The sequence below is a fragment of the Artemia franciscana genome, chromosome 21, assembly GCF_032884065.1.
Source record: "Artemia franciscana chromosome 21, ASM3288406v1, whole genome shotgun sequence".
NCBI lineage: Eukaryota > Metazoa > Arthropoda > Branchiopoda > Anostraca > Artemiidae > Artemia > Artemia franciscana.
The window spans coordinates 23,601,649-23,673,737 of record NC_088883.1 but is presented as its reverse complement, the minus strand read 5'-3'; the positions used below and the strand labels follow the sequence as shown (position 1 = coordinate 23,673,737).

The 72,089-nt window shown below is 35.6% G+C and overlaps 2 protein-coding genes across 2 annotated transcripts in view; one reads left to right on the top strand and one right to left on the bottom strand.

Moving 5' to 3' along the window:
• Positions 1-7,650, bottom strand: part of LOC136040861 (uncharacterized) — a 12,321-nt gene extending 4,671 nt beyond the window's left edge. The window contains exons 1-2 of the mRNA XM_065725247.1: positions 7,532-7,650; positions 2,927-3,100 (exon numbers count right to left, since the gene is read on the bottom strand). Of these exons, the coding sequence (XP_065581319.1) occupies positions 2,927-3,098 (172 nt within the window). The 5' untranslated portion in view covers positions 3,099-3,100; positions 7,532-7,650. The remainder of the gene's footprint in view (positions 1-2,926; positions 3,101-7,531) is intronic.
• An 8,060-nt stretch (positions 7,651-15,710) lies between these two features.
• LOC136040709 (uncharacterized) lies at positions 15,711-67,377 on the top strand. The gene is made up of 7 exons (XM_065725012.1): positions 15,711-15,812; positions 23,115-24,224; positions 38,090-38,234; positions 40,537-40,742; positions 57,466-57,608; positions 63,214-63,364; positions 67,015-67,377. The coding sequence occupies exons 1-7, from the start codon at positions 15,711-15,713 to the stop codon at positions 67,312-67,314; spliced, it is 2,157 nt and encodes a 718-aa protein (XP_065581084.1). The 3' UTR covers positions 67,315-67,377.
• Positions 67,378-72,089: the final 4,712 nt, after the last annotated feature.

The following is a 72,089-nucleotide window of genomic DNA, read 5'->3' as shown; positions in this document are numbered from 1 at the left end:
CTTTTTATATGTCTTTGCTAACTAAATTTAATATGTGCAAATGTTCCAGGGGAAGTTTTTGACAGGGATGGGATTGTCTTGGGGTTTTTTAAGGGGGGGGGGGGACAGTTTTCAATAGTGGAATTCTCTGCTGGAGCAACTTTCCACTGGAGTTAAAGGGATTCCTAGAAATCTATCTGAATCCAGGGTAGATTTCGAACATGATTTTAGTAGTTTTAAATAAAAAAGTAGTTTAAACTCATAAATTAGTCATTTTCAAATAAAAATATGCTTAAGATAATTTTTCAGACAACATTTCCTGGGAGATTTCAGCAATGATGGGATTGTCTGGGAAGAGTTTTGGAACTTAAATCTTAAGAATTGTCTGTGAGTGAGGAGAATTTTTCATGAAGAGGAGCTGGATTTCTGGCACCAGTTGAAAAACGATATTAAATTAGATAAAAAAAAGAAGTGTTTTTCAGCTAAAACGAAGTGCAAAATGAAACTTAAATAAACAGTAAATATTTATGTATGAGAGGGGTTTTCTCCTCCTCAATACCTTGGTCTTTACATTAAAGTTGAGCTTTCCGATTCCTTAAGAACAACTTCTGCAACTAAACAGTAATTTAATTAGAATAAGAAGTTTTTTTTTAAGTTCTGAAGTACATTAGCATCAAGAGTAAGGTATTGAGGAGGGGGCAACCCCCTAAATATGTGATAATTTGTGTTGCATTTATTGGAGGTTGCTTTGGACCTAGGTTGCAGCTGTTGCTACAACTATGATTAGGCTAATTTTTCTGCAATGTGTTAGGTTAATAATAACTTTGCATTGAATTAGTAATGCATTGGCCCAACTACCTATAGCGACCCTGCTTGGAGGAAATCTTTTTAACTTGAGTGATTTTGCCCACCAACAATATTTTAAATCTAGCATCCATTAGCACCAAAAGCAACCAATTTACAAATACTTTAATACCCAGAACCCATAGCTCCCAACTTGAAAGGTAAATACAGATATATCTAAATTATCAATTCATAAGACTAAATATTAAGTTAGTTTACCTCTAATACAATGAATTTTATCCATTTCTTCATTAAATAGCAGTTTCAAAAAGTAGTGTAACTTAGGTTTTTAAAATGCTGATAGCCTGGACATACACAAAAGCAGTGTAGTTTCATGTCAACTCTTAGGCTGTACTAGTGATTGTACTTTCACAAAGAGTCATTATATCAAGTTACAGGAGGGAGGGACTAGGTTCTCTGGGTGATAGTATTTGACATTTTTTTTTTATAAAGAGTTATAATGTGGTAATTGTTATTTGACACTTGAATAAGACAGAAGCAAAAGGTTTAGAAAATGTTTTGAGATCTTGGGCAATGGAATTTGGCTCTTTTATTGTAAATTATAAGATAAATTAAATATGAAATTTCCAACATAGGAAAGCAGTAGTGGTTTTAGGCCTCATAACCTGGGGGGGGGGAGGGGGTAGGTATACAATAAGAATGTAAAATAAACTTTAATGTTAGACTTTAGAAGAACTTGGGACATTTGCCCCTCCCTCATTTCTGCCCAGGAAAAGAACTGCTGCTGGAGAAAAGCCTAGGGTTTTTAAACAGACAACTCTATAGCATTGTCTATAGTAAAGACCATAAGGCTTCATTGTTTTATTATTTGCTTTTGCCCGAGGCACTTCATAGGGAAGGGATAGTAGCAGAAACTTTAGAAGGGATCATTAGATTATAAATTGGAATTTCTATTACAGTTTTTAAGAGTCAAAAGTGATTAGAGGGTAACTAGCTACCCTGCCCCTTTTCACCCAAATGCTTCTGATAAAGTTTCAGATAGCCATTTTGTTAGACATAGTCCAAAGATGAAATGACAAAAAATTCCAGGGCTAATAAAACCCCCTAGAGCCCAGGTAGAGGTACTGTAAGCTATGCCTTGGGGCATATAAAGTTTTTATGGAAGGGTTTTCAAAATAATATATTTATATTTGAATTTATTCCTATGAGTTCATTTAGCTCAACAGCTTTCTTTGAAATATAAAAGAATGTTTGGTACTTTTATGATATACCCCCTATCTAACATTCTTCTATTATGGTTCTCTGATGCTCAATTTTAATGAAATATACCAAAAATATGAAATGACCTATTTTTGAAACAAATTTGGGCTATATTTGCAAATTAGGGGGTGGGGGTGAAGTATAGTGGTTTGCATGCCTAATGTGTTAGGCACAATTATTATGCGCACCCTGTAATAACAATTGTTTTCTAACTTCCAACTGTCCAAATAGTTTACCCCCAAGCCTCCTAATTTGGAAATATATAGCCCAAATTATATATTTCCCATCTATTTTGTCACTTCTCTGTGTCTTGTCTCGTGTTAAGCTGAAAGGAACTGGCAAAAAAGCTCTAGAATGCATCAATGAATGAACAAATTAAGCAGTAGAGGGATTGCTGTGCAATTACCAAAAGTTCATTATTTCTTCTGATTTGTTATTTCCATTGGTTTTAGTGAATTAATAGATAGAAAGAGTGTTTTAAAATTAGAGAAAGTGGCGTGGTTTGTAAAGAATGACCTGTCTTGACTGGAGTTCTGTTATATCAGCATTGAATAAATATTAAGTCATCATATCAATAGAGAGAAGTACTGCCAGGAAAATTTATCGAAAGGTGCAGAATATGTATACTTAGGAAAACTCAAATCCTGCCTAAAGTAGGCCTACCTTTGCCTGAATTACTGCTATTGTGAATTCTGTTTATATTGAATAATAAAATCCCAGGCTTGTATTTTGAACATAAAGATGCTTACCACTTTAGGAAAAATTTAAGAAAAGAAATTTAGACTAAGGAAACTTAAGTAACCATTAGATTGTTAAATCAATACACTCCATTTCACTATCCCTTACTCCTGTGTGCAGGTATATTGCAGTTAAAATAACTTGCCTTCATCTGTTTCTGATGAACTCAGAGACATAATACTGAAATAGTCTTCATCTAGAGACTGACTAGTCTGAAAATCTTCTGACTTTTTATCCTTCATTTTTACTTCGCCCACAGCTTTCTCTGGTGCTTGAGCAGATGCTTTGCCACATTGACCTCTTTTTGAATCGGCCATATCTATATAAAAAAAAAAAAAAACTACAAAAAGCAATTTTTTTATATTTGCATAAATCACATCAAGAATGAGCTTGTTTATAAAAACTGTCCTGACGATTTCAGTGGTTGTTGAATTATCATCTATTAGTTTATTAGTTAATTTATTAAAGTTTATAAATAATAAAACTTTAAATTATTAGTTTTATAAAAATTGCGAGTTTAAAATTTTTTGAATAATTTTTCTATCAACGTATCATTTTCTTAGCTAGTGAGTGACATAGAATACATCTTCGTTTTTAAGAAGTTACAATTTAGATTCATGAAAAGATTGAATATCCTTCACAAATCATTTGTTTAAATTACCACTTGATTCTTAGGAAAGAAACAACACATCTAATTCTTGGGTATCTTTGATAGACCTACGACCAAGATTATCTCTTTTCATATAGTATTTTTGTGCAATTTTCTAAGCTAATTGTCTTTTCCTTGCATAATTTATATTTGAAACACTAGCAGAACTAAGAAAAAAACATATATATCTTCATTAATTTGACAAATGATTAATTGAAATAAAATCCCCCCCCCCTTGCTAATTAAATGTATGCAGCTTAACTTAACCAGGGTTGTAGCAACAGCTAGCAACCTAGTAAGAGACAATCATGTCCTATAAAAAACTATAATACCCCATAGTCCCTCAAAATGGAGTAAGATTCTTTGGCATAAAATATATTTTGATATTTAACAAGTTACAATTTAAATCCATGATACGATTGATTATCCTTCATAATTAATTGTTTAAATTATCTTTTGTAATTAACAAAACTGATTTTTAAAACCTTACCTTAATTACCTTAATTCGCACTTCAGAGCGACAAGGTCGCTCTGAAACAAAATCAATAAATGAAATGGGTAAAATATTCATTATTTGGAAAGCTAATGATCACTTCAACAGTTGAATCACTATCAGATATCTGTTATGCCTTGAACAAAGTGCATTATTTAACCATTGAATTTTGTCTAAATTATCTTAACAGTTAAGCCTAATCACCGGCACACACTTAAAGATTGAGCATAATCTTAGAAAATGCTATCTAATTTCATACATGGGATCTCAAAGTTTGAACCATGTTTTTAAATTATAGCCATACTTTATCATGGATACATTTCAGTGTTTGTGTCAGGTCAGGGTTGTGAAGCAGAATAATTACACTTAAAATAGGATGGAATTAAGGGTGGCTTTTGTTTAAGTTTAAATGTTAAAAGAAGTTTTCATAGATTGTAGCCAGCCAAACCTACATAGCCCTGTAATGACCATCATCCAATCTCAACTACACAAAACCATCTTTATCACATCCACATAAGGAACCAAATGTCCATATTTATAAGATACATTTTAACAATAATATTTTCTCAGATTTGTCACTCCCCATGAGTATTGGGTTTGTCCTAGAAGAACTGCAAAATTTAACTTTGGATTAGTCTCAGTCAAACAAAAAACAAAGTGTAGTCAGACCAGTAATTTTACAAAATACGTTTTTCTACATATTACAAAACGGGAATGTTGATATTATAGCATTTCATTCAGAAGAGGGCAAAGACAAGAGTGTTATTTAATTGGTAATAGTTAATTATCTTCTGAAGGGAACACTATTAAACAAATAGCAATACCATTAAATTCTCCCATTGATACTTTATCCAAATGAGATATCTGCTACTCTAGTAAAATGACACCCTACTAGTACCAAATACAGCCTAAGACTCCATTCAGAACTTTAGGGATTTGGCTAGTTAGGTTTAGCTGACTGATCTAAGACAATTTTTTTTTCAACACTTGCCTTAGATTGCATGTATCTATGATTTAGTTGCTTAGTTTAAACTTGACAGCAACTGTCACCCCTAGATTTACAAAATTAATAATTTTTTAGTATGCTAAGGCATTGAATATAAATTCTTGCTCTCTTCCTAAAATTGCGTGGATTTTGTGAGCATGAATTTTGTGAATTGTGACATAACTTACACTTGTAGGTTTACTTATAGAAATAGCATGAGCACCTATATGGAGGGAGGAGGGGGTTCTATACCCCCCCCCCCGGCTGAATGAAGCTACCTTCAATTTTTATACTAATGTTTTGATATTTCTATTATACAGCATCAGAAGTGCAGATTAGACCAGGTAAGCCAACCCCCCCCCCCCCAAAAAAATGGCAAATATATCAGTTGATATTAGCCTATTGTCTTACTAATAAAGTGAACATAGCACTTGGTGCCTTTTTAGTGCTCTTTACAAATATAATAATTGCTTCTATTGCAAATTAAAATTCTAGCAATTTTTGAGCTCTTCAAAATGACAAACTTTCAATTAATGTATGACTTATCTGTTATTTTCAACAAAATGATACTACATTTTCTTAGTGCTGCTTTCTTGGTCATTTTTGACAAAATAATGCTATATTTTCTTAGAGCCAAAACTATTTATAATAATGTTAGGTTAGGTGCAAATTCTATTTGCAAAAGAAGCAATTATTATATTTGTAAAGAGCATAAAAAAGGCATTGAATGATAGGCTATTTTCACTTTATTGGTAAGTCAATAATATGAACAGTGATATATTTACCAAAATTCAGTTCATGGATACCCATAAGAAGTATGCTAGGCTATTTCCCTTTTACATTTGTTGTGACTGAACTGTTATATTTAATAAATAAGCATAAAATAAAAAGAAATGGGCTACTAGGCCTAATGGTCTACAACTAAATCTAAATAAATTTCACAAATGTCTAGACTTGTAAGACTTTAATTAAAAAGACTAGTGTAACCTAATTTGACATTTAATACATTCAGTGAAGGTTTACAGGAAGGGCTACTAAGAAGGAAACATGTTAGGAAATAAATTCTTACTTCATAAAATACAGAACAGTTGTGGCTAACACATTAAGAATACAGCACCAGTATAGCTTAGTTTACCCCCAACCCCCCTAATATGAAGATACATTCCAAATTATGGATTCTGTCACCCATAACGCTTGTTTTGTCACAACTGATTCATTTTATGGGTACATATGTTAAACCAAAAGAGATGTATTGCCAGAGGGCATGAAAAATATAAAATACAGGTTATATAACAGCATATTCAGGGGATTGGGGATAAAAAAATTGAGCTGCAGTCAAAGTGTGGTGGCTACAACTGTTCTGCATTTTATGAGGTAAGGATTGTTGTCTTAACCTAGGCTATTTCTTTCTCAATACCCCCTAATATAGATCTTTACCATGTATTCTTTAAAACTACAAAAAATTTATGGATAAAAAACCTCAGCCTTAAATTTTGGTGCCATAATATAGATAGCCTAAATCTACACAAAGTGAGCAGTAAAATTACAGCAGTTCATATAACTGACTTATCAATAAACATACTATTCAATGCCTTTTATTATGCTCTTTATGAATATAATAATTGCTTCTACCATAAATTCAAATTTAAGCACTTTTGGAGCTCTTAAAAATGTCACATTTTCAAAACATTCTGAGTTCATAGGGTATAACTGACTTGCCAATAAAGTGAACATAAGACTTGTCTTTTTTATCTTCTTTAAGAATATAGTAACTGCTTCTATCACAAATTCAAATTGAATCACTTTTTGAACTCTTAGAACTGATAAATTTTCAATTAAAATATGAGTTATCCCTTGCTCTCCACAAAATAATACTGCATTTTCTTAATAACATCTTTTCCATCATTTTTGAAAAAAAATAGGCCTAATGCTACAATATCTCAGCACTAAAAGGTAAAATTCTAGTTAATTGACTTCTTGCTATCTTGGGAAAGGTTTAGGTTAGGAAAATGAAACTTTCAGGGATGACTCTACAGAATAAAGTATATTCTGGGAAGGTATTTCCAAGCAACTACCTCCACTCCTTCCCCCTCTAGAGGGCCCTGACCTTTAAAAATATTTGTGTTATAAAAGTGAAACCTTGCAAAATTGATCTTCTGCTTAATTGAAGTACAACAAAATTGTTTTCAGCTTCATAACTTTGCTCAATTCCATTTTATAGGGTTTTAAAGATATGCGAATACATTTCCTAAATTTTGGAAAAAAAAACATTGATATGGCTCAGACTTCTCTTCAAATAACAGGAATTGCATTTTCAGAACTAAAGGCAGAGAAAAGGCATCTGAAAACTGAAAATTAAGGTAAAACGTTGTTTTGTCAAAATTTCAATAGACCTGTCATGGAGGTGAATTTCAGGGCCCTCTGGAGGGAGAAGTGAAGGTGGTTACTCAAAAATACCTTCTCGTGACAAACTTTAGCCTTTAGACCCGTCCCTGAAAGTTTGATTTTCCTAACTTAACCCCTTTCTGAGATAGCCAAAAGTCAATCAACTAGAATTTTACCAAAAATCAAAAGTGCAACAAACGCTGCGTTTAGGATTAGGTAAAAAACATAACAAATTTACCAGAAACCTAAATTCACACTAAAGGAACTATGGATTGCTCAGAACAAAGGGCATAGTGATTATTGTAAGGAAAAAAGCGGGAAAACCGTTACGGGATGCGTTCCACGTTGACTAATCATGATTAATGATAATAAGAGCGGGGCTTGGTGACGTTTTTTGGGATTAAATAAAAAAAACAGGTTTTTTTTAACTGAGAGTAAGGAGTGACATTAAAATTTAAAACGATCAGAAATTACTTCGTATATGAAAGGTGCTGCCTCATCAACGCCCCGCTCTTTACGCTAAAGTTAGACTCTTTCTCTCAACTCTACTTTTTAAAACAGTAAAAAACTTTAGCGTAAAAAGCGGGGCGTTGATGAGGAAGCAGCCCCTTTCATATACGAAGTAATTTCTGTTAAATGAATAAATAGTTGAAATTACTAAAAATACTTTAGCGTAAAGAGCGAAGTATTAGGAGGAGGTGAGCCCCTCATATACGTAATAATTTCTGTTCGTTTGAAGTTTTAATGCTGCTCCTTACTTCCAGTTGAAAAAAAACTGTTTCATATTTATTTTTTCATTGTTTTTTTTTAAAATAATGCTAGAAAATCCTGCGCTCCTTTCATGGAAATTTTCTTCCTCCATGACCAATTCCTCGATGGAAAGTTCCCCCGATGTATCCCCTCTTCTCAACCCTTCCCCAACCAAAAAATCCCCCTGAAAACGTCTGTACACTACCCAATAACCATTACTATATGTAAGCACTGGTCAAGGTTTGTAACTTGTAGCCACTCCCACGGTGACTGTGGCGGAGTAAGCAGTCCCCAAAGACATAGTTATAAGGTTTTTCGACTACGTTGAATCAAATGGCTATCTCAGAATTTTGATCCGTTGACTTTGGGAACTACGTGCCCTCCAATTTTTTTGCTCACTTAAAAAGGACACTAGAACTTTTGATTTCCGTTAGAATGAGCCCTCTTGGAACATTCTAGGACCACTGGGTCGATCAGATGACCCCTGAAAAAAAAACACGCATCCGTGAACTGCCTTCTGGCAAAAAATACAAAATTCCACATTTTTGTAGATAGGAACTTGAAACTTCTTCAATAGGGTTCTCTGATACGCTGAATCTGATATTGTGATTTTCGTTAAGATTCTTTGACTTTTAGGGGGTGTTTCCCCCCATTTTCTTAAATAAGGCAAATTTTTCAGGCTCTTAACTTTTGATGGGTAAGACTAAACTTGGTGAAACTTATATATTTAAAATCAGCATTAAAATGGAATTCTTTTGATGTAGCTATTGGTATCAAAATTTCATTTTTTAGAATTTATGTTACTATTGAGCCGGGTCGCTCCTTACTACAGTTCGTTAACACGAACTGTTTGATCAATCGTCATTAATTATGTTTCAAGAAGATTGGAACTTACAACAGCAGTGTAAGTGAATCAACTCAAAGAAAGACGTCCTAGGGTGTAAGGATCCTCTGACAAGAGAGGACGGTTAATCAGTCATCAGCTCAAGAAACCCACATATTCCCTGTATCCTTGTCGTCATTTGTGTCCCGGTAACCCAGTTTGTAATTTCTTTTTGAGTGTCCCGGTCGTCATTTATATTCCCTGTGTCCCTTTGTCCCGGTATGTAATTTCATCAGTTGACAAACATGACGTCAGTTGACAAACAACTTCATGACTCATACAGGTCAATCCTTATAATGACGTCAGTCGACAAACATGACGTCAGTCGACACACAAAAATGTCGTCACTCGACACACACACACAGACAACTTATTTTTATATATATTAGCTGTTGGGGTGGCGCTTCACGCCACCCCAACATCTAGTTGTTGGGGGTGCTTCGCGCCCCCCCCAAGCCCCCCGCGCGCGTAAGTCGTTATGCGCCAAATTAGTTACGCGCCATTGTAGTTGTGTTCCTATGTCCCACCTCTGATATATATATATATATATATATATATATATATATATATATATATATATATATATATATATATATATATATATATATATATATATATATATATATATATATATATATATATATATATATATATATATATATATATATATATATATATATATATATATATATATATATATATATATATATATATATATATATATATATATATATATATATATATATATATATATATATATATATATATATATATATATATATATATATATATATATATATATATATATATATATATATATATATATATATATATATATATATATATATATATATATATATATATATATATATATATATATATATATATATATATATATATATATATATATATATATATATATATATATATATATATATATATATATATATATATATATATATATATATATATATATATATATATATATATATATATATATATATATATATATATATATATATATATATATATATATATATATATGTTTTTAACTACGTAAAACTTGCGAATATACAACCTTCTTCGCTGTCCCATTGTCTGTGCATATAAATAGATTGTCAGGTTATAAATTTTTGTATTTTTCCCCTTTTTTTCTTTTTAGTTTTTTTTTGGTTTTTACTTTTAGTTTTTTTTAGTTTTTTTTTTCTTTTTTGTTTTTAGTTTTTTTTTTATTTTAATTTTTTTTAGTTTTTTTTTTCTCCTTTATTTTTCATTTTTTTCGTTTTTTCTTTTTTTTCTTTTTTAGTTTTTTAGCTTTTATAGTTTTTTTTTCTTTTTAGTTTTTTTTTGTAGTTTTTACCCTTTTTTTTAGTTTTTTTTTACTTATGTCGTGGTCGTCATTTATACTCCATGTGGCCCGGTCGTCATTTGTTAGATAGTATGTTCTGATTCAATTTTTGCATACATATCAACGATGTATTGGTGAAACAATTGACGGCATTTTAATATATAATTGTCTTCATCCTACCGAATCATTAGTCTATAGGAATAATAATGCATTGCGCTGCATTTCTTATTCATTTCTTTGTTAGTGGCTGGATTTATCAATTTAATATTAAAGTGATAGCCGTCGGCTCCATTCCAAAAAATGATAGGATATGGTAGGGCATCGTAGCATCGATGAGTTTCAGCAATTCTTACCAACTGAGCGTTTCGCTTATGAAGAATAATATATCGATGTAAAAGCTGATCACCGACCATAACGATTGCCACTTCGTCGATAGTTGGAGCATTGTATCTACGCACATGTTGGCCAGGAGGTGTTTTGTCAGCGGAAATAACAATTTTATGCGTATCAGTAGGCATCAAATCGATGGCTGTTTTGAACAGACGCACTAAATTATTATTTTCGTTGAAAAGGTGTTGCAATTGGGAAACGATTGTCCTTTCAACGTCGGGAGAAATTTCGCAACGTGCATTCAATTCAGAATTTCTATCACTGATGAAGTACAGTTGTAAAAATTTATGATTCTCCTCTGAGAATGGTAGAAGGGACCCGGCTCTATGATAAATTTGCCCTTTTACTTTGAAAATAGGCATAAATTGATCTGAATTTTCGATTTGGGCACCAAACGACGTCATTTGGAAACATGAGTTATATTTTCTGATCTGTGATAAAAAACGCTTAGATTCTGACGTAGTTCCAGTAAGCAAAGTCTGCAGTGGCTCCGGTGGTGCACCCAGTGGAGGAAGTTTAACTTTTCCTGAGGCGCAACACATTCCCATTGTTTCACCATTGAATTTCAAGGCCTTGCAATAGGGAAACTTTTAGACATAGTCCCAATTTGAACACATCTACTCAAGCTATAATCATCGACTGGGCTGTACCTGAATGCCAGGCGATAATTTTCAGGTTGCTCTTGTGATTCCTCGGCACACTTTCTTTTCTTACTTTCTTTATCAGCCGCAAGCCTGTTTTCTTGCTGTTCTTGTGATTCCTCGGCACACTTTCTTTTCTTACTTTCTCTATCAGCCGCAAGCCTGTTTTCACACTGTTGTTGTGGTTCCTCGGCACGCTTTCTTTTCTTACTTTCTCTATCAGCCGCAAGCCTGTTTTCTTTCTGTTCTTGTGATTCCTCGGCACGCTTTCTTTTCTTACTTTCTGTATCAGCCGCAAGCCTGTTTTTATGCTGTTCTTGGGATTCCTCGGCACGCTTTCTTTTCTTACTTTCTCTATCAGCCGCAAGTTTTTTAACATAGACTCTTTGAGCAGCTTTCTCGGCTGTTGCCATTGTAGGTTCTTCAGTCATTTTACAATTAAAAATTTTTCTGTCCACGATCTTCTTACAATTAAAAATTTCTCTTTGATACTAATAATGACGTCATATACTAAGCATCGTCATAACAAACATGACGACAACTAACTTCATGACGACATACAGCTAAATCCTTATAATGACGTCACTCGACAGACAGACAGACAGACAGACAACTTATTTATATATATATATAGAAGACTAGCTTTTGGGGTGGGGGGGGGGCGCTTCGCGCCCCCTTCCAAGCCCCCCGCGCTAGTAAGTCGGTACGCGCCATATTAGTTACGCACCATTGTAGTTGTGTCCCTGTGTCCCACTTGTGAATATATATATATGTATATATATATATATATATATATATATATATATATATATATATATATATATATATATATATATATATATATATATATACATATATTATATGTTATTAACTACGTAAAACTTGCGAATATACAGCATTCTTTGCTGTCCCATTGTCTGTGCATATAAATAGATTGTCAGGTTTACCGACTCTTGAACATGCAACATATAATATATAACATAATATGTTATATATGTTATTATAATATATAACATATATATAACAACATATATATATATATATATAACATATGTCCATGGGAAAAACAATCCGTATTCAGATCTATACCTCATGATTCTAATGATTGCCCTTGAGCTTTGGTTATGGTGATTGCTAATCGAACATTCCCTGTGTCGCCGTCGTCATTTATATCGTCATTTATATTCCCTGTGTCCTGGTCGTCACTTGTGTCCCGGGGTCCCAGTCTGTAATTTATCTTTGAGTGTCTCGATCGTCATTTATATTCCCTGTGTCCCGGTGTCCCGGTCGTCATTTGTGTCCCATTGTCCCGGTCTGTATATACATTCGTTTTTAAATTGGTCTTTTTTTTTTGTTTTTCACTTTTTTTTTAGTTATACCTCATGATTCTAATGATTGCCCTTGAGCTTTGTTGATGGTGATTACTAATCAAACATTCCCTGTGTCCCCGTCGTCATTTATATATCCCCCTGTGCCCCCCGGTTTGTCTTTTTATGGTTTGTCCGCCGAATTTTTTTATAAGAAGATTCTCATAGACTAATACCATCCAGCTGTAAGAGTGTCTCCTTTTTTGAGCAAGCTTAGATAATTCTTTGGGGAAAAATCTAAACAATATAAAATATTAGGCTTAATGAACGGACAGAACTGAAACTATGAGTAATATAATTCGAATTGATGCAAGTCTCGTTCATTCAAATATCATGCTAAGTGGCTCAAAGCAGCGCTCAATTTCAATTTGCCTTTTGTTGAAGATCAAATAACAAAATTGATTCTCGTAGCTGATCAGCAGCTCCTTTTGTTTACGGGCAAAACTCCCTAAGCCTTATTCCTGTTCTCATTATAACGATTCAATATTTCATTGGAGGAAGGATAAAAAAAAATAATCATGGTATTATCGAATATGTTGATGATGTCTTTTTATGTCTAAATACTGTTCGATTTATAAAAATAATTTATAGATTACTAGCTGTTGGGGTGGCGCTTCGCGCCACCCCAACACCTAGTTGGTGGGGGCGCTTCGCGCCCCCCCCAAGCCCCCCCGCGCGCGTAAGTCGTTACGCGCCATAATAGTTACGCGCCATTGTAGTTGTGTCCCTATGTCCCACCTGTGAATATAGATAGATATATATATATGGTTTTAACTACGTAAAACTTGCGAATATACAACATTCTTTGCTGTCCCATTGTCTTTGCATATAAATAGATTGTCAGGTTTACCGACTCTTGAACATGCAACATATAATGGTCCATGGGAAAACAATCTGTATTCAGATCTATACCTCATGATTCTAATGATTGCCCTTGAGCTTTGTTGATGGTGATTGCTAATCGACCATTCCCTGTACCGGTGTCCCGGTCGTCATTTACATCCCCCTGTTTCCCCCGGTGTCCCCGTTGTAGTTGTGTCCCTGTGTCCCGGTCGTCATTTATATTCCCTGTGTCCCGGGTCCCGGTCGTCATTTGTATCCCGGTGTCCCGGTCTGTATATACATTCGTTTTTTAGTTTTGTTTTTCTCCTTTATTTTTTTCCTTTTTTTTTCTTTTTTAGCTTATTTAGATTTTTAGATTTTTTAGTTTTTTTATTAGTTTTTAGTTTTTTTTTCTTTTTAGTTTTTTTGTCCCGGTCGTCATTTATATCCCCCTGTTTCCCCCGGTGTCCCCGTTGTAGTTGTGTCCCTGTGTCCCGGTCGTCATTTATATTCCCTGTGTCCCGGTCGTCATTTGTATCCCGGTGTACCGGAGTTGTGTCCCTGTGTCCCGGTCGTCATTTATATTCCCTGTGTCCCGGGTCCCGGTCGTCATTTGTATCCCGGTGTCCCGGTCTGTATATACATTCGTTTTTTAGTTTTGTTTTTCTCCTTTATTTTTTTCCTTTTTTTTTCTTTTTTAGCTTATTTAGATTTTTAGATTTTTTAGTTTTTTTATTAGTTTTTAGTTTTTTTTTCTTTTTAGTTTTTTTGTCCCGGTCGTCATTTATATCCCCCTGTTTCCCCCGGGTCGTCATTTATACTCCCTGTGTCCCGGTGCTTTGTTGATTGCTAATCGAACATTCCTTTTGTCCTGGTCGCTTTCTCTTTGAGTGTCGTCATTTATTTTTTTCTTTTTTAGTTCTTTTAGTTTTTACCTTTTTTAGTTTTTTTTAGTTTTTAGTTTTTTTAGTTTTTTACCTTTTTTTAGTTTTTTTAGTTTTTTTTAGTTTTTTTATTTTTTTTATTAGTTTTTAGTTTTTTTGTAGTTTTTGCCTTTTTTTTAGTTTTTTTAGTTTTTTAGCTTTTTTATTAGTTTTTAGTTTTTTTTGTAGTTTTTGCCTTTTTTTAGTTTTTTTAGTTTTTTAGCTTTTTTATTTTTTTTATTAGTTTTTAGTTTTTTTTGTAGTTTTTGCCTTTTTTTTCTCTTTGAGTGTCGTCATTTATTAGTTTTTTCCTTTTTTTTTTTAGTTTTTTATTGGTTTTTACCTTTATTTTAGCTTATTTTTCAGTTTTTTCCTTTTTTTTAGTTTTTTTATTTTTTATTTTTTTTAGTTTTTTACCTTTTTTTAGTTTTTTTAGTTTTTTAGCTTTTTTACTTTTTTTATTAGTTTTTAGTTTTTTTTGTAGTTTTTGCCTTTTTTTAGTTTTTTCAGTTTTTTTTTTAGTTTTTTATTGGTTTTTACCTTTATAGTTTTTTTAGTTTTTTAGCTTTTTTATTTTTTTTATTAGTTTTTAGTTTTTTTTGTAGTTTTTGCCTTTTTTTAGTTTTTTCAGTTTTGACGTCACCTGATCCAGTTTTTTCAGGTGACGTCACCTGACACATCCATCCATCCATCCACAGACAACTTATTTTTATATATATAGATTATGATAAAAAATAGGGGAGGAAGAGAGAGAAAAAAAATGAAAAAGAGAAATTCTCATGTTTTGTAAAAATGATTCACCCATATGAGATTTCAGTCTTATATAAAATGTAACAGTTCTTGCTATAGCCCTAAATTCTTGAATGCCTTTTAATTTTACACTATTCTTTAGGGAAGAAGCATAATTTGTCGTGCTTTAAAACCTTGAGTCACTATTAGCATATTTGTAATTCTCTTTTTGAGTATCATCCTTAAAAACCTGCTTAGATTACCTTCATAAACACTATCTTAAATTAAAATCTAAAGCTAGTTGATTCTTTTGTATGAAAAAAAAAGTCTCTTTGGTGTTTAGACTCTGGAGTGTTAGACTCCGAAATAGCCTTTATTTTCAAGCACGGACAAAAGTTTTCGACACACTTTTTGTTTGTGTTTTCAAGGCTTCGTTTAGTATAAAACAAAAATACTGTTTTTGCAACACTGGTTGAGTAAAGAAATAGAAGTCTATTAAATTTTTTAACGTTTTTCATAAATTGGCTATAACTTGTATAATTCTAAAGTGAAACCCGGAAGTTAATGGAGTTCCTCATACCACTTATCAACAAGCTTCAAGAAGTCTGCACGACAGTGGGGACTGATTTAATTCAACTTCCACAGATTGTTGTTGTTGGAAGTCAGGTAGGTTAACCTTTGTACAGTGAATCAGTTGGTAAATATTTATAATAATGGAGTATTCATAATAAAATTTTGAAATTCAATCTGTTAGCCTAAACTACCAATTTAGAACACTAATGGGGGTAAATGTTTACTTTCATTCCAAGTGCTCTAAAGTACATAGGCTATTACTGCATATAGCAAGATTCTGACAATCACATATTGTTTCCTTGTTATTAATATAGAAGCACATCTATTTCTGGTTGACCCTCCTCCTCCATGGAGCAAACTGAAAATTACCTTAAATTACAGCTTGAAGCAATCTAAGGACTTTTACTTGTAGAAACTCCAGAGTTGATAACACATGACACATAGTTGAATACATGGTAAAATTCTAGTTAATTGACTTCTTGCTATCTCAGAAAGGGTTTAGGTTAGGAGAATGAAACCTTTAGGGATAAATCTACCAACTAAAGTATGTCCCGGGAAGGTATTTTGAAGCAACTACCTCCACTCCTTCTCCCTCTTGAGGGCCCTGACCTTTGATGACCTTTAAAAATATGTGTGTTATAAAAATGAAACCTTGCAAAATAAATCTTTTGCTTAATTGAAGTACAACAAAATTGTTTTCAGCTTCATAACTTTGCTCAATTCCATTTTATAAGGTTTTAAAGACATGCAAATACATTTCCTAAATCTTGAAAAAAAACATTAATATGGCTCAAAATGCTGGTCAAATAACAGGAATTGCATTTTCACAACTAAAGGCAGAGAAAAAGCAACTAGTAACTGAAAATTAAGGTAAATGTTGTTTTGTCAAAATTTCAATAGGTATAGACCTGTCATGTACGCAAAGTTCAGGGTCCTCTAGAGGGAGAAGAAGTGGAAGTGGGTACTTTAAAATACCTTCCCGGGACATACTTTAGCCTGTAGACTCATCCCTGAAAGTTTTATTTTCCTAACCTAAACCCTTTCCAAGATAGCAAGAAGTCAATTAACTAGAATTTTACCAAATACATACACTTGACTAGTGGTTTGATGTTGCTGATTCAAGGGCTTCCCAGTTGTACTTCCATTCTTTTTTCTGACCATTCATTGTCAAGATGGTTCTAAAAGCTGTCTGTGGTTTAAATGCTTAAAGCTGTCTGTGGTATCTGGCAGTAATTTATTCCAGAGGTTGGCAACACGGTTGGTAAGAAAAATGCATAAAGTGGGCTTGCTTACAGGTATCATTACCTATAGAGCAAAGCCTATTAGTTCATGAGTCCTGCAGGCAGCAGGGTGAGGTGTGTGTTCTATATCTATTCAAAAAAGAGTGATAAAACTAAAAAAAAACAAGTTTTATTAAATTGGCCTATTATAGAATGCAGACCTTGCCCCACTGCCTGCAGGGCTCATGGACTAATATGCTTTGCTCTGTAGGTAGTTTTACCTTTAAGTAAGACCACTTTATGCATTTTTGGTCTCATTGGAGAGGGATTTTAGAAACCTAAAAAATGAATATGCTTCTCTAATAATGATAAAGAAACAATATGCAATCATCAGAATCTTGCTATATGCTGTAATATGCACTATAGAGCACTTGGAACAAAAGTAATCATTTACCCAAATGGGTAAAAGGTCAAACTCTAGATCTTATTTTGCATTTTGGTAAGTAGGTTTGTTAAATTATTTTAATGAATTTCAAGAAGAGATCCAGAGCCATGGTGGTCTCTCAAAGGGGTAATGTACTTACCTCTACTCCTTCCAAAAGACATTGAATTTAAGTGGGTAAATTTCAGACGGATTACATTACTGACCTACTATTAAATTGAACATGCTGCTTGAATTCTTTTTTTGTACTCTTCAAATATTCTAATTTTTTTTTTGTGTAAATATATAAAGAGTCCACCACATACAGAGGCATGTTAAGGAAACAGTTCTTACTTCATACAATGCAAAAATTATCCTAGGCCTGGTTAACACATTTCACAACAGGAGAACCTTTATCTTAATTTCTTTCCTTTGTTTTCCAGTTTGTAATAAATTACCTTAAATCACAGCTTTGAGTGAAATAAGGACTTTTGATCATGTTGAATCACTCCTTGTGATGACAGTTGCATACATGGCTGATTAGATTCTGGTGCATCCCAGTCAAGTCTCCATGGTTTGTCACTCCACTCAGCATCCAGATGATGTTTGAATACATCTGTTGATTCAGCAGAAACAGTGTTCTCCTTGAGGTTGTTCCAGAGGTTCACAATCCAGTTTGAGAAGAAGCTGCATCCTACTCCAGTCTTTGCATGAAGTTTGCAGATTTGTTTTGGGTGTCCTCATGCTATGTGGGAGGGGTCAATCTCCAGGAGCTCATTTTCTTGATTGTTAGAGAGGAGTTTTTGCACCTGGATCATATTACCTTAATTACCTTAATTCGCACTTCAGAGCAAATTAGTTGCAAGAACTGTGATGCTCCGTAGTTGATGATGGCGATAGATCTGGTTGCTGTGCTAAGGTCAAGCAACAAACCATAGGGACTAGAGAGTGCTGGAGAGATGCAATTTAAGCCCACTTGGTAACGGTGATCACATGGTAGGTATGGTTCAAGGACCATTCTCCAGCAATTTAGAGTTGGCACCACCGCACAACAGCAACTTTGGATAGAGTGTGTGAGATGGTTGAGTATGACAAGCCGCATCATCCTCCAAGCTAACTCTATTGTGTTCCACGACTGCTATGGTAGTGAGGGCTGGGAGGGGTTTTCCCACTGGAATCTCCATGGTTTGGCCTCCCATTCCTTGTCAAGCCTCTTTTTGAATTCCTTGGGCGAGGTTGCTGAGACTGTCTCTTGGCTAAGTTGGTTCCAATAGTTCACCACTCGCTGGCTGAAAAAATCTAGTCGGACTTTGGTGTTAACGCTGGATTTGAACAGCTTTTTGTAAAGTCCTTGTGTTTGCTTTTGGTGGGGAGAGAAAGTGAACAGCTTCTGATCCGCTTGCTGGAGGTACCTGTAGGTGAGCAGCATGTCGTTACGCCTACGCTGAAAAACGAGTGTTGGGAGGTTAACAGATTGTAATCTTCTGCAGTAGGGCTGACTGCATAAACCGTTGACACCCTCAACATATCCCCATGTTTCTGCCTGTAGACTAAAGAAGGGAGGTTGATTCCCTCAGCTGTTCACTGTAGGGCTTGTTTTCCATGCCAACAATCAGCTTAGTGGCCCTTTGTTGGATTTGCTCAAGCACTACCTTGTTCTTTTTGAATCAAGGGGTGGCCAGGATGGTCCCCACCTCCAAACACAATCTTACTAGTCCTTTGTAGAGCTTGGTGATTACATGTCTACTTCTGCTGGTAATGCTGTGTTTAATGATGCCTAGGGCTCTGCTAGCATTGGCTGAGATCTTCTATGAGTGGGAGCTGAATTTCAACTGGGAGTCTGCAACAACTCCAAGGTCTCCCTCCTCCTGAACATGCTCCAGTATGAGGTGACTCCCAGGGTTTTGGGTCATAAGCTACTGTTGCTTTGGGTTGTTGTGTCCAAAGTATATGACCTTGCATTTTTCAGTATTGAATTCCAGCAACCATCTTTTGACCCAGGAGCACATGTGGTTGAGGGCAGAAGGGGTGTTGACAGGACCTATGAGTTTTAAATCATCTGCATAAAGAGTGGTTTTGTTACTGGTGATAAGGACTAGCTCATTTACATATATATTGAACAGGGTAGGGCCCAGGACACTGCCCTAGTGGACCCTGCTGGTGACTTTGACTTCATCAGAGAGTGCATGACTGTTTGAAGTCATTTTTTTTTAAATAAAATTTTCAAAAAAAGTAATGCATTTGATAAGTGTTTTGTCTGTCTTCAAATTTATGCTGAAAGATATGCCATCCTGCTGTAGCTTTTATAAGTAGAAGAACCCTTGCCACACAAAGTTTTCAGGAGTTTTTTTTAGTAATGATCTGCACTTCCACACTTTGGAGCTCTTGAATGTTATTTACAACTGGATTGATCATGGCATACTTGAAACCTGGGTTGGATTTGCCATAATGAATAACACCACTTTTGTCAACATTGAAGCTCATGTGCCATGTTTTTGCCCAGTTTTGAATATGGTCAAGATCTGCTTGTAGTGACTCATGATTGACTGCATCAAACAATTTTGAGTCATCAGTTTAAAGAGTTAGATGATTTGTAGCTAATCAAAAGATATCATTTACATAGATATTAAATAGGGTAGGTCCTAAGACAACACCCTGCGTCTCTTTCAGAGGATTGATTCTCCTTCATTATCAAAAAGCCTTACTCTCTGTATTCAAACAGTTTGTGGTAACAAACTGTAGTAAGGAGCGACCTGGCTCAATATTAACCAAAACTCTAAAAATGGAATTTTGATACCAATAGTTACATCAAACGAATTGCATTTTAATGCTGATTTTAAATATATAAGTTTCATCAAGATCAGTATACCCATCAAAAGTTACAAGCCTGAGAAAATTTGCCTCATTTTAGAAAACAGGGGGAAACACCCCCTAAAAGTCATACAATCTTAACAAAAATCACGCCATCGGATTTGGCGTATCAGAGAACCTTATTGTAGAAGTTTCAAGCTCTTATCTACAAAAATGTGGAATTTCGCATTTTTTGCCAGAAGACAGATCACAGATGCGTGTTTATTTGTTTTTTTGTTTGTTTGTTTTTTTCCCCAGTGATGATTTTATCGACTGAGTTGTCATAGAATGTCGCGAGAGGGCTCATTCTAACGGAAATCAAAATTTCTAGTGCCCTTTTTAAGAGACCAAAAAAATTTGAGGGCACCTAGGCCCCTTCCCACACTCATTTTTTCCCGAAAGTCACCAAATCAAAATTCTGAGGTAGCCATTTTATTCACCATAGTCAAAAAACCTAATAACTATGTCTTTAGGGACGACTTATTCCCCTGCAGTCCCTGTGGGAGGGGCTGCAAGTTACAAACTTTTACCTGTGTTTACATGTAGTAATGGTTACTGGGAAGTGTACAGACGTTTTCAGGGGGATTTTTTTTTGTTTAAGGGGAGATTTGAGGGAGGGGGTATTACGTGGGAGGATATTTCCATGGAGAAACATGTCATGGGGGAAGAGAATTTCAATGAAGGGGGCACAGGATTTTCTAGCATTATTTGAAAAAAAAAATGAAAAAATAAATATGAAAAGTTTTTTCTGCTGAAAATAAGGAGCAGCACTAACACTTGCAACGAACAAAAATTATTACGCGTATGAGGGGCTTACCTCCTCGTTATACCTCACTCTTTACGCTAAAGTATTTTTAGTAATTTCAATTATTTATTCTACAGCCTTTGTGATTCAGAGCTCATTCTTAAGGAATTGGGAAAAATTTAAGCTTTAGGGTAAAGAGCGAGGAATCGACGAGGGTTGAACCCCCTCATACACGCAGCAAAAACATATGAATATAGAAGTTCGTTGCGTAAATTAATTCGTAAGTGACTTATATGTTTTACCAATGAAAACGTTTGTAAAAAATTAAAAGTTCTTGTTGCTTTTTTAAGTAACCAAAAAATTAGAGGGCAACTAGGCCTCCTCCCTTGCTCGTTTTTTCTCAAATTTTCCGATTAATTGCAATTAATCAATATGCAAATTTTGTTTTAATTATGTATGTGCGGAGAGCCAAGATCAAAACATGCATAAATTCAAAAACGTCCAGAAAAAAAGTTTTCTTAAATGAAAGCAAGGAGCGACATTAAAACTTAAAACGAACAGAAATTACTCTGTATATGAAAGGGGCTTTTCTTCCTCAACGCCCCGCTCTTTACGCTAAAGTTTTTACTGTTTTAAAATGTAGAGTAAAGAGAAAGAGTCAAACTTTAGCGTAAAGAGTGGGGCGTTGAGGAAGAAAAGCCCCTTTCATATATGGAGTAATTTCTGTTTGTTTTAAGTTTTAATGTCTCTCCTTGCTTTCATTTAAAAAAAAAAAACTTTTTTGTTTGTTTAATCTATCTTTAAGAAAAGCTCAGATCCAGGCCACAAGGTTTATATTAAATCTGCATGATATAAGTTATTTGTTTAAGTGTGGATGTGGAACTTTACTGAATGCTTTTGCAAGGTCAAGCAAGAAGACATCCACAGGTAAGCCTTGATCAATCAGGTCTGTTTTTCCAATCTGTTGGCACTTCCTTGGTACATAGGGAAAATCTGAATAATTGGGTGAGTTGCTTGGCAATGTCTTCAGCAACTTCTTTTAGAAGACATGGATGTAACCTGTCTGGCCCAATGATTTGTTGACATCTAGCAATTTAAGTTTCTAAAGGATGTTTGAAATATCAATCTCAATAGGCTCCATTGGATGGTGGATTTGTGTAGGTTCATTTGAGTAGGGCTGTACCTGATGTGCTACTAAAAGCAGACATAAACTGGGCAGTTCAGTTCATCTGCAAGTTCTTTGACATCTGTTTATTCATCTCCTGAATCAGTTAGTTTAGATATTGATTGCCTACCAGGACTTGAACATGATACATATTGCCAAAATTTCTTTGGGTTATGCTTGCATTCTGTAACTAGTATATTCATATTGTAACTAGTAATGGCTACACTATATACATATTGTTAATAGGCTACACTAGTAATGGCTACACTAGTTACGTATTGTAACTAGTATGGCTTCATGATTCTGATAAAGTTTCCTGGTTAAATTTCTCAACTTATCTCCTGGTCTTTTAAACTTTTGTACTGGTCTAGACTCTCAGTTGCTTTGTATTTTTTCCAAGATCTCTTTTTTTATTGATTTGCTTTTTAATTTCCTTGGTCATGTATGGATGAGTCTTTAGCTTTCTCCTGTAAGCTACAGAAGAGTTGCTTTCTTAGATTCTAAGTTAAGTTAATTTGAAGTTTTCTCATTGCTTCTCTACTGATCCCTGCAAAATCTCACTCCAGTTCCCTCCTGATGCAATTGTAATCTGTGAAGACCCTTTAATAAATCCATTTGTTATAGTCTTTAGAAAGATCTGTATTTCTATAGCTATGTGGTTACTGTTACCAATGGGGGGGGGGGTGTAAGTTCTCATTTCTTTTGAAAGGTCTTGGTTATTAAGGAAAATAAGGTATAATAGAGTTAGGTTCTGGAAGATTCTATATTTCCTTGGTTGTTATGTTGCACCATCTTCATGATAACCAAATCCATCTGTCCATGATATTTATGGGAAATAAAATTCCCCAGCTATAACCAAATTACCTTTATGTGATGCACTGATTGTTAAAACATGATCTGCTATGGCTTGTTCTGTAACAATTTTAGATTGAGCTGAAGGGGTTCTATATATACAGGCAATTCTTGTGATACCAAGGTCAAGTGGAATCTTTAGATCAAATCAGACCAACTCAACATAATCATTAACAGGGGGAGTGAATACCACTCTAACATCCTCAAAGAGATTCACGAGGAACTTGCCACGAAATGCAATGTTAGCGAGGTAAAAGCGATTGTTGACTCTGCAATCACTGCACAAGTGACAGGGCTTGCACCAGATGCACTAGATGAATACATACGCCGCACAGTCAGAAGCGAGCAAGATCGGCAGCGACGCAAACTCAACATCGTCGGATACGAGATTCCGATCCAAGAAAGTGATGAAGACTTCCTTGCCAAATATTTCCAGGATACCTACAAAATAGTGACCAAAGTTTTCACTGTGAAGAGACTACCAGCCTCGTCTCCCACGGCTGGACAACCACTGCGATACCCACCAATCCTATTCACGGTAGCCAGCTTTACTGAAAAGAAACTTATCCTGGATGTCTCCTACCAGCGCAAAGACACAATTCGATTCTATGGCGACAGCTCCAAAGAAGATCGCAACGCCAGAAAAACCCTGTTGGAGGAGATGAAGAAGAGACAGGCAAACGGAGAAACAGACCTAGTGATCAGAAAAGGAAAAATCACAAAAAAACGGGCAAACTCGAGCAATTTCGATGGCGGGCTGCTCGAGCATGGACAAATAACCAGTACCTCTTACCCTCTCAGCCCCCCTGTAAATAGTCTATGTGTGAGTGATAATAATTATGTAACAGTAAACGTGTGTGAAAGTAAAAATAGTAAATTAACATTTACGTCCCCATGCCCCTCTGCATTGTCCCTCAATAGTAGCTCCGTGTACCTCAGCTGTAACTCACCCACTTCAACCATTAGTGAGAACAATAGTGTGCATAGCCAAAAGTTGCCTAGACACACCCGAAAACTTGTAAATATTATGACAGCTAACGTTGATGTTATCACCAATAAGATGCCAGAACTGGCAACAGTGCTCAAATTAAGTCAGATAGATTTTGCAACTCTGACAGAAATTAGCCCTAACAATTCCATATTTCAACTGACAGAAGACTCCATATGCCCCACTGGATACAACATCTTCAGCAATCTGTCCGATCCAAACTGCAGAAGAGGAGTTGCTGTTCTGGCTTCCAAGGAATTCCAGGTAAGAGAAATTTCTGTCCCGAATTCTTACTTACCTTGGGTTGAAGCCACTTGGGTATCCCTGTCCCTACCTAACGAAATGTTTGTCCTAAGCTCAATTTACACGAGCCCCATTAGTCCTTGCCAGCTGTCCTCTCAAAGAGCAATTGCTGAAATGACGCAATTCATACTATGCAACTTTGCAAAGGCAACTTTGCTCATGACAGGGGACTTCAACCTCCCAAGCGTGTTCTGGATGGATGGCCAGGGTTTGACCAGGTCAAGCCTTGAGCAAAACCCACTAATTCAAGTACTTGCTGATAATTTTCTGTACCAAACAGTAACTGTGCCCACAAGAATGCGTCCGGGACAAAATCCTTCAATACTCGACCTAGTCATAACCAATGATCCAAAAAAGGTGATCGGGACACAGACTCTCTGTCCGATTGGCTCAAGTGACCACATGCCAGTCCTCTCATCTATACAACTCAACTCCAAACCATCAAAATATACTAAGCATCCTTTACTAATTACAAGATGATGGTGGAAGAGCTGATGGATGCCAATCTGGAAATTCTGATCTCAGATGACGTGGAAGCTTCATGGCTAATCCTAAAAAACACCCTACTAGAGAGCCTAGCCAAACATACCAGCGTGACATGGAAAAAGAAACCAAAAACTCTACCTTTCCTCACCCCAAAAATCAAGAAACTATGCAATAGGAAGAAAAAACTTTGGGAGAAGTTTGTGAAACAAAAAACAACAACAGTATATGAGAAGTACAAAATCGCCAGGAATCTCCTCAGAAAAGAAACGCGGAAACTCACTGTAAACTACGAAGAACATCTGGCCAAAAATGTCAAGGAAAACCCTAAGTTATTCTGGAAACATATCTCCCTACGTAAACCAGGCAGAAACTCATTTACAGGCTATGCACCCTGTCTCTTAGTCCAAAAGTGATCAGTTGGATCGAGGATTTTCTGAGGGACAGAACGCAGCAAGTGAAAGTGACCAATGGACCAAATAGTTACGCACTCTCTGATGTCAATGTCACCAGCGGGGTCCCCTAGGGCAGTGTCCTGGGCCCTACCCTGTTCAATATATACGTAAATGAGCTAACCCTTATCACTAGTAACAAAACCACTCTCTATGCGGGTGATTCAAAACTTATAGGTCCTGCCAATACCCCTTCTGCCCGCCAATCCCTCCAAAATGATCTCAACCACATGTGCTCCTGGGTCAAAAGATGGTTGCTGGAATTCAACGCTGAAAAATGCAAGGTCATACACCTTGGACACAGCAACCCCCAGCAACAATACCTAATGACCCAAAACCCTGGATGTCACTGCATACTGGAGCATGTTCAGGAGGAGAGAGACCTTGGAGTTATTGTAGACTCCCAGTTGAAATTCAGCTCCCACTCACAGAAGATCTCAGCCAATGCTAGCAGAGCCCTAGGTATCATTAAACACGGCATTACCAGCAGAAGTAGACATGTAATCACCAAGCTCTACAAAGGACTGGTAAGACCGTGTTTGGAGGTGGGAACCATCCTGGCCACCCCTCGATTCAAAAAGGATAAGGTAGTGCTTGAGCAAATCCAACGTAGGGCCACTAAGCTGATTGCCGATATGGAAAATAAGCCCTACAATGAACGGCTGAAGGAACTCAACCTCCCCTCTTTAGTCTACAGGCGGACACGTGGGGATATGATCCAGGCACATAAACTCCTCTCTACCAATCAAGAAAATGAGCTCCTAGAGATTGACCCCTCCCACATAACTCGATGACACCCAAAACAAATCTGCAAAATTCATGCAAAGACTGGACCAAGATGCAGCTTCTTCTCGAGCCGGATTGTGAACCTCTGGAACAACCTCAAGGAGAACACTGTTTCTGCTGGATCAACAGATGTATTTAAACGCCGTCTGGATGCTGAGTGGAGTGACAAACCATGGAGATTTGACTGGGATGTACCAGAATCTTCCGCCAGAATTTAATCAACCACGTATGCAACTGTCATCACAAGGAGTGATTCAACAGGATCAAAAGTCCTTATTTCACTCCAAGATGTGATTTAAGGTAATTTAAGGTAATCATATTCTACTCTAACTATTACCCATATACCCCTTCTGCAATAATTTCAACTCAAGTTTGATATTACCCGGTATCCAGGAATACAGATATAACTATCCTCTGATCAAGTATTACTATTCTTGGGACTCAGCTCTGTTAACATCACCAAATTATATCCCTTATGTGTTCCAAGGCTTTTCTCTTCCTCAATCTTATTGGTTAACTGATCTGGATTGGCTACCAGTAATAAAAACACCTTACGTTTTTGTATATAATCTTTTTCATCCTCATCTGCTCTGCTTGGTTCTAAAACACTGTTGTCACTAGACATCAACTGAAATGGAAGGGATGAAGCATTAGTACAACTTGAGGGAGATTCAGCAGTGACAAATGTTGCTGATTTTGAACTAGATATTGAATCACTTTGCATTCCATTATTTATATCAGCAACACTCACAGATGAAAAGTCTTTACATTCAGAAGAAAAAATATGCTTACTAAATACACTATAAAAAGAAGGTGGAACATCACTACAAATACTCCATTGGCTGCAATTTTTTCTTGGGCAATTTCTTCACCTCTTATGACAAGATTGTTTTTGTCCTTTGACATCTGGTCCTGCAGCTCTATGCTTTTTTTTTCTATCCTCTTTTGAGTTGTCTTTACAAAACTGTACTGCATCTTTGAGTGCACACGTTTCAAAAGACTGTTTGGCTATTTTAAATCTAACTGAAGAAATATTCACTGTGAACTATACTGGGACAATTGGTGCTTGTCCAGCTGGAGTACTGGTGATTGTTTTTTTTTTTTGGCCTGAGTTTCTGCATATTACAAACATCAGTGTAAATTGAATAGTTTTGCAAGAGGAAGTATGAAAACAACATCAGCCTTACATTGCTGATCATGGCTGTACAAAGGATTTTCAGGCACACCAAAGGCTACCATATTGTTCTTCCTTTGTTGACAGACTCTGTCTTTTCTCATAGACTCACTTAACTTCTTATTAACTTTTGCAGCAAGATCTTGTTTAGTTGGAAACTGCTGGTTCAAACAAGCAATTTCAGCCTGTAACTTCTCAACCACAGGCTGCATTTGTTGAACAGTGCACATTTTGCTTTAATTGTCTTCAATACAATCTACTCTTCATGCAACCCCTGCAACAAAGACCTCCATATCTCTCCTTGGTTCTTTCATAGTTACTGACAATATTGTTGACTTCTTGTTTTGTTATACTGTATCAGGCCTTAGGGGTACCTTTAACACAATGGGCACAGCCAATGAAACTCTCTTCCATCCCTCAGCCTATTATTGAGGCTGTACTTTGCTATCAGCATATCTCCGCCCAATATACAGAGCCTCTTGATACAGTTGTCACAATTCAACACAGGTGAAACCGGTATTAATTTGGTTTTACAACCAGCTCAATTATCTTCCCCTGATTTTCGTGTTGATAATTGTTTCTGTTTAGCTAGTCTTTCTGTTGATATTATTTAGCTTTTGCTGCTTATTTAGCAGCAACACTGTCAATAGCCCAAAAATTACTGCCTTGAAAAAACTAAAGGTAAATAGGAACTGTGGTAAATACAGTTAATCAGGCTATCCCCAAAATAACATCCAGAAAAACAATCCCTAAACACACTCCTAAAGTATGGTGGACAAAAGGGTGCCAAATTACCTTAAATCAGCGAAATAAGAATTAAATCCTGTAGAAATGCTGGTTAGTGATGATGATGGTTGGACGTCTCAACAGCATCCCACTCAGTTCGCCATGGCTTTGATGACCATTTTCCATCAACGGCTCTTTTAAAGGCAGCAGTACTGGGGGTAGTGACCGCTTCTTTGGTGAGCAAATTCCACAAACTCACTATTCTATTAGTGAAGAAGTTATTGCGTAGTCTAGTGGCAGCTCTCGTCTGATATAGTTTCCGAATATGTCCCCTAATTCTGGGCAGACTGATCAAGTTGATATGGCTTATTTATTTGCTTTATTTAAAAGGCAGCTAGGAGAATATACCTAAAAACATCTCTCTGCTACATATTTAAGTAAACAAACAGAGGCTAATCTCAAGAGAACTATAAATAATGCTAAATATAATTGCTGGGATACTTTTACAAATAGTCTATCCAGAGAAACATGGTGAGCCAATTATACATAAACTCATAAGCCACATCTGTGGGAAAAAAAACGTCCCCCATCCCACTCTAGTATGAGCTACTATTATAATAATACCCATTACAACAATGATAACGAAAATACAAAATTATTTGCGACTTTTCTAAAAAAGGCTAACATCAAGTAATAAAAGTATCATCACCCCAATCTCAATAAATCTGATATACCAGCCTCGCCCAGGATCTGAGCTGTCCATTCTTAGTTCATGAACTGAATGATGCAATTCAACATTTTAGGGCTAATGCTACTTTTAGCTACAATAATATATACCCTTCATGGATAAAGATTCTCACCCCTTCTTACAAACCGGAACTCCCTAATTTCTTTAACCATGCATCGGCCACATCCACATTCCCCAATGTTTGGAAATGCTCATCTCTTCTATCAATATTAAAGAAAAATAAACCCAAATATGACCATGGGTCTTACAGGCCTATAATGCTTACTCATGTCCTGGAAAAAGTAATGGAGGGAAAAGTAGTGATTTATCATTGATTGCTATGGTTTGTTGAGAAGAATAATATGATACCTCATACACAAACTGGATTCAGGAAACACCACTCATCAACAGATGCTTTTATACTGTTAACAAATGCAATAAATTAATCCCTATCTAAAATCAATGTCCTAGCTGCTGTATTCCTAGACTTTGAAGGGGCATACAACAATGTTAACCACCAGATATTTTTAGTTAAACTTGCAAGTCTTGGATTGCCCCCCCCCCAAGCTAGTATCCTTTATCAAATCTTTCGTAGAAAATCGAATGCAGGATGCAGTCCTGAGCTGCCCCCTCTTCTCCCTATTTCTCTGTAACATGAACCTCCCACACACAAATTTGCAATATGCCAATCTGGTATTATGGGCAACTGGCAACACCTTTGAGATTGCACATTCAAAGTTGTAAAATTCACTTTTCCAATTTGAAAAATTTTCTCAAAATTCTGATTTACCCATTGCAAATTTATCCAGACAAATTTACAAAATTGTGGAAACTAAAACAAAGAATGGAAGGGGGCAGGAGCATAATTTACTATGGGGTGACTGCCCCCTCCAGACCTCAGCTGCTTAAAAATAAATTTCTAAGTAAAACAACTATGAGGCTATATTTGAACAGAGTACAAAAAAGGCATTGAGTAGTATGTTCACCTTATTTGGTGGTCAGTAATATAAACTGTCCCAAATTAACACTTAGGTGACCTTTGACAATCTTTGTTTTACAAAAGTGACACTTTAAGAAGTTGATATAGTGGAGCCTAGTGATCAAATGAGCCACAAAGGAAAAGTTGAGTGATAGCAATTATAGCAAACCAAAAATTTAAATATTGATAATCTGTTCATTCCCAAAGACAACTGCCCCACCAAAGGAAAGCAGCACCTTCTTAAGCTGTTTGATGCCAATGATTCTAGCTTATTTTTCGCTGATTTCTTATCAACATTTTTTTTTTTTTTTTTTTTTTTTTTTTTTTTTAATATGGTGTCCGCTACTACCAAAATTGCATATATATATATATATATATATATATATATATATATATATATATATATATATATATATATATATATATATATATATATATATATCTATATCTATATATATAAAAATAAGTTGTGTGTCTGTCTGTGGATCAGGTGACGTCATGTTTCTGTGTTGACTGACGTCATGAAATTAGTTGTCGTCATTTTTGCTTTGACGGTGACGTCATTCAAGTGACGGTGACGTCATTCAAGATATTTAAGACATATGTTCACGTAGAAATCTATTAATGTTTAAGTTTACAATGACTGATGAACTTACCATGACAAAAGCCGATGAAGATGCTCAAAGAGTCTATGCCAAAAAACTTGCTGCTGATAGAGAAAGTCAGAAAAGAAAGCGTGCCGAGGAACTACCAGAGCAACGCGAAAGCAGACTTGCTGCTAAAAGAGAAAGTGAAAAAAGAAGGCGTGCCGAGGAATCAAAAGAACAGCAAGGAAACAGGCTTGAGGCTGATAGAGAAAGAAAGAACAGAAAGCGTGCCGAGGAATCAAAAGAACAGCAAGGAAACAGGCTTGAGGCTGATAGAGAAAGAAAGAACAGAAAGCGTGCCGAGGAACTACCAGAGCAACGCGGAAGCAGGCTTGCTGCTGATAGAGAAAGTAAGAAAAGAAAGCGTGCCGAGGAATCAGAGCAACCTGAAAGTTATCGCCTGGCATTCAGGTACAACCCAGTCGATGATTATAGCTTGAGTAGATGTGTTCAAATCGGGACAATGTCTAAAATTTGTCCCTATTGCAAGGCCTTGAAATTCAATGGTGAAACAATGGGAATGTGTTGCGCCTCAGGAAAAGTTAAACTTCCTCTATTGGCTGCACCACCAGAGCCATTGAAGACTTTCCTTACTGGAACTACGTCAGAATCTAAGCGTTTTTTGTCAAAAGTCAGAAAATACAACTCATGTTTCCAAATGACGTCGTTTGGAGCCCAAATCGAAAATCCAGATCAATTTATGTCTACTTTCAAAGTAAAAGGGCAAATTTATCATAGAGCAGGGTCCCTTCTACCATTCTCAGGCGAGAATCATAAATTTTTACAATTGTACTTCATCAGTGATAGAAATTCTGAATTGAATGCACGTTGCGAAATTTCTCCCAACGTTGAAAGGACAATCGTTTCCCAATTGCAACATCTTTTCCACGAAAATAATAATTTAGTGCGTCTGTTCAAAACAGCCATCGATTCGATGCCTACTGATACGCATAAAATTGTTATTTCCGCTGACAAAACGCCTCCTGGCCAACATGTGCGTAGATAAAATGCTCCAACTATCGACGAAGTGGCAATCGTTATGGTCGGTGATCAGTTTTTACCTCGAGATATTATTCTTCATAAGCGAAACGCTCAGTTGTTAAGAATTGCTGAAACTCATCGATGCTACGATGCCCTACAATATCCTATCATTTTTTGGGATGGAGCCGACGGCTATCACTTTAATATTAAATTGATGAATCCAGCCACTAACAAAGAAATGAATAAGAAATGCAGTGCAATGCATTATTATTCCTATAGACTAATGATTCGGCAGGATGAAGAAAATTATATTTTAAAATGCCGTGAATTGTTTCACCAATTCGTCGTTGATATGTATGCTAAAATTGAATCAGAACGTTTGCTATATATCCGCCTGAATCAGACCAAGCTCCGCTCTGAACAATACATTCATTTGCGAGATGCAGTTATAAATGACGGTAATACCACAAACGTTGGAAGATTAACAATTTTACCTTCGTCATATACTGGCAGTCCCCGTCATATGCATGAATATGCTCAAGATGCTATTGCGTATGTTCGTCTCTATGGTCGTCCAGATTTATTTATTACATTTACATGTAATCAATCTTGGGACGAGATACTGCAGCTTTTACTTCAAGGACAATCGGCGGTTCATAGGCATGACATTACGGCCCGTGTCTTCCGGCAAAAGTTGAAATCACTGATAAACTACATTGTAAAACTTGAAGTGTTTGGGTCAGTGCGATGCTGGATGTACTCAGTGGAATGGCAAAAACGAGGTTTGCCACACGCACATATACTAATCTGGCTACATAAAAAAATTACTTCGAACGAAATTGATGATGTGATTTCCGCTGAAATACCTGATAAAAATGTCGATAAGGGGTTACATGATATTATTGTAAAAAATATGATACATGGACCTTGCGGTGCACTGAACGAAAATTCACCATGCATGGCCAAAGGAAGGTGCACAAAGCAATATCCTCGACTTTTAGTATCAAACACAATTACTGGCAATGATGGTTACCCACAATATAGAAGAAGATCTACTGAAGATGGCGGTAAAACAGCAATAATAAAGAAGCGTAACGGTACCACCATCGAAGTAGATAACCAGTGGGTTGTTCCATATTCCCCATTATTATCAAAAACATTTAATGCACACATAAACGTTGAATACTGTAACTCCGTAAAGGCAATCAAATACATATGTAAATACGTCAACAAAGGCAGTGACATGGCAGTTTTTGGCTTGCAGCCCGAAATCAAAGATTTCGATGAAATCGTAGAATATCAGGCTGGAAGATACATAAGCAGTAATGAAGCTGTTTGGCGAATTCTTTCATTTCCGATACATGAACGTAGTCCAGCTGTTGTTCACTTAGCGGTACATTTACAGAATGGTCAACGTGTTTATTTCACGGAAACCAACGTGCAACAAAGAGTCCTGAATCCACCGGATACAACATTAACAGCTTTTTTTTCGCTTTGCAAAAATGATTCTTTTGCAAAAAAACTGCTGTATACTGAAGTGCCTTCGTATTACACGTGGAATACTAAAAATAAAGTATTTGAACGTCGAAAACAGGGTAAGTCAGTCGACGGCCAACCTACCATCTTCAAAGATACCACGATAGGAAGACTCTACACCGTTCACCCCAATCAACATGAATGCTTCTTTCTGCGCCTGCTTTTGGTGAATGTACCCGGTCCGACATCCTTTGAGTATTTGAGGACTGTAAATGGTACTATACATGACACTTACCGTAGTGCATGCCAAGCTCTGAATTTATTGGAGAATGACCAACACTGGGATAACTGCATCAATGACGCGTGCGAAACGTCAACCCCAAGTCAAATTCGTGCATTGTTTGGCATCATTTTAACAACTTGCTCTCCATCAGCTCCTACAGAGTTATGGGAAAAATATAAGTCAAAAATGTCCGAAGATATACTCCATCGAAAACAGTTAGAGACGTCAGATATGACTTTTGATTTTACATCAGAAATTTATAACTACACTTTAGTTGTTATAGAAGATCTGTGCGTACGTATGGCAAACAAACCTCTTCAGGATTTGGGAATGCCTTCACCTAACCGTATCGCTGCTGTTTCGACATGTGTAGAATTGGATCGTGAACAAAGTTACAGTACGAGTGATCTATTGTCGTATGTACAAAATAACATTTCCAAGTTAACGTCGGAACAAAAAGACATTTATGATACGATAATGCATTGTGTCGATAACAACGTTGGAGAAATTTTCTTTTTGGATGCGCCAGGAGGTACTGGTAAAACGTTTGTGATAAAACTGATTCTGGCATCAATTCGATCAAAAAATGATATAGCGTTGGCAATTGCGTCGTCCGGAATAGCCGCAACATTGCTGCCTGGTGGAAGAACTGCTCATTCTGCTTTGAAATTGCCTCTGAACTTGCATTCTACAGAAACTCCCACGTGCAATATTTCCAAATCATCTGGGATGGGTAAAGTATTGCAGCAATGCAAACTTATTATTTGGGATGAGTGCACAATGGCACACAAAAAATCGCTCGAGGCTCTGGATCAATGCTTGAAAGATTTGCGAGGGAAGTCCAAACCCTTTGGCAGCACATTAATATTGCTTGCGGGAGATTTCAGGCAAACATTACCTATAATACCTAGATCAACTCCTGCAGACGAAATGAATGCTTGCCTGAAAAATTCTAATTTATGGGCACACGTAAAAACATTAAAATTAACTACAAATATGCGTGTCCGATTGCAAAACGATGACTCTGGTCAAACGTTTTCAGATCAATTGCTGGCAATGGGAAACGGAAAGCTCCCAGTAGACTCAATTTCAGGACGTATACAACTACCTGCTGATTTCTGTAATTTAGTGACGTCCAAAAATGATTTGATTGAAAAAGTATTTCCGAATATTCTAAAAAATTATAAAAATAATAAATGGCTAAGTGAAAGAGCGAGTCTCGCACCCAAAAATATAGACGTCCACGAAATCAACAATATTGTTTTGACCAAGATTCGAGACCAGGCAGTCCTTTACAAGTCAGTCAACACAGTTTTGGAACCAAATGAAGCGGTTAATTATCCATCTGAATTTTTAAATTCCATAGATCTTTCAGGGTTTCCACCACACGTGCTACAACTAAAAATAGGCGTACCAATAATACTTTTAAGAAATATAAACCCACCAAAGCTTTGCAATTGAACTCGACTTGCCGTAAAAAAAAACAATGTAAAACCTAATAGAGGCCACAATCTTGACAGGGCCTTTTAAGGGTGAGGCTGTTCTTATTCCTCGTATTCCCATGATTCCAACGGATCTGCCTTTTCAATTTAAAAGATTGCAATTCCCAATTCGATTAGCATTTGCAATCACCATTAACAAAGCTCAAGGTCAATCATTAGAAAAATGTGGTATAGATCTTAATACTGATTGTTTTTCCCATGGACAATTGTACGTTGCGTGTTCGAGGGTCGGTAAACCTGACAATCTATTTATATGCAGCGACAATTGGACAGCGAAGAATGTTGTATATTCGCAAGTTTTACGCAGTTAATTTGTATTTTGGAACCAAATGAAGCGGTTAATTATCCATCTGAATTTTTAAATTCCATAGATCCTTCAGGGTTTCCACCACACGTGCTACAACTAAAAATAGGCGTACCAATAATCCTTTTAAGAAATATCAACCCACCAAAGCTTTGCAATGGCACGCGACTTGCCGTAAAAAAAAAAATGGAAAACCTAATAGAGGCCACAATCTTGACAGGGCCTTATGAGGGTGAGGCTGTTCTTATTCCTCGCATTCCCATGATTCCAACGGATCTGCTTTTTCAATTTAAAAGATTGCAATTCCCAATTCGATTAGCATTTGCAACCACCATCAACAAAGCTCAAGGGCAATCACTAGAAAAATGCGGTATAGATCTTAATACAGATTGCTTTACCAATGTACAATTGTATGTTGCATCTTTGAGGGTCGGTAAACCTGACAATCTATTTATACGCACAGACAATGGGACAGCGAAGACTGTTGTATATTCACAAGTTTTACGTAGTTAATTTGTATTGTATCTATCTATCTATCTATCTATATAAAAACGAGTTGTGTGTATGCATATTTGTTTGTTTGTAAAAAGAGCGTTTGCATATGACGTCATTATTAGTACATACGGCTTTGTATATGGACAGACAATGAGAAAGCCAAGAATGTTGTATATTCGCAATTTTTACGTAGTTTGAAACACATATATAAATCTATCTATATTCACAGGTGGGACACAGGGACGCAACTACAATGGCGCGTAACTAATATGGCGCGTAACGACTTACGCGCGCGGGGGGGCTTGGGGGGGAGCGAAGCGCCCCACCAACTAGGTGTTGGGGTGGCGCGAAGCGCCACCCCAACAGCTAGTTTTTATATATATAGATAGATGTCCCGGTGTCCCGGTCGTCATTTGTGTCCCGATGTCCCGGTGTGTAATTTCGTCAATCAACAAACATGACGTCATTCGACACACAAACATGACGTCACTCGACACACACACACAGACAATTTATTTATATATATATAGATAGATATAGATTTTCATGATTCTAGCTGAAATAGTTTGATAAATTTACTATGCATGCAAACACAGACAGAATATATGTAAGTATCTTCACAGCGTATCTAATGACAGAAAAATAGAGGCAATTTTACCTTGTGTTTGACTTGGTTTCCAACATAAGAGAGGGGGTTAATACTTATTTGTATATATATAGATTTCAAAAATGTCACATGTTTTTTTCCTCATAAGTAAAAAACTAAAAAGAAAAAAACACCGGGACACAAATGACGACCTGTATATTCGGCTAGTTTACAACAGCCGAACAACAGCTAGTCTATATATAAAAAAATAAGTTGTCTGTGTGTGTGTGTGTGTGTCGAGTGACGTCAGGTTTTTATGTCGACTGACGTCAGTTTGTCGACTGACGTTATTTTAAGGATTGAGCTGTATGCGTCATGAAGTTGTTTGTCGACTGACGTCATGTTTGTCAACTGATGAAATTACATACCGGGACTCAGGGAATATAAATGACGACCGGGAACCTCAAAGAGAAATTACAGATCGGGACACCGGGACACAAATGACGACCGGGACACAGGGAATATAAATGACGACCGGGACACAGGGACACATCGTTAGAATAATGAGGTATAGATCTGAATACGGATTGTTTTTCCCATGGACAATTATATGTTGGATGTTCAAGAGTCAGTAAACCTGAAAATCTATTTATATGCATAGACAATGGGACAGCGAAGAATGTTGTATATTCGCATGTTTTACGTAGTTAAAAACACATATATATATATATATATATCTATCTCTTCACAGGTGGGACACAGGGACGCAACTACAATGAGACGTAACGACTTACGCGCGCGGGAGGGCTTGGGGGGCGCGAAGCGCCCCACCTCTATATATATAAAAATAAGTTGTCTGTGTGTGTCGAGTGACGTCATGTTTGTGTGTCGACTGACGTCATGTTTGTCGACTGACGTCATTATAAGGATTGAGCTGTATGCGTCATGAAGTTGTTCGTCGACTGACGTCATTTTTGTCAACTGATGAAATTACATACCGGGACACCGGGACACAAATGACGACCGGGACACAGGGAATATAAATGACGACCGGGAACCTCAAAGAGAAATTACAGACTGGGACACCCGGACACAAATCATGACCGGGACACAGGGAATATAAATGACGACCGGGACACAGGGACACAACTACAGCGGGGACGCCGGGGGCAAAGGCGGGATATATAAATGACGACCGGGACACAGGGATTGTTCGAATAGAAATTACAGACCGGGACACCGGGACACAAATGACGACCAGGACACCGGGACACGGGGAATATAAATGACGACCGGGACACTCAAAGAGAAATTACAAACTGGGACACCGGGACACAGGGAATATAAATGACGACCGGGACACAGGGACACATCATTAGAATAATGAGGTATAGATCTGAATTTGGATTGTTTTTCCCATGGACAATTATATGTTGCATGTTCAAGAGTCGGTAAACCTGACAATCTATTTATATGCAACATATATATATATATATATATATATATATATATATATATATATATATATATATATATATATATATATATATATATATATATATATATATATATATATATATATATATATATATATATATATATATATCTCTATTCACAGGTGGGACACAGGGACACAGCTACAATGGCGCGTAGCTATTATGGCGCGTAACGACTTACGCGTGGGGGGGGGGAGGGCTTGGGGTGGCGCGAAGCACCAGCCCTACAGCTAGTATATATATATATATATTCCCAAGATACGCTCTTTTGACAATGTACATGCACAAAGCGTATTTTGATTTAGTTCAAATTTTCCTTCAATATTATAAATGTTGTCGTTCGGTAGTAGTAGTGGTGGTAGTTATAGAAGTATAGGTCCCGGCACAGTCCCATCAGACGCCCAAGCTAGAGAAAAGTATCTTAAATCTTTCTTATTTTGTTAATTTATGATTATTATTAATATATAAGTTGTTTAAATCTTAATTGATACGCAAAGTTAAGTAATTATGAAATTATTACTACCTTTAGCACAGTTTACAAGGTAGATCTAGACAGGATTTTTAATCACATTGAAAATAAAATAAAAAATGTTTATAAGAAATCATTAAAAAACAAGCTAGAATCATTGGCATTATAGACATGTTTACAAGGCAGATTAATACAAAAAAAGACATTTTTCTGGTGGCTTCAAATGCAGTAACATATTGTGAAGTGGCTTTTCTTTATAGAGTTCTGGGAAAAGTTCAGTACTTGAAAGCTTAGTTGGTCAATCCTTTTTGCCCAGAGGAACTGGTATAGTCACAAGATGTCCTATTGTTTTACAGCTTATTCACGTTTCCAAAGAGGGCTCTGACTACAAGAGTGAAGAAGAAGGTAATTTTTGTTTATATTGCAGAAGAGGAAGGTAATGTACCATTCTAAAAAAGAAGATTGTATGAAAAACAAACGTTATTTATAAATAGAAGTTGGTTTTATATTTATGTCTTGTTTTCTTTTATTAGGTTCGTTTTCTACCAAATGAATACGTCCAAAAAAAGAACAAGAAACTTTAGCATCTGATAATATTAAACTAAAAAAAAGTATGTTGACTATAAACTGAATAATCTCTGGTTCCCAAAACCTATAGTTAGGTTTAAATCAAGGTATGAAGTTTCAACTATACTAAAAACAGCCTTTATTTCTCCTACTAATTTACATTTCCAAACTTGCTCAGTTTGCGTTTGTGATCGTTAGGCGATGGTCAATATTACTGATCTCAAATGTTCTGCAGTTGCTAATGCAAGACTGCCATATCTGGAAGACATTTCTGTTTTTGGATATATTTCCTATCAAACATGGTGTTCGAGATGATAAGGGTGTGAATACTGCACAGTTTTATGTGCCTTCGTCTGCTGTCATTGCTTCAGTGCGGAGTAACTGGTCCGATAACTTGCTGCTATAACACTTGGCTTTAACACGCGGTGGCTTTGAGGTCAGCCAACATAATCACAACATCATAGGGCGAGGTCTTAGACAGGTCGTTGGGCAACGCTGAATAGAAATTACATTTCGTTTTCGTTTCAGCTCCATTTGTTGGAGCCTAACAGATAGAGATTGTCGCTTTTCAATGCTTCCGACTGAGATTAGCACTTATGATTCTATCTGAGATAGGATGGAATGGCAGTTTATAATTCTTTGACCTATCCTTGAGGACTAGCACAACCCCGGTCTTTCTGGTAATTTGCTGGTCCGACCACAGAAAATGATGCACCTCACCGATGGATTCAGCTCCGTTCCCGTATTACATCTAGGGTGATGAATCGTTTAAGTTTCATTGCCAGAAGTGATGTTCCTTTAGGAAAATTCAAGGTCAAAACACTCCAGATGGCAATATGGCGGCTACTTTAGAGTAAAAGATTTTAATGACAGTCATTTTTGGTCCAGGGACAGACAATGGTTAGGATAAAGGAAGATTCTTCATATGAGGCAGTTTTTACGCTTTTCATTGCGATCAGTTTCAGGTGGAAGGTTGGAAGCCCAAAAAAACCCTAGGCCTGGGATTTGAGTAGAGCTAGGTAAACCTAGATACGCTCCCTGGGGTGGGCTCCACCTGCCAGTGAGGTTGAGGTCAGCCTTTTATAATGTAGTATTGTGTTTGGATAATCCATACCCAGAGGCACATGATTAGCAGAGCCTTATCCTGGACGAACCCCATCCTTTATAATTACGTGAAATTAAATACCGAAGTTATCTAGTTTTTGTTACACGTATCAGTTTGTTTTTTTTTTGGGGGGGGGAGGAAGTCCACTCAAAAGGTTTCTATGAAACGCTTGACAACTATGGTGTTTCTCATTATGTTTACTAGCAAAAAAGTATGAAACATTATTCGTTCTTGGGTAGGTCAAAAGTAGATGGCAGTAACGTATTTAATCTCGTAGGTCTATGTATGTTAAAATTTAATCTATATTCCTCCATTCTTCTCTCTCTTGCAACCCCCTCAACCTCTCCTCCTCCAAGCATAAAAAGAGCGATTTTGGATCTCTAAGTTCTTAAGAATTATTAAAAAAATTTAACATCTTTGTATTATATATTTCAATATTTTCGGGTGTTAGTCACAAACTGGCCTGTCCTTCCCTATTTTGTGAATTTTATCGATGTTTTCTCGTTTCCCTGTTTTCGGTTGATTGTGAATCTTATCAGAAAATGACCTTATTCAGGTGTGTCTTCGTTGTAGTATCAGTAAAGGAAAGAATTTCATCCTTTTTGGTATCCTCTTATTTTTGTTTCATTCAGTTTATAAGAATCGTAAAAAAATTTCTGCTTTTTATTTTTTTTCTCTTTCTTTCTTTTGTTTTTTCTTTTTCGTCTTTCCTTTGCTTTGTTTCTTTTGTCTGATTTTGAGCAGGATTGATTTAATTTATATACTTATTGCATTTAACTTATTTTATGAGTGATATTTTAATCTTCATAATCGTTTTTTTATTTAGTGCTTAGTTGAAACAGTCTTTCCCCTTCTTTACAAGCCTAAGAGCCTTTTGGGGAATAACACCAGGTTTTTCTTTCCATGTTTAGTTAATTATGAATAACTCCTATCTTCTACTTATAAAACTAACTTATTTTTTTAATTATTTGATCAAACGCTAATAAATAATTTCTGAACTAAAATGTAAATTAACTTGCATAACTTTTGTTTTAGGTACGGGCGATTATGATGAGTGGGCCAGATTTTTGCACACAAATACAGTTTTTACAGACTTCAGAAAAGTTCAAGAAGAGATTCAAGCATACACCAATAAAATTGCTGGAAGTAACAAGGGAGTTAGTAGCGATGCTTTATACTTGAAGGTATATTCTCAAAAAGTGGTGAACTTAACGCTGGTGGACCTGCCCGGCCTAACAAAGGTAATTTTTGGAGAAAAAATACCATGACTATCTGGAGATAAAACAACCATGGTAACTTAGAAGTTAGCCAAGATGAATTTCTATTTGTGAAACTGATCCAGGCTTGAAAACTACTACTGCTACTCCTGACAACTCACTGCAGCACCAAACCGACTGAGGCCAACACAGCTTTGCCTAATCCTCCCCCATCCTAATCTATTTAAAGCTTCCCTCCCCCCCCACACCTAGAACTTCCTTTTTCCCGCGACTCTTTCCTTACAACATCCTCCTACCCAATTCGGGATGACCTGCTTTTGGTTTAGCCCTAGACGGTTGGCCGACAAGGACAATGTTTGGCAGTCTGTAATCCTTCATTCATTCCTATGAAGCTTGCAAATTCCCTGTAAATTATATTAAAGCAAATAAACCATCTTATTTGAATTCTAAATAAAAATAAAATTCTAAAATAGACGAAACTGAAAATTTTTACATATTTTTACAGAGACAGGTGTAAGAGCTGTTACTTAACCTTGCGGGAGCGAGGATCGAGCCCCGGGTCCTGTATTGGCAAGCTTCCTTGAACTAACTTCCAGTTAAATCAATCCTAATTGAAGCCATTTTCAATTTTGCGACTTTTCATGTTTTTAAAGTTTTTAACTTTTTTTACATTTTGACTTTTTCTATTCAATCTTATTATAAAAGGTATATTCCCTGTATTTAGTATATACCCTTATATTAAATGTATATATATATATATATATATATATATATATATATATATATATATATATATATATATATATATATATATATATATATATATATATATATATATATATATATATACCCTAGACAGTGTACGCATATTCCCTAGTATATTCCCTGATTCAAGTATACTTTAACGAGGTAAATTCTTGGACATGTGCCTGGATCTCATAATAAAAAACTGGTTCTTTTTTTTTGGGGGGGGGGGGGGGCAAATATCTGGATTGTAAAGAATTCGCTGCTGTGCTACCTATTCGCAGAAAAGTGATATCGTAGAAGTTCGGGGATTCAAAATTCGTGGAAATCCCCGGGTTTTCAGGGATCTCCCTTAGAATCTTGCCAAAAACGAAGCGCTTGGCCCTAGGGGTGTCAAAATTTTTAATCCGGTCCTGTTAATATTATTGAATTAATATCATTATTTTAATGATAATTAAGTTTGATTCAATAATATTAATTATTAATCGTTTCCAATATTAATTTTTAACATTAATTAATCAATTATATTAATATCCTTAGATAAATCCTCTGAGAACATCTAGCATGTTTTTTAAAAATAATATAAATTCGAATTCTCTTATCTATTCATATTCGTGTTCCCTGTATAACCTACTTTTGAGATTTATAAAAATAAAATATTCTTGAAAGAAATACCTCTAAAATCCTATAAAATTTTGGGAATTACTTTGACATGCATAAAAAACTTCCTAACTACGACAGAGCACATACGCGGGATTTTGTCTCGGAAGGGGCAAACACTTAAAAGGGGGAACACCAGCAAGTTGCAAAGTAGACGAAAAGCACGTGGTATTGTGGGCAAATGATTGGGTATTCCCGTCACCTGGTGTATATCATTGAACATCTCATACGCCGTACAGTTCTGTCATACTTTGCACGTCCCCAAAATGCTTGGCACACTAGTCAAAACGCTTGCCACAGTTCCGCCACACTTGGCACGCGACACCTGTGTAAAGAATTTTTAAGAGTGGGTAACCCCTCGATTGTGAGGAAGAGTGGAAAAATCTTTGGATTTCAGAGCCACAAGGCCTGAACTTCCACTTCCTCTTCGTATATTCTATGCTGATCAACCATTAAAAAGCCATAAAAAAGTAAGCAATTATTACGGGAATTCTACTTTTTTCACATAAAAACAAAGCTATCCTATAATCCGCCACACTTGGCACGCGACACCTGTGTAAAGAATTTTGAGAGCGGGTAACCCCTCGGTTGTGAGGAAGAGTGGAAAAATCTTTGGATTCCAGAGCCACAAGGCCTGAACTTCCACTTCTTCTTCGTATATTCTATGCTGATGAACCAGTCATAAAAAAGTAAGCAATTATTACGGGAATTCTGTTTTTTTCCTATAAAAACAAAGCTATCCTATAATAGAATTTAGTAGTCTTTATTTTTCCTTGTTTCTGACGTGGAATTGTTGGGTATGTCTTCTCACCTACACCTCATATAGAAACTAAACTTAGCTCAGTGACACGCGATTAGCTTTATAATATGTTTTTCATTACTAGTCTTAAAGTATGAAATCCTGAATAACAGATGATTAATAGACAGTTGTCGCGTCAAAAACATGGGAGCTGTTCCCGCTATCTACTAGTGATTTACCCTGAGTTCAATATAGATTATAGCAATTGATCTTTTTTCCTGATTTTCATTAGAAAGTACATCCTCTTTGGTATTTTCATTGAAAAAATCGATAAAAAACTGAATTGAACCAACATTCTCTAGATTTTGAAAAATACATTTTGCCACCTGACCAACACCACCTCACCTCAACCCCACCTGCATGGTATGGGGATTTTGATCTTTCTCCATTAGATTTCGAAAAAAAATATGTTATTTTCATATCAATACCTTTTTTGGTATTTCTATTGAAAAGAAAATTAACCCCCCCTCCTCCTTTTGCTTAAATTTTTAAAATATAGTTTCCTCTCCTTAACATTTTCATAGATTGATGCCGCCGTTTTACCATAACAGTAACAACTAAAAACAAATGGGTTGAAAAACATTGGAAATGGACTGACGATACATCGATTTCTTTTGACTAGACAGGAATTGCCAACTTTCCTACCTCGACTTCCCTAGCCAATTAAAACGATTCTATTTGAAAGAGAATGGTTTTTGTTGGCTGTAAGTGATTCCAATATATTTGTAAACAACATCGATAAAACTAAAAAAAAAAAAAAAAAAAAAAAAAAAAACGATACTACGGCCAGTAAAGAGAAAAGAGATCAAGGACTAAAACAATGGGGGTATTTCGCCTGTATGTAAACTAGGTGTCTTCAGCACAAGATAATAAGAAAAAACACTAAACTAAAAACAAATAAAACCACCACCAATATTTGTATTTATTAATATTGGTGGTGGTTTTATTTTTTTTTAGTTTGGTGTTTTTTCTTTTTATCTTGTGCTGTAGATGCCTAGTTTACATATAGGCGAAATATCCGCGTTGTTTTAGTCTTTCATCTCTTTTTTTTCATTGAGTTGTATCTCTTTTTGTTCTTTTTTGTCATAGCTGGCCAGTTCGGCTTAAGAACTTTCATTTGTTACAGTAGTAAGTAACTTCATGATTTATTATGGGGGCGGAACGTTTGTAGTTATCAGGTGTTATATTTTAAGCAATCAAAATCAAAGTTTAAAAAATCGACGAGAGAATCTTTCTTGAAATTTCACGAATGCTTGTAGACCCTGATTCAGCTGAGAGCAAAAGAGTATGTTCCATTCAAGATCGTATCCAGCGGGGGGATTACCAGGGTTGAATCCCCTTTCTACAAAATTGTTGTGCGAATCGCAAAAAAGCAACAGAAATACACATATAAATTTGTTTTCTGAGCTACGGCCTTAATACCATTTTATGGCTACGGCCTTAATGGCATTAGAGGCCACAATATTTTCGTATTTGTGCTGTTTTTATGTGGAAGTCATGTAATTTTTAGTGTTTATAATCAATTTAAATATAACGGATTTCGATTCAGCTTATAGTCCTATAGGCGGAAATAATTGAAAATTCTCAATCAGTTAAAAAATATTAACTAATCTTTTTAATCTATTCTTGTTCTCTTGTGATTTTGTTTCAAAGCTTTTTTATAAATGTCAATAGTTACTACCACTTACTATATTCGGTGGGCTTGGTCAACTGTAGTCGACTATAGCAAATTGGTTGGAATGAAAATAGTAAGAAAGGCAGAGCCAAATGCCTGTAAATTTTGAGGGCCAGAATGATTATAAATAATTTTTGAGACCACACTGGCTAATCATGACAAAACAAAAAGCCACAAGGAGAGAAACGAGAACAATAAGAGCCAGTGAATAAGTTTAGTTTCAGTGTTTATTTTGAGGTTTTGTTTTTAAAAGCCCTTTGGACTTTTATTTGTACATTTCCTTTTATTATTCTGCACTGAGGACGGTTGAGTGGGGGTCTCAACCGAAATATTTTTTTCTTTTGTTTTTTTGCTGGCTATTATTGTCCTCGTTTCTCTCTTCTTCGTGGTTTTTGTTTTGGAATGATTATAGTAACTTTGGGTGGAAATTGTAACAGGGTTGAACAGCCTTGTCAGGGAAGTAACTGCGAGAGACTCTAGCTACTTTTCAGATAAAACCTTCTTGGTTAGGTAATGCAATTGTTAGTGATGGCAAAAAACGTAAAAAAAAGCTAGATATTTTGGAATTGGAGATCGGATTGAGATGGAGTTGGGATTGGAATCGAAAATTTTTCGGCGTCTCTCATCACCTATAAATTCTTATGCACTATTGTGTTTCTATTATTAATCTGATAAGGATCCACCTACGCAATACGATCCAGTTTTTTCTTTTTAATATGATGACCTCAGTAAATCAGGAATCTACGAATTCCATCTGTATCTTATCTGTCCACTTTGTTATTTGAAGAGCTGATACGGGGAGTGACAGACAAAAATGTTGACACTTTTTCCTTGGCCTATAAAAATTATTATTCTTTTACGGATTCAGATAGCCCTCAAAGATGATAGGCTTCACTATATTTGATTATCTAACTTGCGGTTATAAACCGAACAAAAACACGTATCAATTTGTCGCTTGAAAGGTGTGGTTACGCGAGAGTGGAGCCTTTCCCCCGACGTTTTGAGTGCCAACAATGGCAAGCACAACAAAGCTAATATAACAAAGAAAAGCAGTATAATAAAATAGACTAACAGATCAGTAGAACAGAAGAAGTAAAGCTGCATTGACAATTAGAAGTATTTACAAACAGTATAGACCGCCACTCATATTTCGTATTCATCATGTTCATCATTTATTATTAACCCACAAAGATATCCCAATCGAGGATAGAACAAGCAAACTAAATTAATAAAACGACTAAAAAACTAAACACTTATCCTATAATATACATAAATGACAAGAGAAAATATAATTTCACTAATGAAATTATATCTTTCACTAATCCAAGAGTCTCTAGTCCAGAGTGGTAGGCCTAACAAGAACTTACAAAATCGATAAAAGCATGACCGGATGGTACGTTTGTTTCGATCGGTTAATAGAGCCCAAAACGGGGAAAGACCAATAACGTGTGGCTGCACCAGCGCATTGAAAAGCCTTGCTCTGATATGTCTATTATAATTTGCCTTGGCAGATATAAGTAGACCAAAAGATTTTTGGATCTTGCTGGTCAAATGTTCAACTAGCAGTGATCTTGTAGATCTCACATCACAACCGATTGGGAGCCCGAGGTAAGCTAAACTAGGCGCTGGTCTCACGACACAATTTCCAAGTCGGATATCAGGAACGTCATCTGAGCTTTGACGGTTGAAAACAACAATTTCGCTGTTACTTTTGTTAAAAGACAGGTTTAATTCGGAATAAGTGTTGCTTAGAACATCGAAGTTCTTCTCTATCATCCCAAAAGAACGGCTTAAATTTAGTATATCATTGGCATAATTTAACAGTGATATATCTATACCTCTAAACACAAGACTCATCTCAACATCTTTTCGTGATTCTATAACACTATTGTCATAAAGGGGAGGGGTTCTATATAGTATAGGCTCATTAGAAAAAAAATATATAACCATAAATTGCACGAGAGATAGCCAAAAAGAAACTGTGCAGGGCCAATAAAGGGTGCCATAATTCGTAGTATCTCAGGTAGTTTATAGCAGCATACGGAGGATTGTCTCCAGACCACATCACACACACTCTCCGGAATCACAGTCCGCACATACGTATAGAAAAACTAGAATGCGTTGATATCACCTGCGGTCTCCTAAATTGACTGATTTCTAACACTGTAGCTATGACACTCAACTGTGGTTAAAATTATATTAAGAGATAATATAATTTTTTGTGAGACTTGCTGCTTATTTGTGTTTAGGTCACGTATTGCGCATGGTAGATGTCACTCGCTGTTGACACCGTCGATGTCTCCTTGGATGTATACCTTATTTTTCCTCTCAACAGCAGAGCTTGTGTAGACACCAGTTGCGTGGAGTCGTATCTTGCCCATAGAGGGATTTCAACACACATCTTTAGACTATGTGTTAACCTCCAGTGCTCCCACAGCCAATCAGTTCGGAAAGATCTTGGCTCTATTCCGGGAGTGAAAACAGAAATTTATGTTGTGACCTACAGCTGTGTTCGAAATCCAGTTTCCAGCTGCGAGAGTGGTTGGTTTTGACGCAGCGCCAATTATTGTCGCGACGATAGCTATGTGTTGCTTTGAAAAATGTTTGCGCAACTGGTGTCTATATAGCCTGTCATTATATCATTATATATATGTCATTATATAGGCTGCTCAACAGAGTTATTTCTAGTTGTTCCATGGTCAACCTCAGCCACTTTGTTACTGTGAATTGAAACTCGCTTCAACAATCCATCCTGAACCGTGTTCATCAAAAATCTTCGGGATTTTTTTTTTTAATATAGCTTGAGGGTAACACAGTGGCAAATCAGGACCCAGAGTCTATCCTGGCTACCGCAGGACTGACGGAGAAGGTCCCGTCGGTCTAATATATTCTCATGAAACATCATTTGATACCCCATGCACCATAGATGGCCCAGGGGGAACTGTTTATTTATTATTATTGTTTTGGTTTATGGTTTATGTTATTTTTTATTATCTGTATTATTATTGTTTCATATTTTTGTTTGATTTATTATTATTTACTATTATTGTAATCATAATAGGAAATTGTTTCGTTAGTTTGCGTTTTCTCTTGTTTCTCTAGCTCCTTCTCTTTTACTCCTGTGTCTCAAGATCCGTTTTTCTCCTCATTCTCACCCTGTTAATAACCTATTTTAGCCTCCAATTGCACAGAAGGAGAGTTGCAGTGTTTTTTAACCCTAAAAATAAACGCAAATCCATTCCAAACAGTGTTAGTGTAAATGTTCTTTTTGATATTTTTCTTCAAGTATTTCGTTTTTTGTTTTGTTTTGTTTCTTTAATTGTGATAGGAAGAAAACATCAGCTACATTTTCTGCTGTATCTTTAGCTGCTCCTATTTTCCTCCTTCGCCCCAATCTCCGTTTCTTTCCTCATTTTCATGCTGTCAGTAATCCCCAATCTCTCCCCACTGCTCCCCTCTTTTTTTCTTGTTTTTTACCGAATGAATAGTTTATAGATGTTCTTTTTGCCTCCTGATTTTGACGACTCCAGAGAGTCGTCAGTGCTTTAAATGCTAAGAATAAATGAAAATCAATTCCGAAAAGTGCTAATCTAAATTTCACTTTCGATTTTTCTCTTCATTTATTTTTTTTTTTTTTTTCAGCCATTTTCATTTGTCTTTGTATTGTAATTGTAATAGATAAAAGCTTGTTTAGTTTGCATTTTCTCTTGTTTCTCTATCTCTTCTTCTCTTCCTCCTATGTTCGTTTCTGTTTCTGTCTCCGTTTCTGTTCTCAAATTCTCCCAACCTGAAATCTCACTTCCTCTTCTTCCTCTCTCAAGCTTCTTTTATTGTGAGGGAATGATCAGCGTTATTTAAACTACAGTGCTATATACAGGGTGAATGTCCACAAATTGGTTAATGTTGACATTCACTGGTGAATGTCCGAAATACTTTTTTTTCTCTCCTTGGATTTAGTCAATGCTGCCAGTCAATTTTTTCAATATAAAGCAAGGTTTGATGCTGACACATTAGGTTAGGTTTGGTTAGACGAGGTTAGGTTGGCTTAGGTTAGCTTAATCCTAATCTAGCTTAACCTAACCTTGTATAAACTGACATAATCTAACCTAACTTTAACTTTTATCATCATAGGTTGCATAAGACTGAAAAAGCTGACTCGCATAACTAATTGAATCAGAGAGACAGAGACACTTTTATTATACGTATCATAAGTATACAAGAGAACCACATCATCCACTTTCGAAAGTCAAAGACTTGTTTGTAGTGGCTAATAAACATTCAATGAACAACAATACCGACAACATTAAAAAAAAATGAAATGAAATGAGACAAAAAAGTGGGGAAAGATAAGAAAAAAAAATCACACTTAAAAAACAAGACAATAAACCATCCCATTTATATTATTTACTTAATATCTTCCCAGAAGGTGATTCTTCAGTCTACTCTTAAACTGGCCAACATTTTCTGATAACCTTATACTCATTGGTAAAGAATTCCATACTACTGGTCCTGCAATCGAAACACAGAAAAGGGAATTTTGAAGATTCACCGATGAATGTCGACATTAACTAGATTTCAGACATGCAACATATATATATATATATATATATATATATATATATATATATATATATATATATATATATATATATATATATATATATATATATATATATGTATATATATATATATATATATATATATATATATATATATATATATATATATAAATATATATATATATATATATATATACATATATATATATAAATATATATATATAATATATATATATATATATATATATATATATATATATATATATATATATATATATATATATATATATATATATATATATATATATATATATATATATATATATATATATATATATATATATATATATATATATATATATATATAAATCAGGGACGTATCCAGGATTTTTTTTAGGGTGTTTTTACAAAAGAATTTCTTTTTTGAGGGAGGGGGGTACAAAAAACTTTAAAAAACCCATCCAAAATTTATTTATGTTACATTTTACGAATTGGACAAACATTTCGGAAGCAGGGAGGGGGGTCAAAATTTCATTATGAATGGGCCTTAAGAAACTTGCCCATATTCCACAAAACCCTACTGTTTTTCTGTGAAATGCCGAAAATGGGAATGTAGGAAGTCGTCGTATATAAATTTATTTTTAAGGAACTGACGCAATGGACGTTCTCTGTGGAAGGGTTATTCCGGTGAAGTTAGGCATAATCGGCGTGGTGAATCGGTCCCAACAGGGTATTGTAAATAATAAGAAGTTTTGAAGGATGAGGCATTGTTCCTTCAGCGGAAGTATCTGACGCTTGCAAGCCAAAATGGGACACCCCACTTATCTAAGACGTTGAATAGACTTTTATTGCATCACATTCGGAAATGCCTACCTGATTTGAAGGTAATTGGATTAAACCCCCTTCCAAACGTTTGCTTAGCTTATAATTAATTTTTAGGCAACATAATGGATCAATCAGATTGCTTATTAAAGAGGATGAAAATTATGATTGGTTAATAATTAGTTAATAAAATATTTATTCCAAAAAATTGACTATCACAAGCCCAGATTGATGGAATTTGCATTTCATTGTAAAAAAACGACGAATAAAATAGAAGCCCAGTAAATTGAAAAAAAGGGAAAATAACTTGACATCAAAAACATAAAATGGCTGAAAGCGAATGTTCATATAAAACTGTCTAAAGAATACATTAGTACAAAGTATACATAAGCATAGACAATCAGGGTATCCCTAGACATTGATGTCTAGGGAAAAATTTTACGTTTGAAGAAGATGTCTGTTGGCATGCTCTGTCCCCGCTTTTTCTGCTCTGTGCCGGTAGCATGCCAATACAATATTAAAAAGATTGTTGTAATGGGAGGGGCTCTATCACCACTTACGCTAAAAATAAGCGTAAAACAAAGATATTCGTATTCGTATTTTTCGTATTCGTTTATTTAAATAGCTATCGTAGCACTCAAAAATGAACGCTAAATTACGCTACTTTTACAATCACAAAATTACAATTAACACTTGTTAAATGTTCTTACGAAATATGGTACAAAGGAGTTTGCAAATCTGTTCGTACGGCACTTGACTGGCTCTAGTTTGTTGTAATGCCTAGTATGTCTGCTGATTGATGCGGATGGTGGAAGTATGGATCGGTGCTTCTCGTTTGTTAATAGTGATTTCCCAAATTTCATTATTAGCTCATGTCTTCGATCGAATAAGGTGGGCAAATTCAAGAGCTCAAGGGCACTTTCGTAGCTGCTGAAACTGGGTTCAAGTATTATTCTAGTAGCGCGTCTTTGGACATGTTCTAGTTCATCTGTCATGTAAGCTATGTTCTGAGTTTGGGGACCCCAAACGGGACAGCAATACTCGAGGAAAGGCCTGATGTAGGTTGTATACGCCAGCAGGAGCTGACGATCAGAGAAGCCTAACCTGCGCACACTTGTTAAACTCTGGATTGAATAGTGAACCTTGTGCACAATATTGTCTACATGCAGCTTAAACGAGCAGTCACTTGTAAATGTTACGCTTAGGATTGTTGCAGAGGAAACAATTGGAAACAGAGCATCTGGGATAGTGATATCCCGCTTGAGTGGATTAAATCGTAAAACTTTTGATTTCTGTTCATTCACTTGTAGACTATTCGACTTACACTGGTTGATGAAGTCTGTGAAGAAAGTCGGGTCAGACTGCTGCTTTGTTACTGCATTTTCGACTATATATTTGAGAAGTGCAGATAAGTCATCAACAAACTTGAAACGCTCTTCAAATTCTGCAAGGATAGGGTTGATAACGGCAAGAAATAAAAGAGTAGCTAATTTCGTTCCTTGGGGGCATCCACAGGTTAATTCTGACCACTCAGAGTAGGGATCTTCTGCAAACAAAGGGTAAACTGATTGCTGTCTCCCTTGTAAAAATTCTCTCACTAATAGTAGTATTTGTGTTTTAGCTCCCATTTCTTTCAGATTTGTGAATGCAGTCATGTGTTTGATAAGGTCGAATGCTTTTCGGTAGTCCGCCAGAAATAAGTCGACAGTACTATTAGAAGTGTCCAACCACTGGACGATTAAGTGATACATTTGCACTAGATATATTGAAGTGCTAATGCCTCGTATGCAACCATATTGGTACGGATCGATCGCAGGAGCAATTTGTTCTAACAAACAACGGTAGATAAAACCTTCAGCTACTTTTGCTAAGTTAGGAGTTATCGATATTGGTCTCAGTTGGTCATAGGACTCGGGTGTCTTGACTTTCGGTATAACACAGACATATGCAGCTTTCCACATCTTCGGAAATGATTGTTCTGAAAAACATTGGTTTATCACTGATGCAATAGGCTTGGCTAAGAAAGGTGAGTACTCTTTCAGTAATTTCACGGGGAGTTCACCTGGGTATGAGGCACAGTTGTTACGTAGTCGTCCAATTGCATAGTGAACTGCCATTTCTGACACCTCTACGATTTTATCAGAACTTAGGTGTTAATTATGTCACACATTTGTTCATCACTTACGGTTGCGTGGGTAGTGCAAATCTGAGTAAAGAATTCGTTGACTTCCGAGGCTTTTATCAGACTATCGTCTGGGTTATTAATTCGTATTTCGTTTCCTTTCTTTTTCCCACTAAGCCGTTTTACTGCGTCATGCCACTTATGAGAATCTGACTTGAGGAGTGGTGCTATTTTTTCCCGTACATATCTTTTTCTGGAAGCTCGGAGGGCTGAGACGACTTTGTTTCTTATTTGTTTGCATTCAGTATGTCTCCTGCAGCATGGAGTTTGCATCGTTCTTTGATCATTTTTTTTTATATTAGTATCTAACCACGGCTTATCCGTCTCACATATCGTGCGTTCTTTAACTGAAAAAAATTCATGGCACATTTGCTGCGGAATCGAGTATAATGTCTCGACCTTTTCATCAATATTTGTTATAACACAAATTGGATCAAAGTCAAAGTTAGCGATCCACCTGCCAAATGTTTGAATGGAGCTTTCACTGACGGGTCTATAAACTATTTTAACCTTTTTTGGTTTTGGTATATTATTTCTACTCTTTGGTTTCCACCAGAGAACGTTGTGGTCTGACTTAGCGAGTGGTCCGAGGGAAACTGGTGGTTCATAAAACACCTCAAGATTCGTTAGTATGAGGTCTAGTATACTTCCACTTTCATGAGTGGGAACATCGACCACTAGGTCCCGGAAGTCAAGAGATATTATATATAAATTTTTTAATTTACCCCCCCCCCCCCATTAGATATTGAAATTATATCCCCCATAAATTTTGTGAATTAACATCACTGGGTGGATTGTCTCTGCGTGGCAATACTGGGTATTGGGGCTAAGTCCGAGCTGTCATTAGAGACCCGATCACTTCGGGTCTTTAAACCTTCTTAAACAAAATTGTCTATTGAAGATTATAATATTGATTATTTTTATTTCATTTCTGATACTGTCATCTTCTAGACCATAAAAAGTAAATAATCCTTCGTTGAAGATATTTTTTTCTTTTTTGTGTCTGCTATTTTGTCTTACTTTATATTGTGTAGTTTCTTATCTAGATGTTTTGAAAGGTGATTCTTGTCGCGTTATGATATCTCCAGACTTGTTATCTCATATCTCGAAGCCATTTGCAATATGTCTTAGAGTCAGGCGTGGATCCAGATTATATTCTGCTTAAGCGGCGTTCAAACGCGAGCTGAGCTAGACATCAATGTCTAACCATCGCTACGTTGGACTAATCAGGGGTGCTTATAAAAGAGAAAACAAATTGTGATTGGTTGATAATGATTATGGCTGATAATTGAGGTCCCCCTAATCATGGTTGTGACTTGGACTTAATATTTTGACGACTGAGTGTCTTCTCCCGTCTTATATGCTGTGTTTTCTTAAAAAAAACACGAGATGCAAGGCTGTTTTATCTTCTATTTTCTACGAGTCCTTGACAGTGTTGTCAAGCTTTGTGAGGAATTTCGCCGTTTTTTTTTTTTACCAAAATTGTACTATAAAAGATTCTTTGTAGATCTTTTGTAGTATTCAACGTGAATTTCAGTTTCAGAGAATAACTGAAAAACTAGAATGAACTGAAAACACCTTTTTTTCTGTTAGAATCTGCATCTTCTGCTAGAAAATAATTTCGAGCAGTGTTTCAATGCACAATATTTAGTTAAATATTTGTGGAGATTTCTTTTTTTCCTTCGTTCTACGAATGCCCATTTTATTTTGCTTACATCCATAAGAGCTGACTGAGAGAGGTTCCAAAGTTTTGAAAAAGTAAAACTTGACCAGGTAAATACAATCCAACTATAGGCTACCGAAACTTGCTCCAGGATCTCTTAATTGTTCCAAAAACGGTGCAGTTGTACTGGGTTGGTAACACTAGTCCTTGTGTTACAATGAATCACTGACAGTTTCTGAACTTTTCAACTGAGAAATTGAAAAATGCATGCATTGTACGACTATACAATTCACTCTAGGTGGAATTAAAAAATTTAACTCTTATTAATATTTTTGAGCAGTCATCTTGGTTTCTAGGGACCTGTCACAGATAGCTTGTTGATTCTAAAACAAAATTAAAAATGTAAATTTAGATTTAATTAAGTTTAGAGCTTGGTTATTGCCAATTCTATCCAGTTCCATATTTTCATTGCTAGCATTTCAGTTGATGAAGGCGGGGGGTTAATTTGCAACTTAGTACGGAAGAGTGACAGAAGATGGTACTAGTGAAGCTTGATTTTTGTTTAGAAATTCTGTTCCGCTTTTTCATGTTACTACATATACTGCGTGTTTCCACCGTCCCGACTAAAAAAATAAATTTAGATTTAGTTAAGTTTAGAGCTTGGTTATTGCTAATTCTATTCTATTCCATATTTTCATTGCTAGCATTTCAGTTGATGAAGGCGGGGGGTTAATTTGCAATTTAGTACGGAAGAGTGACAGTAGATGGTACTAGTGACGCTTGATTTTTATCTAGAAATTCTGTTCCGCTTTGTCATGTTACTGCATATACTGCGTGTTTCCACCGTCGCGACTAAAAATATAAATTTAGATTTAATTAAGTTTAGAGCTTGATTATGGCCAATTCCGTTGCCAATTCTATTCAACTCCATATTTTCATTGCTGGCATGTCAGTTAATGAAGGCGCAGGGTTAATTTGCAATTTAGTACGGAAGAGTGACACTAGAGGGTACTAGTGACGCTTGATTTTTGTCTAGAAATTCTGTTCCGCTTTGCCATGTTACTGCATATACGGCGTGTTTCCACCGTCCCGACTAAAAATATAAATTTAGATTTAATTAAGTTTGGAGCTTGGTTATTGCCAATTCTATTCAATTCCATATTTTCAATGCTGGCACTTCAGTTAATGAAGGCGCATGATTAATTTGCAATTTAGTACGGAAAAGTGACACTAGATAGCACTAGTGACGCTTGATTTTTGTCTAGAAATTCTGTTCCACTTTGTCATGTTGCTGCATATACGGCGTGTTTCCACCGTCCCGACAATAGTTTCTTAATAGCAATTAAACTGAGAAATGTGTTTTTGCAAGTTGACAGAAATAGTAACAATTGTTTGTAAATTTTCTAATAAATCGAAGCGTTATTGCCAAAAATTGTTGATTGAGTTGGAGAGTGAGTTTCAAAAATTTTTTATATTAAAATAAAACTTGAGATTCATTTCACTAAAAAAAATAATTGTGTGCATTTTATGTGTTTTATGCTTTTCGTTATATTATATATTTGTTCTGAAGTTTGGAATGCTATGGTGTTTCTTTCTTTGTAAATATGCCACATTTGAATGGCAACAATTCTCCATTAGTCATTCCACTAGCGGACAGCATCCCACGTACTATCCTTCTCTCCAAAGTGGAACAGATAGGGATACGGGGAAACAGTTATCACTGGTTTGAAAATTATTTATCTGAAAGGTCTATCAGTATTGACCCTAAGCTTCAAGGTTAGTTCAGTGTTGATTTTGGTGTCCCTCAAAGGTTTTGTTCTGTTTTACCTGTTTGTTGCCTTAGGACCTGTTTTATTCCTTATATTCATCAATGATCTTTTTATTGCTTTATCTGAACAAACTAAACAAGGTTGTTGTAGTATTTGTGATCACAATTTTGTTCCACATTATGAGGCAACTCAAGACCCAGTGCTATTTGCATTTACAGGTGAAAGTAGTTTTTTGTATTCAGAAATTAAGGAATCTTCCCTTGTCAAGAAAGTGGATTCTGTTCTAGAAAGAACTTTTTCTTGGTTCGGTGCAAATCGCCTTGCCTTAAATCTAGCTAAAGCTAGTCTACTTATTTTTTCCAGATCAGGTACTTTTGTCTTTTGGTTCAAACTATTTCTACCACTCATGGTGGTGAAACTCATCCCCCTGATAGACTCGTTCGATTCCTGGGTATTCTATTGTACGAAAATCTTACTTTCAAAAATCACTGTGCTCTCGTGAAACCTTAAGCTCTGCAGAAACCTAGAAATTCTTCGGAAGCTTCGTCATTGTTTCCCTAGTTCAATAATAAAGATCCTCTTTCACTCTCTCATTCAACCTCATATGTACTACTCCTCTACAGTATGGCTATCAACGTTCTCTTCTTTTACCTTCCCTGTTTTCAAAATGTATAAGAAACCAATTAGTGTCTAAGGTGACAGACCAGATCAGTATGAATTTATTGGATGATCAATCCCATCTTTCTTTCCTCTTGTTTCATTTTTAAGTATTTTCATGGAATCCTCCCTAACCTTTTCAAAAAATTATATCTTTTAATTCTGAGCTACGACATGAATCTTGTGTTTCTTATTCTCTTAGAAATGACAGCGATATTTTCATTCATAAAACCAAAAACATAAGATTAGATTTCAATCTAGTTTTATGCTGTGCCTCCATATAGAATTCCCTACGAGTTAAAATTCGGCTATGCCATTCTTATGGACAATTTAAGAAAGAGCTAACCAACCACCTCTTATGCCTATACAGCTAGTTCTCTCCTCACTTCTTTTTCCCCTCTACCTTTCCTTTTTAATTTGTTTAATTCATTTATTTTGACCTTTTTGCAAGCTTATTGTGTGAATATACGCTTACTTACATAACACAATCATATACATCAACATATTTATATGCAGATAACGTGATTTTGTTTTCTTTTCCATTAACCCATAAGACAATACACACTAAGAACGTATCAAGGATTTAGTTTGGGTTGGGGGCTTTACAGAAAACTGTTCATAAACGCATCAAAACTTGTTTATATACGTTTGTGTCACGTTCTTATGAGTCAGACACAAATTTCGGAAAGGTGTTTAAATCAGGTAACCCGTGGATACGGACTTGATACAGACCAATAGTCTATCAGTTCAAGAGCATTCAGTAAATTGCACATTTCTGGACAAACGTTACATAACAGGGACCAACAGATAACCAGGATCTGTCGTAAGATTGTACGATAGATTGGTAGATTGACATCGGATAATCGACCGATAAGATCAGAAAGTGTCGTGCGTCACGCAAAGTTAAAACTGTTATTGCTAAGCAGTCGAAAATATTATTAGAAAACAAACTGAAATATAAAAATTTCAAGCGCTTTAATAGGAAAATCAGGTAGGGAAGGTTTTATTTGTATTCTATCATCCTAGCAAGTTATATCCTAGTTATAGTTACTTATTACAAATTATATTCTACCTATCCATAGTTATATTCTAGCAAGCATATCCTTGTATCTAAAGGGAATATCAGGAAACCTAGGAAAGAGCCACCGTGTCTCGTAAGAAGCCAAATTTATAAATTGTAATACTTACTAATTTTATATTCTTTTTTTCTGTTTTAGAAAAGATTCCAATCATTACTGAATTCGCTTGGTGAAGATATCGTTGACAAGAAACAGACGCTTCTTCAAATCATCACAAAATTTTCGTCTGCATATTGCTCAGCCATTGATGGTACTGGCAAAAATATTGAAACTAGCGAGTTGTAAGTAGATAAATGCAAAAATCTTTTGTTTAGATACCTGGCCATTTTTTGTGTCAGGTCCAATCGCCTAGAAAAAGTAGATGTGAAGAAATAAAACACAGGTCATAAAACCCTACCTTCCCTTCACTATTGAAAAAGAAAAAGCGTCAAGTTCGTGAATCTTGTTTGAAAGAGAAATCAAATAGACAGTTTTCCTCATTCAATGACTTTCGGTAATCTAACATAGAAAGTTTTTCTTTTCATTTGCAAAGCAAGTTTAAATTCTAGGTACGCTTACATTGAATTCACCAAAGTTCGGACTCAAGCAAATGATTCAAAACGTTTTATTGTTATCCTCATGCGGTAGCGGATGTTTCAAGACTTTTTATTTATATCCCCCTTTGGTAGCAAATGATTTAAAATGTTTTATTGTTATTATATAATAACAACCTATGGGACCTGTAAGCCTTCCAAAAGTTTTTTCCTCCAGCTCCTAAGGAGTCCAGGTGTCATCCAAGAATTCAAAGGGGTTCTTCTCTTTGATCACTAATTAAACTGGGATTCATAACAAGTATCCAATATAATTTCTTTCAAAGAGTCATGAAAAGAATTAAAAAATAACTCTACATCAGATTGATTTTCAAAAATACCCCACGAATGATCTGCCAACCGCGATCTAAGAAGAGCCGCCTGGTTATTAAATTTTAAAGACGAAAAACCAGCTCCCTGGTGCCTCATAGGTAAGGAGAAAAAGACAAATCATACTGGAAAAAATAGGTAAATGGTCTGAAACGTCACTAATCGATACAGAATTTTGCACCAAGACAACGATAAAAAAATATTATCAAGCAAAGAAGCAGTAGGATCAGTTATGCAAGTTGGAATGTATGCTGAGGGTAATGTGCCACAGGCAAGCATAACTGAGAGAAAATCCAAAGAAGAAGATGACCTCAGGTCACGCAAATTAATATTGAAGTTATCCATAATGACAAGTTCATATGAACGTTCTCGGATTGCTTCCAAAACCTCAATAGGAATCTGAAGGAAAGAGGGAATAGAGCATATATTACCAACAATCAGTGGTATAGTTTGAGTTTTAATCTCAATAAACATGGATTCAAAAATCCCTTCTTCATTTCTTGACATGTCATGCCTTACAGAGTACTGAAGATATTCCGATCCATAAACAGCAAGGCCACCTTTAGCCATCCTACTGTGGTTCAGATACTCCATCTTATATCCAAAGAGATGCAATAGAGACTCAGTTTTCGAATTGAGGAAAGTCTCACAAAGACCAATAAAATCGGGTTGGCCACTGTGTACCATTTGTTTCACCTCATCAAATGAAGAGTAAAGACCTTGAACATTAGCTGAAGCACAGAAAAACTACCACTTCATTTGGAAACCTCATCTAAATCTGAAATATACTTACTAACAGCTGAAAAACGGGAATTTGATGTAAATTTAACATACTGACCTATTGAATTATTTGTTAAACTAGGAACATCAGTTGGATTATTTGAAGCTGAAGTAGTCGCTCACCCAATGAGAGGATGTCACCGGAGATAGATTTAGGCAAATTCAAGATACCATTAAACTAGGATTCATCACGTACCACCCACCCCCAGCTTGGCATAGCCCCATTTCTAAAACAAATAAAACAGAAAAGAAAAAACAACGGTAGAACATAGAACAAAAACAAAAAGATTAAAACTTATTTCATGTTGAGTGAATTTTTCTGCAAGAGCTCGCTTCGTAAAAAAACACTACCATTAATGTTCCAGGAAGAAATGCGGATCGTAGAGACAGTCATTTGTTAATTATAGCCTTTTTGACGGGACACCTAAACGCTTATGAAGTGTTATCAGCTGAGCCACATAAGCTGCATTTCGTTGGTTTCTTGCACGGATTGTTATTAGCTTTTGGATGATCACCAGAACATCTTGCACATTTCGGAGGATTCTTACACAATTCCGCGACGTGACCGAATTGTTGACAGTTATAACATTGCATATGTAGAAACGTGAACTCGGTAATAGGTAGGTGCTCATATCCAACAAATAAACTTTCACGAGAGGATTGTTTGAGATGGGCCTTTTCAGCAAATTGGGGTCGAAAGGAGCGTGTTCTATCTAGCTGCTTAGCTTCAGAGCAGTTTGCTACTAGCTGAATAAGATCATCAGATGTAAGGATTTCAGGGGTCCGGTGAACGATTCCAAAATATGATGGGTTTTTCACTTTGGCATTCAAAGATTGATCATGATCGTTGAGAGCTTGGGCTACTAGTTGAGCAGCATCTTTATCAGACAAAATAAGCCGCCAAGCATCCTTGCGGGGCTTTAATGCAATAATACGATCACTACTGTTGCCACAAATTTTACTAAGAAAGTCTTCGCGATACGGGGTCGTCAAGAATTTTTGGTGGGCTCTTCAAGAGTACTGTATAGGTCGGATTTGAAGCCTGGGACGACCTGTTATGTGACAAACCAAGATTAGCCCCAAGCATTTCAGAATCAACTAGATGATTTAAGCTTAGGCATAACTCATTTATTTTTTGAGTAAGTGTAGCAGTTGGTTCACCGGGCACTACAGGTACCTCATCAATTTCAAAAATGACAAAACGGAGTAGGACTACTTTACGTTCGTCACGGAGATAAAGACATTTAATCGTATCTCCGACGTTGTCAATCATCTTTGTCTATTTTTAGCACGTGTAGAAACAGCAGCTTCAGTTGACAACAATTTTTTGGCTTCAAGTATCAAATCAGTGGCAAAAAAATTCACAAGCAGTTATCGCAATATCAATACAAGCAATCCCCGCTTTTCTTGCTCGAAACAAGAAATTTTGCTCTGCATTCCAAATCAGTTTCTCGCCCGTCATCTTGGGGTTAAATGAAACGATAGGACACAGCAAGAGAGAAGTCTGTGGGTGGGACTAGGTTATCGTCATTAATAATCCAGGAGAGGATATTACAATATCCAAAATAGAGTTCAACTGACCGTATGCTATTAAAAAAACAGGCTTATAGCATATCTTTGAAATATTTCACAATTTCTGAGGTAAAAAGAGCTTACTGATTGAATAAAGTCATAAAATATCCGATTTAAGCCAGCTGTATACACTTTGAACTCTGATTCAATAAGAGTTTCCGTTACTATTGGGTAAAGTCGTTCCTTACTTACAGTTCATTCCGAACTATTTCATAATAAAGAATTTATAACATAATGATAAAGTATCAGAATTGTAATAACATTATAGCAATAATAATTACAATATTGATAATTGTACTACTAATTATAATAATAATGATAATCCTAGTATTAATAATAACTTAAATAAACATAATAATGATATTATAATACGAACGCAGGATTAATAGCATAATAATAAAGTAACATGATAATAATAACAGCACAATAATAATTACAGTAATGATAATATACTAATTATTATAATAATAATAAAGAATTTTGTACAGACAATAGCGTACGTCATGTTACTTTTGCTATTTGGTTAAAATCATCGAATATATAAAGCCACTCCAAAAGATGCTTAGCATTGAAACACATAGAAGCATTGCTATATAATAGACTAAAGTTAAATAATTTTTTAGACCACACTGCCTTTCCATTTACAGAATTTAAGAGAGAAAAAAAGGGTTTAATTTAAATAAATCAGTTGAGCAAAAAAAAAAAACTTTAAATAATAAAAATTTGAATACTTCAACTCCACGTCCAGGAGCCTTAATCAACGGAAAAAAAAGTTCAATTAAATACAATGCCAAACTTAAACAAATGACAAAACAAAACAAAATCACAAAAAAAATTAATAACAATAATTAAACACATCTTAGTAACCTCCAAAATAATGCAATTATTGTAAATACTTTGAATAAGTACACAGAAATGACAAAAGATTGTCTCTGTTACACCATATGGTATCTCGTGTAATTTCAGTTGGGTATTGTAATATAGCACAAATTAAATGCTACATTTATTTGAAAGAATTTACATAAACCCCTAGGTCATCACAGTTTTATTTAAACTATACCGTTTTTTCTTAAATTCTGTAGACTAAAGGTAGCACGCGTTTTCGCAAACTCCTAGCGCGTTTTCCTCCCTGCTGCCAGCAGGTATTTCCCAAGGTGTTTGAAGCTGGTAAAACTGATTATTTGCTGATTAACTGGCAAAACCGGTCTGCTTCTCCTACACCTGGTCGATTTTTAATATTCTTATTAGGAGCCTGGTGGCTGTTTGCTTGTTTATTGTAATGATTTTTCTTTATTTTATGATATCTCTTCAGGTAACAAATCCACGAAAAACTTTATTGGATGCACTTTGAAAGATTTTTTCAGTAAAAATCAATTAGAGGGGTGTTTTTTTTTATATTATATGGTATCTATTCAGGTAATAAGTCTATTAAATACTATGTTGGATGCACTCTAAAAATTATTTTCAGTCAAAAGCAACCGTGAGGCGTGTTTTCTTAATATTGTATGGTATCTATTTTGGTAATAAGTTAAGGGATAACTATATTTGATACACTTAACAAGTTATTTTTAGTTAAAATAAATCTGAGATTTTTTTTTTGTATTATATGGTATCTATTGAGAACTACAGAGGACGTATTCTAAAAATTATTTTCAGTCAGAAGAAACCTTGAGGTATGTTCGCTTTGTATTATATGGTATCTGTTCAGGTAACAAACATGTTGAAAACTACATCGGGTGCACTTGAAAAATACGTACAAGCTTTTTTAAATGCATTTTCAAAAATTTGTATTGCGTAACCCCCCCCCCCCGAAAAAAATAACCCCTCCCGAGCGAAAATCCTGGATATGGCTCTAGTTACCACCTAAGTTCTACCTATGGGATAATTAGAAAGGCTTAGAATTTGAAGGCTTTACGTTCGGCATTTAAAGGCTCGTCATTTGAATCAAATCTTGTGAAGTTTTTTTCGGCCAAGGACTTTTTTACTATCAGGTTCTAAGTGGTACCGTAATTCAATAAGTATGATCAATATACAAAAGATCTCTGAACATAAGGAATATACTGTAATTTTTTTAATAAATTTGCCAGTTTCTTAGTGATTTTTGAAAACGGAAGAAACCGCGTACCTTACTACTACTGCCATCACTAACGAACTCTGTAGCACCAAACCGCCTGAGGCAACACGGCTACGGATGCTCCTCCTCCATCCCAATTTTGAAAACTCTTCTCTTTACACCCTCCCAGGAAGTTCTAATTTCGCTTAAATCTTTCATTACCTTCTGGCATTCCATTCAGGGACGAACGGCTTTCTGTTAAGCCTTTATCGCCAAATGCGCACCATATCAAAGCTAATCACTAACGCGATAGCACTTTAGCAACAGTACCCAAATAAAATGTAAATCTGGAGCCTGATAACAAAGCTTACGACCCATACAACACGCATACAAGCATTGTTACAAGCTATATTACGAATATATTTTGCAAAGCTGTTAAAAAACAATTACGATCGTACAAATTTTACGCAAGCAGTGACGCTAAAGAGATGAGAAGGGGGGGGGGGGCAAGTTGCTCGCCATACATTTTGCCTACTTGAACGATTTCTTTTAAAATTTAATCTTTTTATTTATTTGTTTAAGGTTTGGAGGAGCCAGAATCTCCTATATATTCCATGAGACATTCGGTAAGACATTAGATTGCATTAACGCCCTCTCTGGTCTGACCCAGTTTGATATATTAACTGCAATCAGAAATTCAAGCGGCCCACGTCCTGCCATATTTGTTCCTGAAGTAAGCCAGCCTTTTATTTTCTTTTTAGCTAATTTCTCATTCATTAAAATTTCACAGATTTTTTTTTTGCTAGGTTTGCTCAAAACAACCGCTAAATTTGGCTTAAAAATGTTTCGGTGTAAACTGTTTATTCTGTTTAAAAAATAGAACTAGTTTCTTCAGCTGGGAGTGTGAATCTCGTATTTGCCTCGAGAAAGACGCGATCACGATTTAGAAATTAATAATTCTTATTGTGATTGACGAAACAAAGAATTTATATATATATATATATATATATATATATATATATATATATATATATATATATATATATATATATATATATATATATATATATATATATATATATATATATATATATATATATATATATATATATATATATATATATATATATATATATATATAGTGGCATGTAAATGAGAAGATTTACGTGCCACTCAGTGCTATAGCCTCGAATATCCACTGTAATTGCACAATTCTTACTTTCCACACTTTTCATATAGTAAATCACTTGTTTTTAATTTAATAATATAATAATTTATAATTTAATAATAATTTAATAGCACTTATCGAATAGTATAGTGGCTACTCTGGACCAAACATATCATTGCCGATCCTCGATATGACACCAAAAATATCGGTGCTTGTTGGTATCCTGGTGATGTGTCAACAATCTTACCATGTATTCATTTCAATGAATAAATATTATTTTATTACCATTTTTCCGGGGGGGGGCTACCCGGTTTGATGCCCCTATCGCTCGATTATTTTTTTCCATTCGTAAAAAAAGTAACAAAAATACTTAAACAAATTTCTGTTATATTCTGTAAAAAATAAAAATGAATACCCCCACCCTGGACAAAAATACTCGATATGGCCTTGCCTTTGTATGAATGTAGACATTTTTTTAGTTTTCTCTTGGGAACCTTAGTTGTTTTTCAGTAATTTTTTTACGGAAAAATATTAATTTCAGGAAATTTTCAGAAAAAAATGTTGAATAGAGAACGATGAAAGGAGCTCAGTAAATGTCTCCTTGAAAAAACGTTGAATAGAGAACGTTGGAAAGTTGAGAGGAGTTCAGTTAACTCCTCCTCTAAACAACGTTGAATAGCTCACGTCTCAATAAATAAGTGATGTACGCAAATATGGAACTAAACCTCATTTCTACTATTGTCTGACATTCGGTAGTGTCATTTATGCCTTCATGAAACCAATTGTAGCTCGTGTTTGAATAGGACTAATTATCGTTTCTCTTCTCTGAAATGCAAAAAATAAATTTTGTAGTATTTTTGGTAAAATATAGTCAATATTGATTTGCTCTGTCATTGCTAGTGCAAACATATTGTCAAAGACTCTTCTGTTTTAGAGAAGAGAAGAGGCGGTTTTAGGGGAGGTACAGAAGGGGCATATTCCTGGGTTGCCGAAATTTTAAAGGTGCAAAATTTTAAATAAATATTCTAACAGTTATAATCAATTTGTTAATTTTTAAGTTTTTATTTTTATCAAAATAGAGTTGAGGGTACAGTTGATAAATCAAAATAATAAATATTAAATAATTAATAAATTTTTTTGTAAATAATTAAATAATAATAATTTGAATAGTAAATGAAAAATTAATTATCAATTCATTTTGTGAAAATTTTGTTAAAATTTGGCCTAAAAATTGTTCGGGGGACAGGTTTGGGGTGCTAATCAAGATTTTGCCCTGAGTGCAAGAGAGGCCAGCACCTCCCTTAGAGAAGATTGTAAATTTCAGTTTATTGCTTACAAAATGTATATTTCCTTTTTCTTATTAAAAATTAAAGAGTTAGTTTCTGATTAAAATTTGATGATTACAGTAATGATATGCGAAGTACCTTACCGAGTAAAATTTGCTTGCAAGTAGATAAGGCAGATAGCTTTACGAAATCGTACTCTCAGCGTCTCCTTGGATACGCCCTTTGGGCTGTGGACAGCTTCAATCTTGTGTTTTCTCATAAAAATGAATCAATGCATAAACCTGCAAAGAATTCAATAATGGGCTTGTCGTATTTTTTTAAATACGACGTTCTCTTTTCTGGATGTCCAACCATTTGGACATTCGTCCCCAGTTCAATAAAGAAGAAGAAGAAAACTTTCGATATTCTAAGTTTAGCCAAAGAAGAGTGTGAGGCTTGAGACTGAGACGACTGTGGAAGAGTCTAAGGCTGGAATTATAAATATCAAATTGAATTAGGGATACGAATCGACCTTACAAAGTGAGATAGCTATATTTAACTGAAAAATGTATTTTCTATTCTTATCGCGTTGATGAAAGGAAGAGAAGCTGTAATTATTTTTTTTATCATTTGTGTGCTTTTGTTTGTCAATTTTCCTATAAAATCGAGACCGTATATGCTAGATCTGGGAATTCTTAATGCCAAATTGAGTTTGGAATACGATTCAACCTTACTAACAAGATAAGCCGTGTTTTGCTTAGAAAAAAATTTTGTAGCTTGTTTGTTATTTTGTTGAGGGAAGATCTAAGGATCTTCTAAATTCCTATCTTATTCTTGTTTCTTTGCTTTCCGGGGATAATGCCCCTTAAATATATGTTAAAAATGTATAAATTTGATATATTTTTTTTCAGTTTTGTCCACTGTTTTGAAATTTCCATTTCGTAGATTTTCCTTTGATCCTGCTTTTTGGTATCACTGTCAATTAATGCTCTGTTTGTCAGTACGGGGTCCAAGGGGCGATACCCGCTGCCTCAAGGTTGCCACTTATCTCTGTAAAAAAAAAAACGAAGAAAAAAAGAAAAAACCTCAAGATGAAGGAAAGAAACGGGACTACAGCCAGCAGAAAAAAAAGACAAACTAACACAACGCAGATATTTCTCTTGTATGTAACAAGGTGTCTTCAACGCTAAATGTAGACGAAAAACAAAGATAAAATCCAAAATAATCTATTAAAACCTAAAATTACATCAAATCTAAAACTAAAATATAAAAAAACAAACCAATAAAACCAGAAATAAAAACCCAATTGGTGTGTTTGTTATTTCTTAGCTTTAGGTATACAGTTTTAGAAAGCTGTTAGTCATAGTTTTAGTCTTAGCTTTAGAAAACAAACCAACAATACAAGAAATAAAGACCAATTGGTTGGTTTTTCATTTCTTTGGTTTTAGATTTTCTTTGATTTTAGGTTTCATGGTTTATTTCAGATTTTTTTTTCCTTAGGATTGATGACGCCTTGTTTTATACAGGCGAAATATCCGCGTCCTTTTGGTTTGTCTTTTCCTTATTCTGGTCTAATTCCCTTTTGTTTCTTTATCGCTTTAGAACTTTAATTTATCGCTGTAACAGACCCAGGTAGCTGAAGCGTCGTATCGACGCTCTGTGTGCCAGCAATAGCTCTGGAGGGATTTTATCAAGGCCGTATCCAGGGGGGCTAGGGGGTTTGAACCCCCCCCCCCCACGCCTCGAAATGTTTGTCCGGTTCGTAAAACTGGTAACAAAAATAAATATGAACAAATTTTTGATGCGTTCAAAGTTATTTTTTGTTGTAGAAAATTCTGGATACGACCAGGGGTTCTGTGGGATTTTTTTCAGTATCCATCTCTTTATTATAGCCTTTAGTTGGGGGAAAAAGGGGTATTAAACTGCATATGTTTATATTATCTTTTTTAGATAGCATTCGAATTGCTAGTCCAGCGCCAGATCAGAAAACTAGAGGAGCCGTCCCTCAGATGTGTTGAGTTAGTCCATGAAGAACTGCAGCGCATCGTTCAGCATTGCGGCACTGAAATACAGACAGACATGATGCGATTCCCGGCGCTTCATGATAAAATTAAGGATGTTATTACAGCACTGTTGAGGAAGAGACTTCCCCCAACTAATGAGATTGTATGTTTTTGTGTCTTATTTGGTGTAACTTTAGGTGTCAGATTTGTAAAAAAAAAGCAGAATAAAATTTTTGGTAAAATTTGATGTATTGACTTTTTGTTATTTAAAAAAGCTGTTATTCTTGGTAAATTAAATTTTTGAATGAAACTTCAGTCCAAGTTAGGGTCTGGCCGACCACCCCTGTTTTTAAGTAACTCCCTTCCTCTCTTCTGATCTCCTTCCCCTTCCCCTAACCTGATATTTTATGAACCTTTGAAAATTATTTGGCTAGATGAATAAAGCTTTAAGAAATTAATCTGCAGCCCGAGCAAAGGTATTGTACAGTTTTTAACCTCATACTCCTACCCTACTGGCAAACTTTGAAGCTTTTTGTACTCTCACCCCTCCCCCTGAACAAAATCATGAATCTGCCCTTGTTTCAGACTCAAAGAAAAAGAGAATTTATAAGTTAAAGATCTCGTGACTAAAAATCTTTTAGCTTTTTTAATTTAATGTTTAAAAGATTTTACACAGGACAACCAAACCAGATGGAATTTAACTTTTCGCGCATTTTACTGGTTTACAATTACACACAGTAACTAATATGGTTTGAAACAGGTGGGTTTTTAAAAGGGACCCCCCTTTCTGGTTTCTTCTTCAGTAATAATGGATTATGTCAGACCCTCGTCCTCATGTGTGCGTAGTTAAACGTCAGCACTTGGGACCAGTCAGTGCTGCTTATATAAGAGGTTGTGAAATGTGATTGGTCAATAAGGACTATATCGAGACATTGATGTTATGCTAGTGTTTCTACATTTACTACTGGCATCGTTGCATACAGACTAAATTGAATTTAGGACTTAACAAAGCAGTTTCTGACAAAAAAAAAGTAATGAACGAAAGAAAATAGAACCATACTGTTTTTGCTGTTTTTTAGATACCGTGGCGGATTTAATGACAACCCCTTTGGTAATGGCGAATTGCACTTACATTTATATGATAAATGTATTTTATGTTCTATTGAAATATTTTTTATATATGTTGGATATATTTTGAATATATTTCATGTTTTTTTCATTTTCGAATGGTTGAAGGGAATATGTCAAATATTCACTGAATAATAAAGTACCAAGTACAATGAAAAGGAAATCAAATTGTTTAAATGGGTTTTTGCCAGCCGTGAAAAAAAAACCACTAGATTTTAGTTTTTTTTTTTTTTGGTTGATTGAGTGATTTTCTTCAATAATATAGTAATTTAGGTGCTGATTGGGTGATTTTTTTTGTTTTAGCAATATAAAATATCACTAGAAATAGTGATATATCACTAGGGATGGCAACCCTGCATCTAATCCTTTATTGTCCTGAGTGGTAGTATTGTTACTGGTAATTTTAAGTTCTAGCCATAGTTGCTGGTCTGTATTATTTATTATAAATAGTAAAGTTATATACAAACATTTGATAAGGGATTATCTTAGCTACAAAAACGTACCAAAACTATCTTATGTTAATTTCAAAATTCAACCAGCTCTAAATATGTTTTTGGCTCTAAATATGGGTAGGAAACGAATTTTGGAAATATTCTTTTCCTTCAAAACAACGTGCACGGCTACGCGCACATTGGCTGTCCTCTGCCAAAACCTAGTGTCTGTATATTTAGGTTTTCTTAACAATATAGTTATTCTGACAAAATACTGAATTTTTTTTTCGAACGAGATAAAATGCGATGATAATAAATTTTGCCAGTAGCTCAAATTCAAATTTTTGTCTGGATACTAGGTTTTGACATAAGGGCAGCCAATATTTTGTCTCCATGGCAAAATCATCTAAACTAGGATGCCAGTCGACTCCACAACCACCGTATTTTACAGTTTATTTCATGGATTTTTTTTTGTGATGCTGAAAATGGTGTATATTTCAATCTTTTGAAGCTGTTTCATCTGATACGACCAAAAACATTAACACCGAACGGTCAGCGGGGCTCTTGAAGTTGACATTACTAACATATATATATATATATATATATATATATATATATATATATATATATATATATATATATATATATATATATATATATATATATATATATATATATATATATATATATATATATATATATATATATATATATATATATATATATATATATATACTAGCTGTTGGGGTGGGGCGCTTCACACCTAGTTGGTGGGGCGCTTCGCGCCCCCTGAAGCCCCCCCCGCGCGCGTAAGTCGTTACGCGCCATATTAGTTACGCGCCATTGTAGTTGTGTCCCTGTGTCCCACCTGTGAATATAGATAGATTTATATATGTGTTTCAAACTACGTAAAAATTGCGAATATACAACATTCTTGGCTTTCCCATTGTCTGTCCATATACAAAGCCGTATGTACTAATAATGACGTCATATGCAAACGCTCTTTTTACAAACAAACAAACATGCATACACACAACTCGTTTTTATATAGATAGATAGATAGATAGATACAATACAAATTAACTACGTAAAACTTGTGAATATACAACAGTCTTCGCTGTCCCATTGTCTGTGCGTATAAATAGATTGTCAGGTTTACCGACCCTCAAAGATGCAACATACAATTGTACATTGGTAAAGCAATCTGTATTAAGATCTATACCGCATTTTTCTAGTGATTGCCCTTGAGCTTTGTTGATGGTGGTTGCAAATGCTAATCGAATTGGGAATTGCAATCTTTTAAATTGAAAAAGCAGATCCGTTGGAATCATGGGAATGCGAGGAATAAGAACAGCCTCACCCTCATAAGGCCCTGTCAAGATTGTGGCCTCTATTAGGTTTTCCATTGTTTTTTTTTACGGCAAGTCGCGTGCCATTGCAAAGCTTTGGTGGGTTGATATTTCTTAAAAGTATTATTGGTACGCCTATTTTTAGTTGTAGCACGTGTGGTGGAAACCCTGAAGGATCTATGGAATTTAAAAATTCAGATGGATAATTAACCGCTTCATTTGGTTCCAAAATACAAATTAACTGCGTAAAACTTGCGAATATACAACATTCTTCGCTGTCCGATTGTCGCTGCATATAAATTGATTGTCAGGTTTACCGACCCTCGAACCTGCAACGTACAATTGTCCATGGGAAAAACAATCAGTATTAAGATCTATACCACATTTTTCTAATGATTGACCTTGAGCTTTGTTAATGGTGATTGCAAATGCTAATCGAATTGGGAATTGCAATCTTTTAAATTGAAAAGGCAGATCCGTTGGAATCATGGGAATGCGAGGAATAAGAACAGCCTCACCCTCAAAAGGCCCTGTCAAGATTGTGGCCTCTATTAGGTTTTCCATTGTTTTTTTTACGGCAAGTCGAGTGCCATTGCAAAGCTTTGGTGGGTTTATATTTCTTAAAAGTATTATTGGTACGCCTATTTTTAGTTGTAGCACGTGTGGTGGAAACCCTGAAAGATCTAGGGAATTTAAAAATTCAGATGGATAATTAACCGCTTCATTTGGTTCCAAAACTGTGTCGACTGACTTGTAAAGGACTGCCTGGTCTCGAATCTTGGTCAAAACAATATTGTTGATTTCGTGGACGTCTATATTTTTGGGTGCGAGAATCGCTCTTTCACTTAGCCATTTATTATTTTTATAATTTTTTAGAATATTCGGAAATACTTTTTCAATCAATTCATTTTTGGACGTCACTAAATTACAGAAATCAGCAGGTAGTTGTATACGTCCTGAAATTGAGTCTACTGGGAGCTTTCCGTTTCCCATTGCCAGCAATTGATCTGAAAATGTTTGACCAGAGTCATCGTTTTGCAATCGGACACGCATATTTGTAGTTAATTTTAATGTTTTTACGTGTGCCCATAAATTAGAATTTTTCAGGCAAGCATTCATTTCGTCTGCAGGAGTTGATCTAGGTATTATAGGTAATGTTTGCCTGAAATCTCCCGCAAGCAATGTTAAGGTGCTGCCAAAGGGTTTCGACTTCCCTCGCAAATCTTTCAAGCATTGATCCAGAGCCTCGAGCGATTTTTTGTGTGCCATTGTGCACTCATCCCAAATAATAAGTTTGCATTGCTGCAATACTTTACCCATCCCAGATGATTTGTAAATATTGCACGTTGGAGTTTCTGTAGAATGCAAGTTCAGAGGCAATTTCAAAGCGGAATGAGCAGTTCTTCCACCAGGCAGCAATGTTGCGGCTATTCCGGACGACGCAATTGCCAACGCTATATCATTTTTTGATCGAATTGATGCCAGAATCAGTTTTATAACAAACGTTTTACCAGTACCTCCTGGCGCATCCAAAAAGAAAATTTCTCCAACGTTGTTATCGACACAATGCATTATCGTATCATAAATGTCTTTTTGTTCCGACGTTAACTTGGAAATGTTATTTTGTACATACGACAATAGATCACTCGTACTGTAACTTTGTTCACGATCCAATTCTACACATGTCGAAACAGCAGCGATACGGTTAGGTGAAGGCTTTCCCAAATTCTTAAGAGGTTTGTTTGCCATACTTACGCACAAATCTTCTATAACAACTAAAGTGTAGTTATAAATTTCTGATGTAAAATCAAAAGTCATATCTGACGTCTCTAACTGTTTTCGATGGAGTATATCTTCGGACATTTTTGACTTATATTTTTCCCATAACTCTGTAGGAGCTGATGGAGAGCAAGTTGTTAAAATGATGCCAAACAATGCACGAATTTGACTTGGGGTTGACGTTTCGCACGCATCATTGATGCAGTTATCCCAGTGTTGGTCATTCTCCAATAAATTCAGAGCTTGGCATGCACTACGGTAAGTGTCATGTATAGTACCATTTACAGTCCTCAAATACTCAAAGGATGTCGGACCGGGTACATTCACCAAAAGCA

What these genes read in the sequence shown, in the direction of transcription:
- LOC136040709 (XM_065725012.1), top strand. Translation starts at nt 15,711, where the DNA reads ATGGAGTTCCTCATACCACTTATCAACAAGCTTCAAGAAGTCTGCACG. An exon ending in AATATTGAAACTAGCGAGTT is followed by an intron (nt 57,609 to 63,213) that starts GTAAGTAGATAA and finishes TATTTGTTTAAG; the next exon opens with GTTTGGAGGAGCCAGAATCT. An exon ending in CTGCCATATTTGTTCCTGAA is followed by an intron (nt 63,365 to 67,014) that starts GTAAGCCAGCCT and finishes TATCTTTTTTAG; the next exon opens with ATAGCATTCGAATTGCTAGT.